At 40.5% G+C, this 72,089-nt stretch overlaps 1 protein-coding gene across 4 annotated transcripts; it reads right to left on the bottom strand.

Moving 5' to 3' along the window:
- Positions 1–19,371: 19,371 nt before the first annotated feature.
- On the bottom strand, positions 19,372–54,438 carry KMT5B (lysine methyltransferase 5B). 4 transcript variants are annotated; one of them, XM_020784112.3, is made up of 10 exons: positions 54,300–54,438; positions 43,329–43,564; positions 40,756–40,903; positions 32,787–32,952; positions 30,656–30,765; positions 27,415–27,581; positions 27,191–27,210; positions 26,945–27,081; positions 24,276–24,472; positions 19,372–23,620 (listed from the first exon to the last, which is right to left on the bottom strand). In XM_020784112.3, exons 2-10 carry the CDS (start codon positions 43,486–43,488, stop codon positions 22,143–22,145), a joined length of 2,583 nt encoding a protein of 860 aa, XP_020639771.3. In that variant the 5' UTR covers positions 43,489–43,564; positions 54,300–54,438; the 3' UTR covers positions 19,372–22,142. The 4 variants fall into 4 exon arrangements, with proteins under 4 accessions (XP_020639771.3, XP_020639770.3, XP_078239772.1 ...); XM_020784111.3 differs by having other exon boundaries at positions 53,771–54,412; XM_078383646.1 differs by lacking the exon at positions 54,300–54,438 and adding an exon at positions 53,571–53,648.
- Between the last annotated feature and the right edge of the window lie 17,651 nt (positions 54,439–72,089).

The raw sequence follows: 72,089 nt of genomic DNA, 5'->3' as shown, positions 1-72,089 counted from the left end.
TGTATTCTTGGTAACAAATCTGATTATTTATCACAAATCATTTTCTATGAAACATCTGTGCATATGTTCTGATGTCAAGAATGCACAGAATCTTATATAGTTATTAAGCTATCATTTCTGTTCTTAGGATATTGTGCAAGGTTTTCTTCCATTCAGTGTCTCTGGACTTTGGACAGGTACATCCAAAGTTTCCTTCATTTCATCATTTTTCTTAGAAATGAGCTGAAAGGTAGGGTCTTTGGTAGGATAGCTTAGAAAATCATCAAGCCCTTGGACAGATCAGAATGAGTCAGAGGTATTAATCTTCATGATGGTAGTGTGTTGTAATATTTGGAAGTGCAGCTTCAAAAGGGATCTACCCATAGGGAAAGTCCTGACACTGTCACCTCTTGTGATCTATAACAAATGTTGACATTTTGCTTTTAAGGACAGAAGCTTGCATTTTCTGCCTTTCCACCACAAACCATGGGCGAATAACTGGAGAGACACTTGTATAATCTGCCTATGTAATAGATCATGTGCTTAAATTACACTCTAATGGCCTAAAACCAATTGCAGTCCAAGCTAGAGAAGAGCCATGAGATGGACTGTTAAATTATAACATGGGTCTACTCTAGCTGGTGTGTTTCAATCAGATTATTTTCCTGACTAGAACAGCATCTGGGTAATATAAACAGAGAATTTTTAAAGATGTCTAGATTGTGGAATCAGGGATTAGCTGAAAGTACTGTAATGAGTTTTATGTTGCAATGCAGGGGGATAGAGTTAGATGACAAGGCCTCTCCTAGCTATGTGAAACTAGCACAACAAACAGAATTTGGACAGTTCACATGTCTGAAGGGTAAAGTCAAAGAATGCTACTTTTGCAAGCAACTTCTGTCTTGCTTTGTACATGCATGTGAAAGGAGCACACTTTTCTACCAACAACTCCTTCAAACGGCTCTAGCCATCTATGGACAGTAACATAAACACTGAGCATGCCCTGCCTACAATAATTCCTAGTCATTACATTTGCCCTTTGGCGGACAGTTGCAGCCAGTTAGTACAGTAGAATACAGAAGGTGGGAGAGGAGTTTGAGGCCATCAATGTCAGACCAGGCCAGCACTGCCTGTTTATCTTCAAGACCATCCGTGGTCTTGTTGCACTGATGTTTCAGACTTCTCTAACTCTCTCCCAAGTGTTTGTAAGTGAAAGCAGAAGAGTCCAATCAGACTTGTAAAAAGCCTTTGATAATTACAGTATACCTTTGTTTCAAAATTGTGTTTATGTGGACAGGGATGTGTTCTTAATATTCTAGTGTATGCACAGTCCAATATCTTGAAATTTAATGGAAGGGTCAGGGTCAGCAGGCTTTCAAATGATGCTCTAGCTGGTGATGCAATGGCATCAGGCTTCACTTTGAAGAGGAAGGCCAGAAATTCTTATTCCTTCTCTTTCTGAAATACAGAACATCACTATAAATTATTCTGAAAATATTTATTTATTTATTATATAATATTTTACTTTGCCTTTCTCTTTAAAAGTACTCAAGGTGGCACTTACATCATTAAAAAGATGATATTCAGATGCCAAAACCAGTAAATATACAAATATTAAAACAAATTAAATTATACTAATATAATATTATATTATATTAAAAATGGTAAATAAAATCAATACTAAAACACATTTAAAAGCAAGAGAAAGTTTGAAATTACAACATATGCACAACCAAGAACGTTCCTTTTTTTTCATAGCTTGAAAACATGATTTTGGATCCCATTGTTTCCAAGAAAACATTGAAAAGGTGACTTCTGTTCTCATAGCTGAAGTATAGCAAAACAGTCCATTATGTTTAAGGCAATTGGTTGTTTCATCTTTGAAACAGTTTTCTAAAACTTTTCAAGTTTGGCTTTGAAATGTTAATTGAAGTTAAACTGATCATTCAGATTAGATACCTAAATTAAACATTTACCTATGCAGCCAATCCCAGGTGAAGTATTCACGGCATGTCTTAGGATTTCAGTTTGAGTTTAAACTTGGAAAAGGGATGGGACTGTTTTGATGCTGTTGCTCTTCCAAATCCTGCAAAATAACCTCCTCGCCCCTGCCCCATCTATGCAGAATATCATTGTTCTTCCGCATATAGCCGCCCCTCCCTTTTAGCTCTCTAGAGCTTTAAAAGTCCTATAGTTGGGATTGCTGGGATCTGAACCTTATAAGTAACCTTTGGTCCATTAATGGGGCAAGATGACAAGGGGCTCTTGGCAGGATGATGGTACTTTAGTGGTTCCAGGGAGTGGGAGTGGGGATATTGCCCAGATGTCATAGAGCAGAGAGAATCATCGGATGTCTCCAAAAAGCAGAGTTTGCCCCAAGTCCTCCATACTGCTGTAAAACCAATTCTCATCTTAACTTTCTGAGCTTCTATCCGTCTCAGATTTCCTCCTGCTTGCTCAAACACAGCTCCACCCATGGAAAAACTCCTATCAGCCACAATAGTAAAATGGGTCCTTTATAATATCACAGAGACATTATGTCCTTGAGTACCAGGTTTTGGAGGCAAGCAAGTCGCAATGCGTCATTGCCCCAAACCCTGGCTCTTTCTGTGCTTTCCAAAGCCATTTGTCTCATCACTTTGGAAACAGGATGGTGGATGGGATGGAGAAAGGTTCTCAAAACTACAAATTGAAACCACAGTGGAGGCAGAGCACCAAACTAATCCTGTGAGTTCATGTTTTATACAATGTGATATGTGCTGTCAAATTGGATCCAACTTATAGTGACTCTAAGAGGGCATTTAAGGTAAGTCAGCTATATAAGGAGTGGTTTTACCAATGCCATCCCCACCCCTGTGACTTTCTATGACTGAGTGGGATTTGAACCCAGGTCTCATAAATCCTACTCCATCACTCTGTTCACTACACCACACTGATTATACTACTTTTATACTACCACATCTATTTTACAGAAGGTAAACTAATGGGAGTGAACGAAGGCATTTTTCCAAACCATTCACAAGACACAGATGGAATCTGAGACCTAAAGATCAACCCCACATTATTCCTTCAGAATCAATTGTCCACCTAGTGATGCCAAATTTCCCATCCAGGTTTCCTCACCTCATTTTTTCCTCAAGAAAGGAAGGAAGGAAGGAAGGAAGGAAGGAAGGAAGGAAGGAAGGAAGGAAGGAAGGAAGGAAGGAAGGAAGGAAGGAAGGAAGGAAGGAAGGAAGGAAGGAAGGAAGGAAGGAAGAAAGAAAGAAAGAAAGAAAGAAAGAAAGAAAGAAAGAAAGAAATTTTCTCATCCATAAAAGAAACAATACTATCAAATCTTGAAGGAAAGAAGAAACAGAACTTTGGGTGGAGGTCATCTGGCCCAGTGATGACACCACACCCCAAATAATAAAAATTACTTCTCCTTTGGACTGCTTGTCTTGCCTGCACAGCTGAAAGGCTCTCCTCGTACATATTTGCATATATACTCTACACCTAACCTCTCCAGCAAGAAATGAGCCAGATGGATAACCTTTTCTTTAAATAAGAACTCTAGCTGCAGGATTTAATTTGTTGCAGATTAACAAGGGCTCAGCAAGGAAATTGGAATCTGATTTCTAGTTGTGGAATATCACCCGCAGCAATAAAGGAAAAAAGCATTCCTCATGCACCAGAGAGCGCCTCGACTGCATTCCAAACGAAAAGGCTGCCTGTAATTACATAGCTGTAGGATTTATGGGAAAGTGTGAAGGCAGGAGGGGAAGGGGACAACAGAGGACGAGATGGCTGGACAGTCTCACCGAAGCTACCAATATGAATTTGACCGAACTCCGGGAGGCAGTGGAAGACAGGAGGGCTTGGCGTGCTCTGGTCCATGGGGTCACGAAGAGTTGGACATGACTTAACAACTAAACTACAACAAAAAGGATTTATGGGGAAGGTTTCCAAGCGAGGGCAGTCAATCTGCCTCCCTGTGGTTGGTAGGAGTGGAAGCCCCAGCAGCCATCAGTGGGATTGCATTTGCACAGACAAACATACCCATGGGAGGGACACACATTCTCTTTCACTCTCGCACACAGGCAGGCCGCTATTCACACACACACACACACACACACACACAGAGAGAGAGAGAGAGAGAGAGAGAGAGGTGCTGCCCCTCCCTCTGGTAATGAGACAGACATGAGTGGGATGAAGGGGTGAGGGTGAGGGTGGAGGTGGCATCTCACTTGCCCCATGGACAGCCATGGTTCCCAGGTAATTGCCAGTGGTGCCAGATAATTTAGTGTGGTTAAGCACAAGCACTTTCCTTTCATATCAAAATAAGTTGTAGGCAGTATAGAGAGACCTCTCTAGCCTTCGCATTAGCGCCACCTGCTTGACACAAAGGTTAATGATTAATGCATATCTACTGTCTTCTGTTCCTTAGGTTTCTTTAGTCCTTTTTGTGGGCTTTAAGGGAAGCTTTTGTGAGCCTCCAGATAGGAGTTAGGGAGACTGTAATGCTTGAACATTGTTTCTGGTGGCACCGGGAACCCAAAGAGCTCTAACCAGTGGTTCCTTGTCATTCTGGAGAGATGTGCCACAGGCTGGCGTGGTTCAGAATCTTTATAAACAACTTCAATGGAGGGCATGATTTTGAAATTTACAGATGGGAGAGGGAACCAATACTTCACAAGACAGAATCAGGATACAGGATGGCCTTAATAGATAGGAGAAATGGGACAAAAACAAACAAAATGTGGTTCAACAGAGGGAAATGTAAAGATGCATATTGTATATCTAAGTTAACAAGGAGCTTGGGCCTAGTATGCATGAAAAGGGTCTCTGTAGATCACAAGCTAAACATTTGTAACTGGGTGACACACCCATGGAAAAAATGCAATACTAAGCTGTACAGTATCAAGAAAAGTATGGTGTCCAGATCAAGGGATATAATAGCACCCCTCCATCCTGCTTTAGTCAGGCCTCACCTGGAATATGGTTTCCAGTTATAGGTATCAAGATTAAGAAAGGAATCTGCAAGCTGCAACATGTTCAAAGGAGGACAACTAGGATGGTACAAGGTTTGGAAACCAAGCACTATGAAGAACAGTGAAGGGAGGTTTGTATGCTTCATAGGCATCCTTCAGTCTCGAGAGACTATGGGTAGCGTGCTCTGTATGGAGGACTTGGAACAGCGTCTAGTGTTTTGATGCTGTATGCAAAGCTGGAGTGTCCTCTCCAGGGCACGAAGCCTGGGTAAAATAGTATGGAGGATAGGCTGTTACCCAAGAAGCAAATCCCCCCTCTCCACGTCACTGAAATAGTCCAATGGAAAGGCAAGAGCCAATACAACTGGTTTCATATGCTTATTTAGAGAATAATTGACTGAGAAATGCTGTGATAATCATTTTCAAATATTTGAATGTCTGTAGATTAATAGGAGGGGGACGTGGTGGCGCTAGGGGGACGTGGTGGCGCTAGGGGGACGTGGTGGCGCTAGGGGGACGTGGTGGCGCTGTGGGCTAAACCGCAGAAGCCTGTGCTGCAGAGTCAGAAGACCAAGCAGTCGTAAGATCGAATCCACGCGACGGAGTGAGTACCTGTCGCTTGTCCCAGCTCCCGCCAACCTAGCGGTTCGAAAGCATGCAAATGCGAGTAGATAAATAGGTACCATCTCGGTGGCAAGGTAAACAGCATTCCGTGTCTAAATCACACTGGCCATGTGACCACGGAAAGATTGTCTTCGGACAAAACGCTGGCTCTATGGCTTGGAAATGGGGATGAGCACCGCCCCCTAGAGTCGCACACGACTGGACAAAAATTGTCAAGGGGAACCTTTACCTTTACCTTTTTAGATTAATAGGGAAGATGGAGGAAGCTTGTTTTCTGTGTTGCAGATAGTAGAACCCAAAGTCACCAATCCAAATTACAAGAAAGGTGAACTGAAGTAAACATTAGGAAGAACTTCTTGACAGAATGAGCTGTTTGACCGTGGGATGAACTGCTTTGGAGAGTAGTAAATGCTCCTTCACTAGATGTTTTAAAACTGAGGTCAGATAGCTAATAGGCATCCTTCAGTCTTGAGACACTATGGTAACATGCTCTGAACAGAGGTCTTGGAACACAGTCTAGTATGGCTGAGAAGGCCAATTCAAGAATGACAATCCCTTCCATACTGAGGACAAATACTATCTGTCCCTTGTCCAGCTTCCTGACTTTGCTGGTTTTGGGACTGCCTCTTTGCCTTGGCCTGCTGGACAAGGGTCTCTTCAAACTAGGAGAGGCCGTGATGCACCGCCTGCCTCCAGGCTGAATGCTCAGATATCAAGGTTTCCCATCTGTTGAGGTCCATTCGTAAGGCCTTTAGATCCTGCTTGCAGATATCCTTGTATCGCAGCTGTGCCCTCTGGGGCACTTTCCCTGCACTAATTCTCCATACAGGAGATATTTTGGAATCTGACCGTCAGCCATTCTCACGACATGCCTGAGCCAATGTAGATGTCACTGTTTCAGTAATGTATACATGCTAAAAATCCCAGCTCGTTCTAGGACTACTCTATTTGAAACTTTGTCCTGCCAGGTGATACCAAAAATGCAACAACAGAGACAATGCATATGAAACGTGTTCAACTTCCTCTCCTGCTGTGCACAGGACTGCCGTACAGGACCTACTGCAGTACAGGAGTGTGCTCAGGACACCAGCTCTATAGACCTGGATCTTGGTTTATGCCATCAATTTATTAAGCCATACTCTCTTTGTGAGTCTAGAGAACATGGTAGCTGCTTTGCCAATGCCTTTATCCAGCTCGACATCTAGAGAGAGAGTGTCAGAGATTGTTGAGCCAAGGTACACGAAATCATGAACAACTCCAATTCTTGTGCAGAGATGGTAATAGAGGGAGGTGAGTCCACGCCCTAGCCCATGACTTGTGTTTTCTTCGGGTTGATTGTTAATCCAAAATCTTGGCAGGCCTTGCTTGCTAAAACAATTCTTAAGTTGTTGGAGGTCTCCAGCAGAATGGGCAACAACAGCTGCATTATTGGCAAAGAGGAAGTCCCACATGCATTTCAGATGGACTTTGGTCTTCACTCTCAATCTAGAGAAATTAAAGAGCTTTCCATCTGATCTAGTCCAGAGATAGATGCCTTCTCTTGCAGAGCCAAAAGTGTGCATCAGCATGACAGCAAAAAAGATCCCAGAGTCGGCATGATAGATAGCTACATGTCAGGATTTCAGTGGATTTCTTGCTAAAACAGAGGTTTTTCCCAGTCATACTGTTTGAGATTTTTTAGCCTGTAGTCCCAGGACCTGAAGCTGGCACCTTCTAACACTGAGTTTTGCCTTCTTCCTTAAATAGCAGAATCACACCAAAGATTTAGTTTGGGTTTGATGGTACTGCTTCTGTCAGCAGGCCCTTGGATTACTCAGATGAGGCCTGTATCATTTTCGCCTTGTGAGCCCCCCTTGTTGTTTGGGAAGAGGAGTAAACATTAATTTTATGTAGAGAATGGCACGTAAAATATGTTTTATTGGAGGAATGCACGACTGTTGTGTACCTTTGGCTGAGGTGAGTCCCTCCCACTTGAGGTGAGGCCTATGTTAAATGACACTGCTGGGGTCCCCTCATGTAGGGCCTGCCTGTTAACTATGTGTTGTTCATGCCATTTATCTCAGAGGCCAAAGCTGACAAACTGCTTTTGTCAGAGAATCATGTTAGTCTTTCTCAGTGTAACAAAAAAGAAAAAGATCACACCTTGCAGCTCCTTGTAAGACAAGGATACAGTGGTGCCTCGCTTAACGAGTGCCCCGTTTAACGACGAATCCGCATAGAGATGTGGATTTTGCGATCGCAAAAGCGATTGCATCGCAACATTTTAAATGGCCAAAAATTGCATTGCAATGATCGGTAAGCGTTTCGCTTACCGATCTTCGCATTGCGATGTTTTAAAAACAGCTAATCAGCGGTTCCAAAATGGCCGATGAAAAAAATGGCCATGAGCAGCATTTTCAGGTGGTTTCCTCGCATACCGGGTGGCGAAAATGGCGGCCGTATGGAGGATTTCCACATAGCGGTGCGTTTTCCCCCATAGGAATGCATTAAACGTGCTTTAATGCATTCCTATGGGCTTTTTAGTCCTGCATAGTGACGAATCTGGATAGCGACAATTTTTCAGAATGGATTATTGTCACTCTGCGGGGCACCATTGTATTTATTTTATCATGTGTGTGTATGTATTGTGATTCACTTCTTGAGACAGTTGCAGGAACATGGACAGACAGTTGCAGGTACATGATTGAGCAGGTGTCTAAGAAATTAGATTGTAATTCTTGAAAGCTCTAGCTAAATACTTCTGCTAGTCTTACAGATGGCAAGCAACCCTACCTTTTTTCCTGTTAGTTTCTGTGGAGCAATCAAGAATTTGGGGAATATGAAATGTGGAATTTAGTTGCTGGAAGCTTTCCTGCTTCTGTGAGTGCCTGGGTTCAGACCTAAGAGGTAGAGGTCAGCATGTAAAAGGACAATCCACAGCTTTAACTTATCTCCTGTCATTAAAAACTTCAAAGAAAGGACTTCTCTGCTTACTTCAAATAAAGGGCAAAGAATCGAAGCTTCCATGCTTATCTTATCAGATGGAATATCAAAGCAGCCACACAAGGGCTCTTTAATACCTTAACTGTAACCCTTGACTTTGAAGGGAGTCAGTTTGCTTCCTTCCCCAGAGAGTTATGCAGATTTGGCAGCTGGAAAGGCACCAGGTCAGGAAGATGCTTTTTGTCCTGGGGAAACATGAAAAGGGATTAAGATGTTGTTGGCAACAGGTATATAATGGTCCACTCCCTTATAAAACAGAATTAGGAAAACTAGTTAAATCAGCCTAGCATGTCTCTGAGGAAAAAAGTGCTTTGCCCACCCCCTGCTGTTCTGAGATGCGTTGAATGGCTTAGTTTTAATCTGAAGAGGAAACTGGCTCCATTTGCCATCTGACAAAGCTGCGCCAGGAGGACGCGCTCTGTGCATGTTCCAGAATGACACGGTCTCTCAGCCAAGGTGTAAGTATCAGATAAGGTAGGTTAGCTTTTGTTACTTTCTGGTATGTTTTCTTCTTGAACACCTGTAAGTCTGTCTCCGCAATTGCTTCGGTATTTTGAAGAATCTTTTCTTGTAACCATTTGGAACTTTCAGCCTTTTGTCCTTATTGTTTGAGTCACCAAACCATTGAGAGCCTCCCTGCGTCTGCCACCTGCTGTAAATCTGAATGAACAACAATTGTACTGGTTCAAGGCAGTAAAAGCAACACCAACAGCAGCAGCAGCAGCAGCACATTGCAGAGAAAGGAAGAGGGAAGCCGGCATCTGGAAGGGAAGAGGAAGTGGGGGCCCGAGCTGCTGGGACTGCTACTGCACCTCATGCTCTTGATAAGGGTATGTGGGAAGATTACTTCACTAGACCCTCAGAATGGAAGAAAGGACAGGCACTGTGAGAAATTAAACAGAGAAGAGGCCATGAGAGATGGACAATCCCAAAAGGTCAAGTGCAGGCCTAGGCTAAAAAGGCAAACAAACAGTCAGTGAATTATCTATTACTTTAATAATTTGCGAGGGGAATTCCAACCCTCATTTGTATTTATATAAAAAAACTCAGTACACAGCAAGTGGATGAATATTGTGAACACTGTTCACTGCTACTGTTGTGCAGCTGGCAATATCATAGAATGCCTATCATATTGTACAGTATATAAATCAATGAAATAAATAATAAAATAAATGGTTGTTGTAGGTTTTTCAGGCTGTTTGGCCATGTTCTGAAGGTTTTTCTTCCTAATGTTTCACCAGTCTCTGTGGTCGGCATCTTCAGAGGACAGGAGTTAGAACTCTGTCTGTGTTCTGGTGCCCAAAGTAGATCTGTTCAATCTAGATCGGTGGGGTAAAAGCCGGATAACAAACACAACTACACTCAGAATATTGTGTATAGTTCTGGATACTACTACTCCAAGATTTGGTAAAACTTTAAAAAAGGCATTATAAGATCTAGGGTCTGGATCAAATTCTGTATGAGAAAAAGCTGTGCTTGGGGCTCATAGTGAAGGCACGATAGAGGTGTAATGTACATGATATAAAAAGGGGCTAGGAACTTTCACATGCACAGAGAAAAAATCTTAATGTGCAACACAGCATTGGGGAAATTGTTACATATTTTTGTGGGTGGTAGTCTTTCATGCCTTCCTGGAAACAAGACTCCAGTGCCCCTTCATATATTAATCACATGCAGGGTGGGGGTTATCCTCTAGTCTTTACACAGATGTACTGGATTTCTGTGTCAGATTTTACTTTCTTGGGTTCCATAATCACTGCATATGGTGACAGCAGCCATGAAATTAAAGGACACCTCCTTCTTGGGAGGAAAGTGATGGCAAACCTAGACAGCATCTTAAAAAGCAGAGCCATTGTCTGCGGTGAAGGTGATGGATAAAAATATGAAAATAAGCATCCTGCAGGTCTATAATGATGAAATCGTTTGGAGAAAGAAGAGGGATGACGGAATCCAGGGTGACCATATGAAAACATCTTGGATGGAGGTAAGCATTCAGTAGCCTGAGGTCTAGGATCATCTGGAGACCACCATCCTTCTTGGGAACCACGAAATAGTGGGAATAGAAACCGTTTAGAACCTCTTGAGGAACAACACATTGGATAGCCCGCTTCTGGAGAAGAATAGATATCTTGTCCTCCACAGCAGGTCCGTAAGTTGTGAGTCTGAGCTGGCCAATAGGAGGAAGATCCGTGAACACCAAGAGGTAACCAGAACATATGATGGCAAGCAACCAAGTGTCTTTGGTGACGACAGACCACTTGTTGAAGAAGTGGGCTAGCCGGGGATGATGGGAAAGGTTGGGTGGATGGTTCGGAATAGGACAGCCAAAGATACTGTTTACCTTTCTTTGCAGGGCGATGGAAGGTTTGGCGACACTGAATAGGAGCCTGAGATCTAAAAGCAGTGGTAACAGAAGAAGCCGGAGGAGGGTTGGATCTTTCTTGAGCAGGAGGCCTGTAAGAACGATAAGACCTGATGGGAAGGGTCTGCACCACTGACAGCGTTGGTATCGTGGTTGCTGGACAGAGTAAGAACGAGCTGTCTTCCTGATCTTATGTAAGTTTTGCCTCACCTCATCTGTCTTTTTGTTAAAAAGGCCAACTCCGTCAAATGGAAGGTCCTCAATGCGGGACCTTCCATCATCTGTGATCCCTGCTGAACACAGCCAAGCATGCCTTCTGAGCGCAATAGCTGATGTCTTAGACGCAGCATCAGCCACGTGGCAGGATGCTAAACATTGTTGTTTCGTCAACGTTGTTGCCGCAAGGTGAGTGTTAAGGATAGTGGCCCTAGTCTCTTCAGGAGCAGCATGGAAAATTGGCAAAATCTTGCTCCATAACTGCCTCTGATAAGCCCCCATAGCTGCCTGATAATTTGACACCCGCATGACAAATGAGGCCAGAGAATATAGCCTATGGCCCAGAATGTCCAGCTTCCATCCTTCCCTGTTAGTAGGTGTAACTTTTGACCGGTTTCCAGCCTAAGACTGATTGGATTGCACTATGATGGAATTAGGTGCGGGATGTTTGGTGAGGAAGGCAGTGTCACTTCCGTGCATTCTATAGTGGTTTTCAACATGTCTTGGAATCTGAAGAGACATGGATGGTTGACTCCACAATTCTTTTATGAGGTCCAGCATAGCTGGAATGAAAGCCAAACTTCATGGGGGGACTTCTCTTGGTTAATGTCATCAAAGAGGAGGTTTTGCTTGGGAGGAGGGGGTTGCGCTATGTCAAGCTCCAAAGATTTAGCCACGCGTAAAATCATCTGCGAATACGAGGTAAAGTTCTCAGATGGAGGAGGAGGATGGAGATCAGCAACATCTGACTCGGGAGTTGATTTGAGGGAGATTCATCTGAAGCTTCTGAAGGTAGATCGCATTCAGAAACAGACAATACGGATGAACCTCTCGCAATAGAAAGAGTTGGAGAAGGCGAGAGGCGATGACCTCTTGAAACATGGGCTGGAGCTCGAAGGATCGATGCCGAAGCATCTGTTTTAGGCGGATGAGAGATTTGTGAGGATGCAGCTTGATGAGTAGGCTGGGTGTGAGATATTCCTGGTTGTGATACAGAGGGCAATGGTACCAAAGGGGCATGAGACCGCTTCGACGTATGGACCGCTTGCTGAGAAACATCTTGGTGTGATGCAGCCACTTCGATAGTGGATGGTTGAGCTGATAATAAGCTTGATGTCAACACCAAGGAGGAGAGGGTGATGGGGAGGAAGAAGAGGCATAGATATAACACACTCTTTTGGGCCTCACATAATCACCAGCATCATAATAGTTATCGAGTTGAAGTCATCCCCATGGTACCAACGCCAATCAGCCCTTTGATTGACCTTCACATACAAAGGCTCCTCATAGTCCGAAAATGCCCAACATTGAGAGGGACGAGGAAGAACCACACCCTCCCGATGTTGAGGATACTGTTGGGCTGGAGAGATGTGCCATGTTTAGCCAGTTGTTTATGTGGAGGAGACTGCTGTGGCGACACCTCCGAGTTAGATAGCCGAATTACTGTTGCCCACCCAATAGACATAGGGCTTGAATGGGCTGAGGCCGGGCTGGAGATGACATCAGCCTCACAATGGCCATGGCTAGGAGACAGGCTCAGTATCAAAACCGAAGCCTGAGGCTGTGGTGGTTGTACTGAGTCAATCCCTTCAGAAAGGGAGTCCAGATCTGGCACCTCCCAAGATGACTCCTCGAGTATGGGAGATGGAAAGGAAATTTGAATAGGAGGAAATTCTCAAAGTTGAGCAAACTTAGAAGTTGAGCAAACTTAGAAGATTGTTTATCCTTCTTCTGTTTGCCAACCACTTTCTTTTTCTTATGACCCTCTACAGATGGTGACTTTGACATCAAAGTTGACGTCAATCATGATGACTTCTGCTTAGAGGATTTAGAAGACCTCAAAGACGGGGTAGCAGGGACCGAAGAAACAGTGGGCTCGGGACAAGGAGGATGAGGATGAATCAAGGCTGGTTCCATGGTTGCTGGGCTCGAAGGTGTAAGTGATTTTCCCCACAGATACAATTGAAGCCTCTGCACGTGGAGCTTAAGGGCTGGTTTGGTTAACTTCTTGCACTCCTGACAGGAGTGAGTTTTGTGTCTCTCTCCCAAACAAAATACACAGAGGTCGTGGCCATCCATGAAGGGCATCTTGTCAGCACACGATGTACGTTGCTTAAAAGGGCCTGACGAGGGCATAAAATTTGTTGGAAACAGGGAGAAAAAAGGGAAGGGGAAAAGGAAAGGAAGACTTACGGGAAAACGTCAATGATTGTCCAATATCAAAGCCAAAAATAAGAAGCCAAATAATGACACCAAAGTCCGTAATCCAAAAACCAGAATCGGTAAGCAGTTTGGAGGTCACAATAGCTGAGAATAAACACACAGCAGCCAATCCTAAGTCTGATAACCATATACTGAAGCCAGTCCAAGGTCAAAAATTCTCCAGAGATATAGAACAATAATCAATAAACCAGACCAGAATCAACACCAGGATAATGGGGAAAAAAAACAGCTCTAGGCATGAAAGAGTCTGATCACACCTGCGGCAAAAAGGAACTGAGGTATCACGAGTGGGTGGAACATGTGCACCATGGGGAAACATCCTACTAATCACATGTTCTAAGCTCTAGAACAGGCTTGTCCAACCTTGGCCCTCCAGATGTTCTTGGACTTCAACTCCCAGAAGCCTTCAGCACCACCTCTGCTGGCCAGCACCACCTCTGCTGGCCAGGATTTCTGGGAGTTGAAGTCCAAGAACATCTGGAGGGCCAAGGTTGGACAAGCCTGCTCTAGAATATTCCGAGGAGTCCTGTGCATGCGCAGTCTTAACCCATTTGTGTGCATTCACAGAGGCCATGAAGAAATAAAGGATCTCAATGACCAATAATCTCAACAATAGTACGATCACTCAAATGTTCCGAAATAGGTCCGATCTAAGTGGCGACAAAAAGGAACTGAGGGGACTTCTGGCGGGCTGAGCATGCACTCCACGGGGGAATGTCCTCCTAATCACATGTCTTTTAAGCTCTAGAAACTTCCAAGAGGTCCTGCGCAGGCACAGAACAACCCAATTGTGTGCATTTACAGAAGCCACAAAGAACTTCCTGTTGGAGCAGTACAACAGTGAAACCAGTTACCTCAGGAGTGGGTGAGTGCTCCAACACTGGAGGCATTCAAGAAAAACTTAGATAATCACCTGGCAGATATGCTTTGACTGTATTCCTGCACTGAGCAGTGGGTTGGACTTTATGGCCGTGTAGGCCCCTTCCAACTTCTCTGTTCAGTCGTTTAGTCATGTCCGACTCTTCGTGACCCCATGGACCAGAGCACGCCAGGCCCTCCTATCTTCCACCGCCTCCCGGAGTTGTCAAATTCATGTTGGTTGCTTCGATGACACTGTCCAACCATCTCATCCTCGGTTGTCCCCTTCTCCTCTTGCCTTCACACTTTCCCAGCATCAAAGTCTTTTCCAAGGAGTCTTCTCTTCTCATGAGATGGCCAAAGTACTGGAGCCTCAGCTTCAGGATCTGTCCTTCCAATGAGCACTCGGGGTTGATTTCCTTTAGAATTGATAGGTTTGTTCTCTTTGCAGTCCAGGGAACTCTCAAGAGTCTCCTCCAGCACCACAATTCAAAGGCATCAATTCTTCGGCGGTCAGCTTTCTTTATGGTCCAGCTCTCACTTCCATACAACACTACAGGAAAAACCATAGCTTTGACTATTCGGACTTTTGTTGGCAAGGTGATGTCTCTGCTTTTTAAGATGCTGTCAAGGGTTGTCATTGCTTTCCTCCCAAGAAGCAGGCGTCTTTTAATTTTGTGGCTGCTGTCTCCATCTGCAGTGATCATGGAGCCCAAGAAAGTAAAATCTGTCACTGCCTCCATATCTTCCCCTTCTATTTCCCAGGAGGTGATGGGACCAGTGGCCATGATCTTAGTTTTTTTGATGTTGAGTTTCAGACCGTTTTTTGCACTCCCGTCTTTCACCCTCATTACAAAGTTCTTTAGTTCCTCCTCACTTTCCGTCATCAGAGTGGTATCATCTGCATATCGGAGGTTGTTGATATTTCTTCCTGCAATCTTAATTCCAGCTTGGGATTCCTCCAGTCCAGCCTTCCGCATGATGTATTCTGCATATAAGTTAAATAAGCAGGGTGACAATATACAGCCTTGTCGTACTCCTTTCCCAATTTTGAACCAATCCGTTGTTCCATATCCAGTTCTAACTGTTGCTTCCTGTCCCACATATAGGTTTCTCAGGAGATGGATAAGGTGGTCAGGCACGCCCATTTCTTTTAGGACTTGCCATAGTTTGCTGTGGTCCACACAGTCAAAGGCTTTTGCATAGTCAATGAAGCAGAAGTAGATGTTTTTCTGGAACTCTCTGGCTTTCTCCATAATCCAGCGCATGTTGGCAATTTGGTCTCGAGTTCCTCTGCCCCTTCGGAATCCCGCTTGTACTTCTGGGAGTTCTCGGTCCACATACTGCTGAAGCCTACCTTGTATGATTTTGAGCATAACCTTGCTGGCGTGTGAGATGAGTGCAATTGTCCGGTAGTTGGAGCATTCTTTGGCACTGCCCTTCTTTGGTATTGGGATGTAGACTGATCTTTTCCAGTCCTCTGGCCACTGTTGAGTTTTCCAAACTTGTTGGCATATTGAATGTAGCACCTTAACAGCATCATCCTTTAAGATTTTAAATAGTTCAACTGGAATGCCATCACCTCCACTGGCCTTGTTGTTAGCCAGGCTTTCTAAGGCCCACTTGACCTCACTCTCCAGGATGTCTGGCTCTAGGTCAGCAACTATATTGTCTGGGTTGTCTGGGATATCCAAAACGTTCTGATATAATTCCTCTGTGTATTCTTGCCACCTCTTCTTGATGTCTTCTGCTTCTGTGAGGTCTCTTCCATTTTTGTCTATCATGTCCATCTTTGCACAAAATTTTCCTCTAATATCTCCAATTTTCCTGAACAGATCTCTGGTTTTTCCAGCTTCACTTTTCTATTATTCTATTAGACACCCAAGCTTGTTCTTTATTTGGTTGCACCAATCCTTTTCATTTCTTAATGCAGCTTGGATTGCCATGTCCTTTGGTGAGTCCAGGGCACAAGATTAATTACTCCTGAAATGACACCTGATTAAACAGATAAAGGAGACATGGAGAAAAGGGGAGCGAGGAAGAGAAAAGACCGTGGAGGGTGGTAATGAGGTGAGACTGTAATTCTAGGGTAAATGGAAGGGGTTGGAGAAGCATGGTGTGGACTCTCAAAACAGGACTCTTTATCCTGTTGATGTGAATGGCAACAGTGAATCAAGACAGTGGCAGCAATAAGAGCTGGGTTTTAAAAATTCAAAGCAAAAATAAAGTAAATCCAAATTTTATCTCTCCACGTAGCCGCACTCAAAGTTCCAGTCAAATGTAAGCTAAGGAGTAGCTTGTGCTTTTTTAAAATTAAAAAACCTTGGAGACAGCTTTCATTTCAAAGGGGTTATTAAAAAGGATCAGAAATGCCACCCAATTAATCTATTGGGGGTGTGTGTCTGAGTGTAAACATGGACTCACTCTTCTGTTTTTTTTTCTGCCTGTAATAAATAAACACAGAGAATGGAAAACATGTAAAAATGACATGGCAGAAACCAATTATTGAGCTGTAGGGATAAACAACACATGGCTAACATTTTGGAAGTAGACTGGCAGAGTTTTGGAGCCCAGCCCAAGCGTCAATCCCTGATTCCGAGTACTAGGATGCCACAAGCGATGCTGAAATATGTCTTTAAAAGCTAAGCCACTATAAGATGCTTAACTCTTCAGTTCTAGAGATCTGTAAACCATCAATCCCCTCCCTCTACCAATACAAGGTCTGTGATTTACCATTAGAAAATAATTCTGCCTGTACTTTTAATTTAGAAAAATATTGTTTCAGGTATCAAAGATTTGGGAATCTTTGTGTTTTAAAAAGCACATATGTGTGTGCATGTGTAAGAGAATCTGTAAGTGTACACAAAGGCATGTGAAAATTACTACTCTCAATCACATTAAGATTTCAGCTGCAACTCAATGGGAGAGGACTACAGTCATATATATATGTGTGTGTGTGTGTGTGTCATATATATTTAGGTAAAGGTAAAGGTTCCCCTTGACAATTTTTGTCCAGTCGTGTGCGACTCTAGGGGGCGGTGCTCATCCCCATTTCCAAGCCATAGAGCCAGCGTTTTGTCCGAAGACAATCTTCCGTGGTCACATGGCCAGTGCGACTTAGACACGGAACGCTGTTACCTTCCCACCAAGGTGGTCCCTATTGATCTGCTTGCATTTGCATGCTTTCGAACCGCTAGGTTGGCGGGATCTGGGATATTTATATATAGTTATATATGGGGAAATTCACTGTCCAGTCTGTCTCAGTTCCCATCCCTGCTACAAGCAACAACTCAATTTCCCTGGACAATTAATTCTAGTCTTACTACTAGATCAGCTAGCTGGGAGGTTAAAATGTTGCATCCTCCTTGGAGAATAGCTAGGAAACAAATCTGGACAGTTATTTCAAATATGTTTCCTTCAGCCAGGAAGGCTTCCAGAGTAGTTTTCATAGAATCATATAATGGAGATGGTCTAGAATAGTGATGGTGAACCTATGGCATTCATGCCACAGCTATCACATGGAGCCCTTTCTGCTGGCATGTGAGCCATAAGTTGCCAGATCACTACTCCCCCTGCCCTGCACAGCCAAACCTGAGGAGGTGTATGTGTGTGTAGGGGGAGGAGTAAGGAGACCCTACCTTCCCTTGAATCCTGCAAGCACTGGTGGATGGAAACAAAGGAAGGGGAGAAAATAACTTGCCTTCCATCTCCCCTGCCCGCCTCCCACTAATGACAGTAGGACACCCCCTCTCTCCCTTAAAGGGACAAAGTCCCAGGTGGGACTGGAGAGAAAAGGGGGCGGCGCTGGAGGCAGGCAGTAGGTGGAGGAGAACGCCCCTGCAAGGGCTTCATCGAGTGCATGTGTACAACACTATGGTGCTGGCAGCGAATCTGGAGTGGGGTCTTGAGGCACCTCTGTGCCGGGATTCCCCCTTCCACCACCACTTCTGGGTCCGCTGCCTTTTGTTTTTTCCCCCAATTTGGGCACACAAGCCCAAAAAGGTTCACCACCACTGGTTTATAAGGTCACTGAGTCCACCCCCCTTCTCAATGCAGGAATCCAAGTATCCATTATCTAAGAGATGGCCATCTAACTTTCTCTTGGATGCCTCCAGCGCTGGAGCACTCACCAGCTCCTAAAGTAATTGATTCCATTATCATACTGCTTTAACAGTTAGGAAGTTTTCCCAGATATTCAACCAAAACCTGCAAACAAACCACCTGACAAGAGGTTTAGTTCATGCATCTGATTGTAGCAAACTTCTGCTTGTTCATATCAATAAATCGGCATGTCCAACCATGAAATCCTATGAGAATGACTATGCAGGTAAAACCTGCCTGTTATTGAACTCCTTTTTTTTTTTTTTTGCTTTGCTTAAATCTAGTAACTATTACCAACTAGAACAGACTCACTGAATAAACTGCTGAATGGTGACTTAACACTTTCATTAATGCCACCAACTCAATTGTTCCCCCCCCCCCGATGGAATGACCAGTAGTTTTTGGCCTAGTTCAGACCCAGCAAAAACTCATGTGCTGTTCCAAACCACGAAAGTTTGTGCATTAAAAATGTACCACATAACTTTCTTGCTGCTGCTGTAACACTCATACTAACATCCCATTGCAAACCATGGTAGATATGTGTGAATAAAATAATCCCTGTCAAACTAAAAATCAATTTAAATAGTTTGCAATTCTATAGTAATTCTTTTCACTAACTTGAACACTGCTGGGTTCCTCCTTATTTTAGTTACACTTTTTCTATTTCGTACAACTGTGCTCTTCCTCATTTGACATAACAGATGAGAAGCCAATCAATGGAAAGCTGCTTTTCCTGAAACCTTATCCACCCATTTTGGTGATTCATGACAAAGCCCCCATGTGGCCATAATAGGTCTATGTCATAGTACAGTACTAATTCCAGTAACGTTATTTATGTCTAGTAATCTTGATATTGCCTGTCTTCCAGGCTATTCTGAAAAATATATGACATAGTGTACAGATCTTTCAATGAGTACAGCACGTGGCAGGTTTATCTTCACAAGAATTGATCCTCACAAATTCATGCTGAAAACAAAACCTAGTGATTGTTCAGTCACACAGAGCATGACGATGCAAGCAAACCTGAATTTTCATAGATAAGCATAATAACAGAAAAACTTGTTCAGAGCCAGCTCAGTATTTAATGAGTTTAAAATTCCAAATTTTCCCCTTTGGTCCCATTTATTTCAAATCAATTTTGGCACAAATAAAAATTGACCACTGTGTACACTAATTCTCTTGTAATACATTTTGAAGATTCCATTTTATATACTGGATACAGCTCGGAGCAAGAGTTAGCATTTTTAATACCAATAGCGTACTGCAAAAGATGAGGAAAATCTTTTTAACATAAGCAATATTAAAGATAATTACCCGTCATCAATATTACAGATAAATCTCAGTTATATTTATTGCATTTGAAATATGCTTGTGACAATGTAGGCTGGAAAAAAATTGCCAGAAACTCACTTCAGTTCCATGGCCTTGCTTTTAATAGAACTGAAATAAATATTGAAATAAATTATTATCTGAAATGTACCCAACTTGAAACTGAATTTCAGGACTTCAGATTTTATTTCTAACTCAGACCACAAAACTCCCAATTGCTAAACTATACATCAAAATTTTGCCATTGGAACTGTGGAAGCCTTGTGTGAAATGAAAGCTCTCTGACATTAAGTGGGGACTCCACTTTCAACATACAGGAGCTGTTTAAGGCTAATTCTGGGATATCTGAAATCATTTTTTCCACTTTTCCCCGGGGACAGCCACAGTTCTCTTTCTTTCTTTAAAATAAAATCTAAGGGCAGGTGCTCTGAAATGGCACCAAATTGGGTACATGGTGGCTCCTCGTTGAGAATGAAGTGTTGATGTATGTGACGTGGCATGAATGGAGGGCTCTCAGTACATAACTTTTCTAGACAGTTAACAATTGTGCTTCTCAAGAATATATTGTGCAGCTTTAATAGTCCTCCAGATGGGGCTGAAGCAGAACCCACAATATTGTGTAACCACCCTTGTCTCTAAAAACACTCTAGCATTAACATCTTTTGCTATCTTCATTACTGCCAAGCAAGAGAGATGAGATTCTACACATTATAGGTCCTGCCACACCTTTGAATGTTCCTCGGGGACAACATAAAAAGCCTCATAGACTGGAGGAAAACCATGGCATGGTTTCTCCCTATAGTGAAAAAGAGCAGCTAGCTATGCATGGAAATGCCAGTCACTATGCTGTGCAGCCTTTTGACGTTTGCTCCAATTCAGCATCTGTCTGCAGTTACAGGAGACGTAACAAAGGGACATAATTTCCACATCTACAAGAACGTTTCCATTCACTTCAACAAACAGTTCAATCTCCTGTACTTTAGTACATACAGATTTCTCAACTAGATACAACTGCCTGTAAACATATATACACTATTAGATGGATCAGAAATTTGTAGAAAGCAAGCCAAACTCTCAGGAATTACATATCCTATTTTAAGATTCTGTGCAAAATTATCTGCACAGAATTCCAAAAGATGTACAGCCCGGATTATATGTCTAACTAAAATCACTTGAGATGCATATCCAAGCAAATGTTAATTTTACAACTTTAGTTCTTCATCGTTTATTTCTCTAGCTAAAAATATGACATTTCCTTAAAAAAAAGTGCACACAGAATTCCTGAAATCTCAAAATGCAAGCTAATCAAAAGTTTAAAAAAAAAAGTCCATTGGTCAGAGTTTAAAACTAGGTTCATAATTTCCTATTTATTGGCATGAATGTATTTCTAAACTTAAAAACCCTTCTGGTAAGTTATCAATTTTTTATGACAAAATTTCTCACAACACACAAATATTTACAACATGTACATTTTTCAGTCCTTTACACTGGATCTCAAAAGACAAAACATTTTTATAGTTACCACAGAACAAAAGCTGTGAGTTAGGTTTTCTTTTAAATTTCATAAAACTATCATAAGTTAAAGTGAATAGGTTTCTTTTAATTCCTTGTAGCATGTTACAAGTGCAACAGAAAACTATGAGAATCCCAATTAGGATAGCTGCAGTTCATTGGATAAATGTTGCCGGTTGTATTCACATTGTTTCACAGCGAGTTCTTGAAAAAATAAGCACCAATCATTCTTGCAAAGAACAATTTTATCTAAAAGTATCGAAAAAGTGTTAAATACAAGGTGGTTTAATTTACATAACAAGAAATAAATACACCATATCCAAACTTGTAGTCTGCATACTGCTACCCTTGTACATATAATGTACTAAAAGTCAGCAAACTGTCAACACTTTTTTTTAAAGAAATCAATTTGACTTCAAACCAACGGTTTGCTACTATAACAAAGGCCACAAACAGTACGTCTGGGGACAGCATACAGTGTTAAAACTGACAAACTTCAAGGGGAAAAAACATCTAGCAAATAAACTGAAAAGCTGTAGTTCATTGCTGGTGATATTAACATACTAGAAAACCTTAATAGGCCGCTACTATGATTCCTTTTTTAGATTGTTTAGTCAGACATAAGAGCAAAATAATGCTCCCACAGATTAAAAATTATTGTGTAGCCACATTATTGTGATTTAATTATCCTGCATGGAAACATCTGATGGTGTTTTTGTAATTTTGCTTGAGCCTTTATTTTACAATAGAGCATTTTTCTAACTCAGAATTGCACATAAGAAGGCTATTAAAAAGTACAATAAAAATCTGCACAAATGACTTGAGTCAGTATGCTGTACACTTTCTACAATATTATGTTGATATAAGTGAATAAACAATAAAGAAGTGCTTCCACTAACGTTTTCAGAAAGTTCATCAGTTGAGGAATAATTGACTGGAATTTTGTTTTTAAAAAAATGGACATCCTGTTCAGTTTAAGACCTGTAAGCTTATGCGTTGAGTCTTAAAGACTGATCTTCTCTTCTCCTAGAAGAAATGTCAATGTCTATTGAATCCTTGCCAACTATAAGCCGTAATCGCTTAGCTGGAGGAAGAGGAATAAAATCGTCTTCGAAGTCGTCCTCATATTCATCCTCTTCCTCCTCCTCCTCCTCTGCAGATGAAGAGTCATCTACAGTTTCTTCTTCATATTGACTATAATCATCCATTTCCACTCGAGACTCTAACAGAGAAAGAGAATCACTACAACACACCCCATTCTCATGCAAGTCACTAGAATATGTTCCCCTATTTTCCTCCTCTCGTTTTAATTGTATTTTTAATTTTGTTGAACTACTACTTGATCCTGAGTTAAACCCATTATTAAGCTTTGCTACATATAAGTTATTATCCTTTTCATGGTCTTTACTTAACTTGATGCTTATTTTTGAAGAATTCATCCCATCATTCTCTTGGTCATTTGTCTTGCTGTTGCTATCGTGCCGCCTCCGTAGAGTCAGTTTGGGGATCCCAGAGCTATTTTCAAGAATTAATTGTGCATCATACCTGGTTATTCGCCTTTTCTTTTTGCTTTTTGCAGTTCTAAAGCGGTCTTTCACTTTGAAAGCATCTGAAGTTACAATGGAGCAGCCACCAGATGCAGGGATACAGTCCTTATAACCAATGGCTGAATCCATTACATTGTTCATTTCTCCACCTAGGTCAGAATGTGAACTGATCAAATCTGGCATTTTGTCTTTGCCAGGCATGGTATGTGCAGGAACAGTTTCCTCCACTTTCAGAGATGGCTTTACCAGCCTTTCTTGTCGTGATTTCTTTTTGGCCATCGCCCTGTCACTCTTTTGACACCTCCCATCCCCATTATGTGAAGTTACAAGAGCCTGCTCATCCTCATGCATTACACAAGATTGCTGCTCCAAGCTATTGGTTCGCATATCAGTCAAATTGTTTTTATAGTTATTTAGCATATTTGGTTCAAGCTTTAAGTCAGAGGTCTCCTTCAGGTTTGTTCGCGTTCTCACTGACCTCCTTGTTATGTATGTACAGGGTGATACTTCCCCAGGTTCGTGAGCACCTTTCACAGAATTTAGTTTGTATTCTCGAGCTGCATGCCGTGTTAAGCAGCCACTAGAGACTGCGACTTTCACTGGTCCCTCTGTTTCTTTTTCCTTTTTAATGGACAGGCTTTTATACAGGACAATTTTAGGCTCTTTAAGAACCAAGTTTCCCACCTCGAGTTTTCTAGATGCATTTCTCTGCTCTGGCCTTTTGCACTGATTTCGCAACTTTATCTTGGAAAGTAAAGGCTTTGCAGGCTTTTTCAGTCTCTTTGGTACCCTGGAATTATTTAGATGAGTTAGTTTGGATGAGGTAGAATTTGATGAAGCTGGAATTCTTGAAATAGACTGCCTTGTTAATGTTCTACTCTTGCCATTCTTTTTTACACCAATAGAAGTTTTGCGGTTAGCTGTAAAATCAAACAAATAAAGTCAGAATTTTGTTAGAAGCTATTTCTCTCTCTTGATTCCTACCAAATAGTATTACTATTTCATATGAATAGAAACAGGGATTCTATTTGTTGCACAATGTGTTGAAGTAAACAGAAATAAAATACTGCTAGTAACCAGTCTTTGAAACTAGCTACGAAAGACTTTAAAATAATAACAGTAATAATACCAATACTTGAAAATAACTTTAGAATCACAAAATGAATCTCTCCCAGGTCAGCCTCAGTAAGTGTTCATGTTCTACCTAATTATTTTACCACCAATTTTGCAATTCTGGCTCTTAATTAATTACTGATTATATACATGGATATAGTTCTACCAATTATTAGAAAGTACCACACCGGTGTATGTACGTAACAGACTAACCTCATGCAGTCTGTTCAGTTTTCCTTATCCTCTGAATATTTTAAAATGAACTTATGCAAAACATTCTTTTCAGTACACTATAATTCTTTAGTTTTTGTCTATATTGTCTGTACAAATACAATCTATCTCAAATCTGAATTACAAGAAAGGTCTATTGAAAAGCTCAGTTTGTTTCTTCCCTCAAGCAATAAAGCATCCTGTTGAGAATGCTTACAGAACATTTTCAAATCATTATATTCATTTGCTTACTTGCATTAGCTTTTTCCTGAGTGGTATCTGCATCAGTGTTAGAGCTTACAGATTGGCTGTCTGAATTTTTGCTGCTGTCACCCAACTTTTTAAGCCTGTTTAAGCGTTTATCTGTTTCTCTGAGTCCATATTTGCTATTAATTACAGGAGTAGGTGCAGGCAGTCCCACTCTTGATTTAAAAGCACCAGTTCCACGTCTATGAAAAAGAAATGAACATTAATAATTCAAGCATAAGAATAAAAAATCTCCAACAACATAGAACTCTTAATCCTAGGTCAACACTAGTCTGTTTAGACAAAACTGAATTTATGCAAGTATTTCCATGCTGCTAGCATTCTGTTATTATAATTCTGGGTGAATTTCTTTTTTTATCATGAACTAAAACAATAACAAGAAAATATACTGTATAATTTTATGAGAATACCTAGTAGACATGAGATGTTTTCTTCAGTTTGCATCTTGCTTGGATGACGTTAAGAGTTAACACTATTAATATGGCTTCAACTGGCTTCTCCTAGTGTGTAGACTAAATTTTAATCCCAATTCTGATGGAGGCTTGCCACTTTTCTGTACTATCTTTTCCCCAGCCAATAGGAACCTTCAGTTCCAAAAGGTAATGGGGAGGTCGCTGTCCTCTGAAGATGCCGGCCACAGAGACTGGCAAAACGTTAGGAAGAACAACCTTCAGAACATGGCCAAAGAGCCCGAAAACCCAGAACAACCAAGGGATGCATATTATTTGGTGGTTCTTTGGTTGAAGTCAGGAAGAGAAATCCAGCCAACTGCTATCTGGGGTGGAGTTTGAAACCACACCTCCAATAGTCTGCAGCTTTCACTTGAACTCACCTTAAGAAACAGATCTGGCACAGTCATCTGCCACTAATTTTTGGGATTCTCATGTATATTTTTTTCTGCACTATGGAGGATAATCTAAATAGCCACCCAGAGCACCATCTATAAGACAACATGAACTCTTAACATCAGCCAGGCAAACTGCGGAAACATCTACTAGGTAACAGTAATGTTGGCAAGTCTTCAGGCCCAAATCCCAAATCCATGTATGAGTCTGAGTCTTCAGGCCTGAGTCCCAAGACTTGAGTTTCTGTCTTGAATTGTTTGCCCCCCCCCCCCAAGGCTTGGGACTACAGACTCATACTCAAAGACATGAACTGTGCATGCACCGCTCATCTGAAGGGCAGCCAGGTGGCCCACGTGCATGTGCAGAGACAGGAGGCTGACTTCCCTTCTCAGACACAGCCCTTGCCTCTGTGCATGCGAGGTGTATCAGCTGGGCAGTGCATGTGTGAGCGGAGGCAGCAATGATGTCTGCAGCTTACATTTGAACTCACCTTAAGAAATAGATCTGGCACAATCATCTGCCATGAATTTTTGGGATAGACAAATGCACACACATTTTGCATTACAAAATCTTGGTGCACAGGCTGAGGAAGATGGATTAACACTGAATGCTACCTGTTTGATTTATTAGACTTTTTAGCAGCTTGATAAAGGTATCACCTGCTCTTAAATCAATATAAAATGGGAATCCCTTATTTGTGATATATAACTGATATCTGTGTTACCACACAGTCATGAAACAAGAACTGCCAAGACATTTCTCTTATCCTACCTGTCCCTGTGACTCATACAAAAAATATTAACTTGCAATGGGTTTCTTCAGGAGGTAACATGACTATGTCATTGCCTGAGAGTATCTGATATTTTCTGTTGAATGGTAAAATTATGTTAATAGCACTACCAAGTTAGTTAGGGCTTATTCTGGATGAGAGCCCATCTTACAGCTATATATTTCACCCATATTTATCAGAGAAGAAAGGAAGAATATGAAACTGATCAATTAATTTAATGGATAAGTTTATTGTTTGGAAGATGCTGTCACAAATCTCATCTACTGAAGAAAATCCTCTTACTTTGCTATAAGTGAATGACAGTATACTTGCAGTAGCTACAAAAACACCAAGGCAGAAGTGCTATCTACAAAGCACATTGTGCAACAGTGGCAATGGAAAATGCATAACCAACTGCACAACTGAGTCCCTTATTTAATTGTCACATACAGCTTTAGATCAGAGGTCCAAAGAACACCCCATGGGGCACATCCGGCCCACATGGCCTTTTTATCTGGCCTGTGTGGGCGGGTGTACACGTTCCTTCGGCCCTTGAAAATGTGGAAAATATATGATGTGGCCCTCACAGTGAAAAGTTTGGAGACCCCGTTTTAGATTATGCCTACACAAATATGATTTTGCCCACTGTTATAAATAGGATTTCTTTTATGATACTTTCTGTCACCTTCTGTGCATGGCAGAAATTGAGAGCTTCCTCTATCCCTGAAACCTCCTCATGTAATTTGCAAACAACAGGGAAAGTGTTCAGAGATAAAGGAGGCTCTTCAGGAAGTTGCCTTCTGCATGCAGGAGAGTAAGGAAACCTACAAAAAGGGAAGAGGACAAGTGCACTCCCTTCCTTGCCCGTTTACAGTACCCAGACTGGGAAACATTCCTCTTTTGCAAGAATGGCTGCCAGATAATCAAGCCAAGTATATTGAAAAAGCAATATACTCACAACTCCAGGCCACAGATAGATTTTAACTTTACAATGTATCTATGCTGGACATTTTTAGTTTATTATATATATAGAAACATACCTTTCACATGTGTAGCATTCACAGAATTCATTATTTTCTCCAAAAAAACCATCTCCATAGTAACAGGAAATTTCTTCTCCAGGTTCAATGTCTCGGAGGGCTTTCACACATGCTGTATCCCGGCCAGTTGATACAAACTAGAAGACAGATAATTAACATATTTTACACGCTTATTTAAATTTGCAAACATAAATTAAATATCAATGTACTGAATAAAACTAGCTTGGATGATATACACACACCTACCTTACAGTTGGGTCTGCAATCTGAAAAAGGTCCAAAAGACAAAATCAATTAACTGCTGATAAGACCTGAAACACGAATAGTAATAGATACCTAAAGTAAGGTTGCACACTGATTTCATCACCCACTATTTATCTATTAGAATTATTTATAGCCATTTTATAATAAAGTTCATAGTAGCTTACTATGAGAGAGAGAAAGAGAGAGAAATAAAATTCCTTGCTTACCATGGTTGATGAATGCAGCTGGACCAAGCCAGAGCTGAGCACAGTTTTTTCGTGTAGAATACATGACACTAAAGTCATTCTCTCCGTGTCTGAGCAGCATGTTCTCTTCTAATTCAGAAAGTTCAGCAATACAACCCACTAGTAATTCTATTTTGTCATTACGTTTCCTAATAAATGAAGAAAGGGGAAAGAAACATATAGTTTAAGAACAATAAATTAATGCTATCACCCTAGCAGAGAAATATTTTAACAGAGGAAAACAAGGTTGAATTCCACCCTTTAGTCTCTTTTTCTACTGATGAGACAAAAAAATAAAAGATTAAGTATTCTACTCGGGGCACAGCCGCCCCGAGTAGACATGGTCTAGAGGGGCGGGGTAAAAATCAAATCAAATCAAATCAAATAAATAAATAAATAAAATGAAGTAGAGCGATACTGCTGGTTTTGCTCTGTATGCCAAAGGGCCCAAGTCCAACTCCAGCTGGGAGCCCCACTGGTGCCTCTGCCCATAGTAGAGATGTTTGATCGAGCAGTGGGCCCTTGCCAAAGTTTGTGGGCTGCCCATCCGTTTCCACATTGACTTCAAAGTGTTAATGCTTACATATAAAGCCCTAAACGGTTTAGGACCTCGATACATGGCGGAACGCTTACTCCCAACTAGCTCTACCCGTGTCACCCACGCGAGTCAGGAGGTGAGGCTGAGGAGCCTGACGCTGAGGGAGGCCCGGAAGGAAAGAAGTAGAAACCGGGTCTTCTCGGCAGTGGCTCCTCGCCTCTGGAATAACCTACCTCCGGAGATTTGCGCTGCACCCTCGCTGGGTACTTTTAAGAACCAACTAAAAACGTGGATGTATAGGCAGGCCTTCCCTTCCAGTTAATTCCTGTCCTCTTTCCTTTTTTTCTCTTTACTTGATTTATTTTGTATTTTTCCCATTGCAGAATCATTTAATTAATTAGTTGTTATAAATTTTTCTTGAACTTGTTATGTTTTATGTTGTAAGCCGCCTAGAGTGGTCGAAATGACTAGATAGGCGGGATATAAATACAATAAATAAATAAATAAATAAATAAATAAATAAATAAATAAATAAATAAATCATCATTATTGATTATGCTACCCATTATTATACGGTGGTGTCTCTGTACAAAGTTGTTTACTCAATGGCAGGGTCCTTTCGGGGTGGTCAGGAAAGTGGGCCCTGTAGACTATGAAAGTCTTAGTTCTTAACAAAAATACCAGAAAGGAGGCAAAAACTCGCACTCCCTTTGGGCTTAGAGATTCAGTACAGTGTGGCTTCTCCAGAGGCTAGAGGAGGGCTCAGTAACTCCTGATTCTAACATGGCGTTCACCTCATCCATTATTACTTGGCACAACTGACCTGGCCAGAAGTGTGTGGCCAAGTGCACTTCCATGCTCGTTGGGGCTGCTATGCATTCAAGCCCACCACAAAAATACAACAAATGTTACGGTCAGCGAGGGACAGAAGGGACCCCCTCACCACTGCAGGAGTATACCAGATACCTTGCAGTTGTGGCCAGGTATATATTGGAACCACAAAACAAAGCATCCACACCAGAATCAAAGAACATGAGAGACACTGCAGACTAAAACAACCAGAAAAATCTGCAGTAGCTGAACATGCCCTAAAACAAACTGGACATGAAATTCTATTTCAAAATACTGAAATACTGGACAATACCAGCAATCATTACGTCAGACTGCACAGGGAAGCCACTGAAATCCACAAGCACCAGCAGAACTTCAACAAAAAAGAGGAAAGTGTGAAGCTCAAGAAAACTTGGCTCCCAGCTCTCAAAGACACAGCGTGCAAAAGGTCAATGAACTCTACCCAGCCACAAGGACAGGGGATCACTACATACAAAAGATCAGCTAATGACACCCATCAACCACAGTGACAAATAATCTCTTCTCCTTAGCACAACAATACACCCACAACAAGACACATCCCAACGCCTTATGGACAGGGTGCTGACTCCTGTGCAAGATTTTGCTGCTACTTAGATAACATTATTGTATTTAGCCAATCCTGGGAGGAACATCTGGAATACTTGTGGGTGATATTGGAGCAGCTAAGGAAGGCTAGCCTGTCAACCCCCAAAAGTGTAAGACAGCAAAAGCACAAATGCTGTATTTAGGGTTCATTGTAGGAGATGGAGAAATCCAGATCTTAGCTGATGAAGTGACCAAAGTCTCCTCCTTGCCCTGATCCCGGACAAAGAAAGAGGCACAGCAATTCTTGGGCCTAGCTGGCTACTACAATTTATATCCCGCTTTGCAGAGACTGCGGACTTGATCACTTGCAAAAAAGCCCCATGAGAGGTGTACTGGGATGCCAAGGAACAGATGGCATATGATGAATTCAAACAGAGATTTTGCTCTACTTCCATCAGACACTCCTTGATTTCAGCAAGCTGTTCATCCTCTTCATGGATCCTTCCAAGAGGGGGCTAGGGGGTGTTTTGACCCAGCATTCCTAGAACGGGGAACATCCCATCCTGTCCCTGAGCCCTTGCTATCAAATGGGCTTCCTTCTCATTGTATTATCATCTGTTGGGTGCCCCTTTTTTGCTAATAACTAATCATGCTCCCTTGTACCAGTTGTAGCAGATGAAGGACTCTAACCCCAGACTGACTAGGTGGTACTCAGCACTGCAACTCGTTGCCTTCCAGGTCCAGTATCGGAAAGCATTGCAGCATGCTAATGTCTATCAACATCCCAAGGGATGATAGAGAGGAAGAGACGGATGCACAATTGGAGGAGGACATGCGGAACCAGTGAGGGTCTCCCTGGCTGTTAGAGTGGGCTCTTCACCTCTTGGAGAATGCCTGCCAAATTCCCTACTTGCAGCTCATCTGTGGATTGGGATGTCAGTGGGGCAAAGGAGGACAATACCCTTGAAGCCATGGGTGTAGCCATGGCTGGACTGGGAATTAAGGAGGGGCAGGAGACAGGAGAGAATGACCCTGTTGGCACTTTAAAAGTTCTGCTGTTCAATAAAAGAGCTACTCTCAGAGTCATTATGGAAGGGGGCCCTGGGGCACTCACAGCACCACTAGCAGATTACAGAAAGAATGGTTGTAAAAAATCTTAGGAAATGCATGAGGGCAGGAGGTGACGAGAGCTTTTTTAACAGCCGCTATCCCCTCTGAAATTTTACAACTGAAGCTGAAAATCATCAAAATGTGGCATAGGATAGTCATTGCTGATGTAATACATACCACTCTTTTGTTGCAACAATTTTGGCTCCATTTTGCTCTGAAGAGTAGCGATTGCATGGCAATATTTCAAATCCACTGTCAGTTGCAAACATTCGCAAATAAATAAATACCTGTAATAGAAATAAATGGTCAAGTACTGATGAATAAGAGAATTTCTCTCAATATATTACCTCTAAATTGTTTTAAATGCACACTACAAATACACACCCATGGAAAAAGTGAATGCAGCAATTCTCCCTTTCCAACCTTCACAGTGATGATAGATACAGGTTACATTTTCTTTTATATACAATTAAAAGAACTTTTAAGGAATTCGGTTCTCTCTTAACCTTAGGTTGTATAAGAGAGTGAAAAACAACTCAAACTTGGCAGAGTTCACTTGTCCCTATCACCTCTCTTCTGTCTCATTTACCTTTTTATCATCAGGCTTTGAAGCACTCCAGAAAAAGTAATCTGATTTCAAGTGCTAGAAAAGTATTTTAAATGTCTAAGTCAGGAAGCAGCAAGAAATTTGCTTCTGAGGTTTTTTAGCTCTATCTGACTTTTCATATTTTGAGAGCCAGGAGTACTAAAATTTGAAGGTACTGTATTATTTTCTTATTTCATGAACTCCTTATAGTTCTTCGAGGGGAAGGGCTAGTTTAAGGTATCTAGAACATCAATAAACTGTACAAAGAAACTGAGGAATTTTCTTTTTCAAAGGACAGCCTTTCAAACAAACCTCTATAGACCATATCTGTTGCATTTTCAGTTGTGTGACTTAGCATTCAATAGATAATGGCTGAAATCCTGTTGTGCAGGCTCTGCATGCACAGTGAGCAGCTCAACTTTTAAAAGTGAACTGCCACATGTTAAGAATGACCTTATTTGTTGCATTCTGAGCCTTATCTAGGATAGACCTTATCTGTTGTTCTTCTGAGAAGCTGTGGCAGCATTTAGAGAAAAGTGCAACAAGGTGAAGTACTATTCACAAAGATCTTCCACATGCATACTGTGCAACAAGCAAAAGGAAAGCCATGCAATCGATTATACAATCTAATTGTACAATGATGGGTTGCCTGGGCATAACACCCCACACATTTCCACTGTGTAATTTCATGTAATGTCAGAATGTACAGGATTTCAGCCAGTGTCTATGGCGATTTCTTAAAGCAATTAACTTCTAAAGGTTAATACACTTAAGTGGCTGTGTAACGGGATTTCAAGCCCTTGAGTGTCAAAAGCCATCTAAGTATTTTTACTGTGTTTAATGTCACTCTCAAAAATTTCTTTTCTCCCTGCCTTTTTTGTCTGAATGTATGGAACACAGAATGTTCAGGTAAAGTTATAACCTGATTATTTTAACGCCCCAATTTAATACTGTGATTTTTCAAATACACCTAATCAGAACCTATACAGAACCAGTGCAGAGAAAATCCTAGCAACTGCCTGATCACAATTAGTCAAATGGCAGTGGATCAACCCAAGAGAGAGAAAACAGAAGATCAAACTATTTCTTCCTATTTCCTTCCCAGCTGGTCTATTTTTTTCTTGTTCCCTTCTTCCTTCTAACATATTAATTATATATGGGGGTACTCGTATTTGTATACGAATACCCACATAGCTGGAGTTAATGAGGGTCTGGCCCCCTGGTGCCCGACTGTCCATTCATGTGTCCGCCACCGCCAGCCCCACTGTTCCTTCCAATCACTCCAGAGTGCCCAGTCAGCTAGCCACTCCTGGCAGGAGGGAAGATGAGTCTCCCTGCAATGTTGATGAGTGGCTAGCTGACCAGGCATTCCAGAATGATTGGAAGGAACAGCAGGGGTGGCAGCAGCAGACGAATGAGTGGACAGTCTGGCCCCAGGGGCCAGCCCCTTGTTAACTCCTGCTGTGTGTGGGTATTCATATACAAATACGCCCATCTATAATATTAATTCTTGACCCCTAAATAATCACTGCCCTTTCATTACACTCTTCCTCATTATTAATTTCCATTAAGCTATTTTTTAATCATAAGAAGCATTTACTATCTCTAGAAGAAAATGCAAATACATTCACTTTTAAATCAGTTGTATTTAATCAACATCCACAATAGCCTGTAAACCACACACTAACAGTCTTAACTTAGATTAAGTATAAATACACCTACATGTTCCTTGAACAACCTTTCCTGCATTTTGTTCTTGTTAAGAAAATAGTGCCGGGCCCAGTCACCTGACGTCAAGGACTTGAAGGCTTTTTCCAAGTGCTCATCTTTTTTAAAACGCTCAATCACCTCCTTCAATTCCTCCTGCCTTCCTTTTATTGGTCGAAACCTAAAAAAAATCCAAGATCCAATTCTGGTCAACTAACCCACATTCCATTCACTAACCCACATTCATATGTCTATAGTAACTGAATAAGTGAAATAGGGCCAGAAATAAAAATGAAACACTTCTCTTAGAAGGTTTTGCACAACTTGAAGCCTTTGAGAAAATACTGTAAAGAGAACAGATACAGATACTGATTTCAGTCAGGTTTTTAAAGGTAAGTATAGAAAGTTCTAATACTTAAAGCAACTATGAGACCTGACTGAATGCCACTTTCCACTCAGTCAGTACCATATTATCTATCTATCTATCTATCTACCTGTGTGATCAAGACTGTAATGTAAAGTGGGCATTGCTTCCAACTCTGTCTATTACAGCTGTACATTTTAAATCAACATCCTTGTAATTTGCAATCATAACACAGACAACTCTGTAATGCAGGAGCAGTATTCCAGATCAATTGGAGGAAACAATTTTAGGAAAACAGATATTGTCCTTCCTTGGTGGTTGGAATCAGCACGGGAAAACAAAATATGTGCTCAGTTTACTGCTCCAGGTTAACACTCAAAGTACTGATCACATTTCTATAGTCTGTCATCCGGTTCAGGGAGATTACCAGAATTCCTCATCTCATTAATCAGCGTAGGTAAACCAGTAACTTCCAGATGTTTTCTACTACAACTCCCAGAATCCATGATAACTAACTATACTGGTTGGGGCTTAAAGGAACTGTGGCTGAAAATATCTAAAAAGCACCTATTTGCCTAAACAGAATATAAAATATAATTTTATATAGAATATAAAAATGCCTTTATTTGACTGAAGGGTGAGCACTAAAATGAGGATGCAAGGAGACAACAATTTTTAGAGGACTTCCTCAGAGAGCAAGGTTAGAACCTACATTATGCAATATCTTTATAAATTACCTTAAGAAAAAAAATATAGGTTAATGTCATCTGTGGAAATTATGTGACCAATGTGATGTTCTATGTATATGCAGGCAGCCATCAGATATTTTACTTGTTTGAGATAATGATTTCTAATAATAAAGAAACATTGGCATCTCTGTATGACATGCTGGAAAAGCCCTATTTGGCGTGCTATCTAGAGCCTATGATAATTGTTCAAGACAGACTGTTTCTAGATGCAAAGAGAAGGAACTAGAATCACTACTAGAATGAGGAATTTATTTTACCAGTTCAATCAGACAACCTGGCTTGTTCCATTTAGCAGACAAGATAAGAATTTGCTTATCAATTGTACTGACATAGTGTATATCCCACTACCCTAAAACACTACTTTAAAAATGGTGGGTGGTATATTAAACTGAGCAAACAAACAAGCAAAAAAATCAGAAAAAAATACTAACACAAAAGGTTAGACTTTCAGGGCAACAGATGCTTTCAGATCAGACATTCTAACAAAATTTGGGTTAGTAACTGGGTAGACGTAATAATCAGGAATGGAAATTTCTAGAATGGTAACTACAATAAGTGTAGAAGCAATGTACTTTGTGGAGTTCAAAAGGAGTGCAACTTTTATTACTATCGTCTTGCAGTTTTATATTCTAGTGACTCAATATGACTGTAGTAGCCAGATGATATATAACAACAATAACAACAACAACACAGTACTATAAGCAGTTGCAGATGTCAGAAATCATCAGAGCTACAAAAAATGGCAATATTAGGAACAGCACACATACTGGGTCGATATTTAAAGATATTTAGTTTGTTGTATCTGTTATGTAATACCAGTCAATGTTTTTATAATTTTGACTGTGCCTGGAGTTTTTTAATAATAATAATAATAATAATAATAATAATAATATGATTAGCTGTGGGTAAGAAGCAACTCCAATGTATCATATACATCACAATAATCACAACTGAAATTCTGAAATATCATTTTTGAGAAGTCCTACTGAGCTCAGTGAGCCTCATTTTGAGGCAGACATGAATTCAACAGCAGAACTCAACCCTCCAATGTGAACTATTAAGATTATTTTCAGTACACTTGGGGCTCCTCTCGTTATGCTCCTCTTCTTTCCTCTTAATTTCCTTTTGTCACAGGCCACTGCAAAAAAAGGAATGCAAGTTCCAAGGTGTACCAAATACATGCTTAAATCCTACCCCAGTACCAAATGCCTTGTATTGCTAACTACCTGATATTTGAATTCTACATTGAAAAACAATACAATCCTACCAAAAAAGACAGCAGATCATTAATCATCTTGGCATGTGAACTTCAAGAGGTTAAACAATGAGGTAAGATTATATATTTCACCTAATCTACTAAGGCAGCCATGAATTACTACCAGTTCTGGCCTATCACTTCTCCAATACACAGCGGATATGCAGTTGCCTATCTATTTCTTAAATGATGGGTGGATTTATGAGGAGGGCTCAGAGGCATTCACAACTGCTGAACAATATAAGCCAAAAGCATAAATTCCATGCTATGGGTTATAAATTAACATCCCCATCCAATTTCATTAAAGACTGATTAAGAAAGTGTTTTAAAATTGTTCCTCTTAAAATCAGGGCAAATAATCCAAACCTTTCAAAAGTGTACTGTAAAGACATACTGAAATTTAGGTACTATAGAATATATTTCTGCTTATAAACCCTAAGGATCACCTTCTCCAATACATTCCTCCTTGCATACCTCAGTTGTCATCTGAGGCATTATTTAATCTCTTTACTTTATAAAGTTAGGAATGTAACTATAAAACCTAACAGAACACTTCTGTTGCTGTGTCTACCTTGTAGATAGTCATAAGATCCCAACACTGTTCTGTTTTAGGAAGTATGTACAAATTTGGCTCCTGATAGTGTTTGGTTAAAAGCCTTAATAGCCCATACATGTTTTTAACTATTATGTTTAACTTTGCTCTTACAAACTGGTATTCTTTTTTATACTTATTAACTTTGGTCTTAAATACGTACTGTCTGTTCACTGACTTGGTTCCCCTCAGGGAAACAGAATCTAAAATTCTTAAGAATCTAAACTCAATGAACTGTGAACTAACAGAGCTGTAATCTCAAATAAAGCTTTTAAACTTAGGTTTTTAAATAAATAAAATTTTAATATAAAGAAACATACTGCCAAACAAATTCTATATATATTAATTAATATAAATATATTTTAAATCATACCTGGTTCTTTAGTTTCTGTGTTTCACACAACATTTGTTCATGGCTTTAAGCTCTAAAAGGTGCTAGAATAATGTTTTCATCATTCATCCATGAAGAAGGTAACAACCACACTTAGATTGAAAAAGGGTACTAATGTTTCCCCCTTGCAACAGTCAGCTAACCGTCACTGCATTTGAATGCAAGTCCCTTTCCATTCATTCATGTAAGCTTATAGCTTGGCTCACCTGCTTGAACTGTTTGGCGTTCTTTGCTGCAGTGAGGCACCATTCACCAGTGCACCTCCTCTGTGCTTGTGACATACTTTGGTTTACTTTACACTGATCTGTAGAAGGGGATGGGGAGTGACTGGTCATGGCTTATGGTACAGGTTTGGGTTAAACATCCTTTTGATCCCTTCTATTTCTGTGATTCTGAGATCACTACAACTGTGTTGAAACAAGATGAAATGTTGCCAACTGGGGAAGTACACAGAAGTCCAAATAATAATAATAGCACACAGTGTAGAAACCAGCATCCTCTGAGTATGAAATATTATTATCATTATGACTGAGAATTGGTATTGCATTCTACGCAGAAATTACACACAAGGCGCTAAACTTCAGAATGCCCATTTCTTCCAACAGTTTGTCATCAAAAACATCCTAACTGGTGCTAGGAGCGCAGAGTGAATTTAGATGTAGAATATTAAATTTCTCAGTACTGTGTCAATCTGGGGACAATGCCTCCAAACACTATGAATGGTGGCATCAAACACAGAGCAGGCCAAACACCTTTTCTCAAGCACCACCAAAAGGAGAACACAAACTGTGTCTTAAAACATTTTTAAAAAATCAACAATGTCTCATTGCAATATACAATACTGTACAAATAGGACAATTTGCATTTAAATAACTGCCATATTTTTTCAACAATTAATATATTTAGAAGTATCTCACAAAAGCCTGCTTGAAATTGCCACATGGATTAGAAATATTAAGGATTGAGATTGCACATGAGAATGTAGCAAAAATACAAGTCATGGATACCACTAGAAATTTATCATCACCAAAGAAAAGTGACAGCAATGTGCTATATTTAGGGCACTTCTAATTGACTAGTTAAATCTGAATGGCAAAGTACACACTCAGAATTTATCAAATGAAACTTCATGTTTCAGAAAGATTCCTGACACCACTGAGAGCCCCTTTCAATCTATGTAAACAATACTGGGTTATATGGCCTAATGCTCTGACTTAGTATAACGATCTGTGCGGTATAAAGTAAGCCTCTACAATGTCGAGGCAGAATTGAACCCTGATCATAGGAAGAGCACTGAAGGATTTCCATATTAATGGGGTGTGTGGGACTGCATATTCTAAAAATACATCCATCTTATATGTGCTGCTTTTATATGGTAACTAGAGTTCACTTACCATTTTATAAGTCCCTTTACTTGCAATAATTTCTATTGAGGTCTGTTTTAAATATTTTCATAGCCATGAAACAGGACACCTGTAATGAGTGGTACATTGGGCTGCTCTTGAGGACTATTCAGACATAGCAACCTATTCACAATGTTGCTGCTAGACTTTTGGCTGGGTGTGCTGTCATAATCACATCTGACCAGTATTAAAAAAAGAACCAATACATGTTTGAGTTCAATTCAAAATGCTGGTGCTTACCTTTATACAGGTTATGAATCAGACATTTCTTGGACCACTTTTCCCTACATGCCACTTCTCCTATCTTTTAGGTGATCATATGAGCCTTTCTCCAGTTGCCTCACTTTCTGAGGCATAGGGGGTAGTGACCAGGGAAGAGAATCCTTTTGGTTCCGGTGTCCTGCCTTTGGAATGGCTGCTCCAGGAAGCTTAACTACCAATTGTATTATCTCTTGGGTGCCAAACAAAGGCCGTTACATTCTCCCAGGTTTTCAAACATGTTGGTCATTTTTTTAAGCCAATATAAAATGTCTTGTGGTGGACAATATTTCATCTCCTGTCTTTTGCTATTTTATGTATTTTGACTGCTTGGCTGTATTGTTTTTAACTTATAGCCAGCTGCCACAATGCTGAAGATAAAGGAATATAAACCTAAGCAAATTTTTTAAATAGTGTTATGATCATTTATAGATCTTAATTCAAATAGGCCTTTGATGGTGATGAGATTTTGACACTCGTTTATAACATATCAAGTTTCAAGATTATTATCTAGGTTAAATTAGTAAAATACACACTCTCAAGACTAATGTAAAAACTAACAGTGTTGGAGAAGTAGGACAATTTAGAAAGCTTTATCTAAAAAAAAGATTCACTAGATATTAAGATTACAGAAACTGACTTGATAACACATTCTATTTTTGCACAACACAAAAGAATTCATAAGATCATCATATAGTTCTATCAGTGCAACTGTGAAGCTCAACTAGTTTCACCTAAACGCAGGTTCTGCTTCTTAACTAAAACACATCCACTTTTTTTCAAACCATGTACAGAGAAACACATTTCCAAGCTTCAAGCAAAACGTAATTTATTTCGCTAAAGAACATTTCTCAAGGCGTTTAGTACTTGCAGAAGTTTTAAAAATCCTTAGAAAGAAATCTAAGGGGGCAATGACTAGTATCCCCAAATAGCCCAATGAGAACTAAGCACACTCAATAGCCTTGGAATGATTGACTGACTGTTGTGGGGAAGTGGAAAATTGGAATGAGGGAAGGAAAACATCCTGGAAAAGGGCATAATTGATAGGCAACCTGAAGAGAAGAACTCCACAATGTAACTTTTTGTTCTTGGGCTTGCAGAACGATTAAAAACTTTTGCAGGGTTTTAAAGTAAGTTAAAATGAACCTATACTGGATTTAATTCTCACTATATAAGAGAAAGAAACAGCAGTAGTGGCACTATGCTGTGAACTACTGTGTTACTGCTACTGGAAGATACTCTGTTGTCTAAAACATCTGTAACAGAACTACTATAATTTCTTCTTCATATATTGTATAGCATCTTGTGCAAGGGATTATGCAATCCCTTGTATAAAAAGAAGCACATAACTGGATTATAGTTTTCTCATGTGAGGATTTTGTGCTAACTCAGGAAATCTTCTGAATATGGGTCTTCAGAATGCATCGCTAAATCTAAAACTCTGATAAATTAGGGAAGCCATCTCATAATCAAAGGTCTCTAACCAAAGTACTACAATAATAACATAAAATGTAGAAGGAGTTATGAGAGTTTTAGTTTACACATGTGCAATGTACCCTCTAATTTTCAGCCCCGTGTTTCACCTTTTTCTTGCACAACATCACCCCAGCATGCATGCGTGCCTCCGCCCCCCCCCACATACCCAGGGTTCCGTCGCAACTGGGATCAAACACGATCACTGCGCAGAGGAGGATGAGAACTGCACAGAGGGAGGCAGAATCATGCAGACATGTCCAGCTTAGAGGGAACCTTGCACATATTGAGTGTATAAATTATTAAAATAAAGTGGTGCTTTCCCATGCACTATGCTACTATAGCACCTTCAAATAAAATTACAGTACTACTAAACTTCAAAAATGTTTACAAAACGAATATTAAGCAGATTTAGAATGGGAAAACTCACTTTTTCACATGGCTTAATAATTTTGGAAATTTTACACCTGTAGATATGACATTCTATGGTCAAAATATGCAATACTGTTTGCAGAGCATTATCTTTAAGTAGATGAAGTTTTCCTCACTGTATCTTGACATGAGAAGATCCACTGCCTTAAAACATTTAAATGTTATTTTCATCAGCTTACAAGAACCCACAACATGAGTATTGGTTGCAATCATTAGCTTACCTAATATAATAATTCAGGCCACCACACCATGATGAATAATCTTTTTTAATTTAATGCAATATGTCCACATCAGTATTATTTAATAAGTTTTTTATATTTAAGTAAAGATAATTACCACAAAATTCTCAAATGCTATTCTTGACTTTTTCCACAGTGTAAAAACTAGGAGAGAGATGCTTCAGAGGTTGGTTGTTGAAGCCTCAAGCAGATAGGTTTGATTGTTCCAATGTATCTTCTGGTACCTTGGTTATTTTAGGTGCCGAGATAGTACACAGAAAGAATGCCCACCTACCTAAAAGCTGTGCTATGGGCTCAAACTAAAAATCACTTAGGAACCTAGGAAATTTTGAAAAATGTAAATTCTAAAAATGAGGATTTTTCCTAAAAATGCAAGTATTAAGAAAGAATTTACATATTAAAGCTACAAATCAAGATTTCTTGCAAAATTACATAAACAGCCAGTCTGAATGCTAAAAAGCAGTCATTTATATGGAAAATGAGATACTCCCATCCTTCCCTCCAAACAGTCCAGTAAAAACTAAACTGCCAGAGAATGAAGACTGATGAGGCGGGGAGGACAGAAAGAGTAGGGGGATGAACCAGAGTATTCCGGACAGGATTTTAAACTTCACCTTTTAACACTTCATTATTGGTCCATCTTACAGTATATTTAGCCCAATATCTCATTTGCAACATCACAACAAATAAATGATATCTCAATTAGACAGTTAATTTCCACTTGACCAACTACTCTGGGCTCAAAAGAGCAGTCAGATTTACATTTATTGTTCACTACTGAAAGAAATAAGCCTTTTTGTCCCTTGTAGAGAAATTAAAGTAAATTACCTAGTGTTCATTTTATGTGTTTGAAAACCTAAATATGGATCAAGAACCAAACTAGTTGCTAGGTCATCGTTCTCACACAGCTCCTTGGCAGACATTCCAGAGGAAGGCACGTAGCGACTTTGGCCCTCAAATCCCGAACCACCACTACCTGTATAAACCAAAAAAAATGTCAGTATTAGCTTAAAGAGACTGTTGAATCTTACGGACCTTTCCCCTTCAAGAGGCAATCCCATGGGGGATAGCAGAAGGAGCTTCAAAATCCATGCACTTTAGCCCAAAATATTTGCCAGTACAAAGGAAAAAATTGACATCTCCTATGAGACCCCAACAGCTTTATTTACAGGAAAAAAGGAGTTCCTGCTTTTAAGGTTCCTAAATAGCTTTGACCCTGGGGACATAATTAACACATAAAGGACCAAGATTCCTGGCTGGAGTTTATACCAATTTAACACTGCAAAGTATTTGGTAAAAATATGATACTCAGTGATGCTACACCCATCATTAAGAGGCCGTCAGGAGACATTAGTGAATGTGTGCTACAGCCACTGCTGGTTGTGTATCCAACAGTATTTAAAAGCAATGTTTGGGAAGGATGACAGCACAGTAGCTATTCCGAAATGAAATTGGTATTCTATTATTTCTTTGCTTGTGGACAGATGACTAGCAATATCTTTCAAATGTAGGCTGCATGGTATCCTTGGTGCTTGAATACATTTCTTTTTCTGTGAAAGATAGAATTCATTTGCAAGAGGCACATTATATTTCATTTTAAATCTAGCTTGCCCTGGATATTTCTAAGTGAGTGCGCAGTGTTCAGTCCCCAGACGATCAGTGCTGGAATACCATGGGCATCCTTTTCCATATTCAACATAACTTACAGAAATTTACTAGTATTTCAGGGGATGGTAGTTTCACCTGATTTTGCTCTCTGATTTTTCAAAAACACTGACACATTTTGGTAATAACAAGAATTCGAAAACACAAAGAAGATGACATGTTCGATCAGAGGATAATGGTTTAAAGTCAGAGAAAGAGGTCTGAACATGTGAAGAGGTAATAAAAGTTTCTTGTTGGTCAATGCATAGCCAGCAGACACTGCTCAAGTTTGTTCATGACAATATTTCAACAGCCAGTCTTAGCAACCTGTGTGGTTCACCCTGGCATCCAAAAATTGCCTCCTTGCAGATTTTTGTTGTTCTGGGGCTTCTTCTCCTTTTTCTCCCATTATTAAGTAGCTACTCCTTGATTATCATGTTTAAAAATACAAACAAAGCCAGGTATGAAACTTTAGCAGTATTGTCTTAACAAACATCAGGGTATCTCAGAGGTAGTTTTCATGGTAGACCAGTGGTTGAGTAGCATTCAACATATACAGAGACATTCATGCTGACAGTATACACAGTGAACAGCACAACCAGTGTTCACATCGCATGATAGATCTTGAAGATGACTTCTATTCTCCTTGTAACCTCAGAATTCCAAGACACAATATTTGCAAAAGGAAAAAGAGATTATGCCACAAGAAGCTGGGGGAGTTATAGGTGAAGAATTTGTATCACTGCTTTATTCAAAAGTTAGAATTGTGGATTTTGGGAAGCTAGATTCTACTACAAATGTTTAGGGACACATGGTATAGACTTAAATAGCAAAGGAGATAATTGCAAAATAAAGGTGATCATCATCCCACATATGACAGGAAAGACCTTTTACTTGGAGTTTCTTAGGAATAGCATTACCTAAAATCTGTAACACAAGAATATGGATATGTGGCCTTCTGGATATTGTGGACACAATCTCAGTGATCCTTTACCACTGGCTATACTGTCTAGGTCTGATGGGAGTTATACTCCAACAAAATCTGTAGACCCACACATCTTTCACATCTACTCTCAGCCATACACAGCATCTTTGGGATACAAAGGCTATTCCTGTCCATTTAGGGTGAAACAAGCAAAGAGCAACTTTCAGTCCAACCAATAGTAAGTAGATAATGCACCCAAGTATTCAGAAAAGGTACTGTAAATTCAAACTGCCCTTGTTTCTAAATGACAAATCCCAAGTTTAAAACTTTTAAGGACACCGGAGACCTCAGTAAAACAGGAATTAAACTGAATAAGCAGAAGATATTTGCAACTGCTCTGAAGAACACACCAAGACATTGAAATCAGTGGAGAACTTTCCATGGAATCTCATGGTTGTGGCCTGCATCATAATCACCTGCTTTACTGGGACACATCATAATTATGTGGATACTTTCTCTACCACTGCATATTAAGTAGGGTTTTTAAAAAAACTTAACTTACATATAAAAACATTAAACAATTCACATTTCAGCTTTAATTGGGACTTAGGTTTATTTCAGAACTTAAAAAAAGATTAAATCACTACATTAAACTGTCATGAAATAATCAAACGTATTACCAGAAACAAGGTAATTATGTACAAATAGAATAATATATCCAAAAAATACAACCTTCAAGAAGTTGAAAATGTGCACAGCAATACTCAATAAAGAATTTTAAAAATTACAAATAACGAAGTGAGATCTTCCTATCATGGTAGCTTATACATACATCTGCTTGACCGTCTCTCAACTCCATTTTTGCCAGTTTTTGGATTTTCCTTCCCAGGGTGCTGTAATTTAGACTGGTTCTGATGGTGATCAGTAGACAGCCTGCTTCCATTTCTCCGGCCATTCACCACCATGTTCTTGGATTCTCCCAACCACTTCATTCCCACAGACAAATTGTCCCCGTCGCATTTAGTCCTTCTTCAAAAGGCTTTAAGATGTTAATTGTAGTTTACCTTCCTAATCAAAAATAGAAAAAATGCAGAAGTAGAAGAAAACATTGAAAACCCAGCTATAACAAAAACAGTAAACACATTCATTGCGAAAATACTGATGTCAATAGATAAGCAATATTTTACTGACTATTTTGTACTATAGTTCCATATAAAGTGTGAATTTGTGCATTAAAACAAATATTTTTCCCCAAGCCATATATAAATATAAAATCACCTAATAAGCTAAAAAGGGCTGTTCATAAACTTGCATCTATATTAATGTAGGAGAAGATGTATGCAATTAATATGTAGAATTACTACCTTTTTGCATATGTATTCCCAGCCGGTCCTACTCTGTAAAAGCCTGGACCTTATCCACTGTAAATCTTTTACTGGGTCCTCAAGGTAGTTTCTGCCCAGATTCCAGGGAAAAACCATACTGGAAATGGTCAGTGTCCTCCAATACTACTTGGAGCTCAAAAAATTGTATACTTGACTCCTGGGCAATAATTTCAAAGACCATTTGATTACATTTAAAATCTCCAGCATCAGTTTCACACCATTGCCTCGTAATATTAGCACTACTTGTGCTGTGTCTTCAGATTGTAAGCATACAATCTGTTTATTTTACTACCTATTACTCTTATCAAGGGCAAAGCAACAAAACAAGATCTAGTAACTTCTTTTAAAACATGTGCAGAGTTTATAATTCTATTTAAAAGTGATTTAGAAAATACTTGTTTGAAACTTCAGTATAAAGATAAGGAGACCAAGTTTGGAAATGTCAGGCAAAAACAAAACAATAAAAAATAAAAAAGACAACAAAAAAGTGGTGGCCTTAAAGACTGTTATATTTTAATGTGAGCTTTCGTGGACAAGTCTACTTCTTCAGACTAATACATACTGTCTGTCTGTGCATCTCTATCTATGAGATAGACACTATCTATGCATCTCATCTCTCTCTCCCTTTCTTTGCCAGTATTAGAATTCCACTACCCAATGTTTAAAGCAATTCAAGAGTTGAAAACCCTGCATCAATTGGTTTACCATGCCTATAACAGGCGTAAATGAAGAAATATTAAAACATTAAAATTAAATGTTAATTTTTTTAGTTCACATATTAAATATACCTTGACCTACATACATATGTTTTTATGATTACCACCAATATACTAGTGCATAATTTTACAGTTATATTTATCTAACATATTATTCCTCAAATCCTACTAAGGTTGTTACAGATGTTCAGATTCTGCTTAACAGAACAAATCATAACTAAGGACAATTCTCTGCAAAAGCCAATCACACAATCTACAGTTCTAGCAGCCAATCAAGCCCAGCAGCCAATTAAAATGAAGGAAGACAGAAAAGAACAGTTGAATACTAAAACCTACAAGTGTCCTGAAAGTTTCAACAGATGAAAAAGCATCTAGTACGGCTACAAGAGTTTCCCCTACTGGGAAAACAAAGCTGCATTATTTGCATCAAGAAAATGTTGTTTGTACTGAAAGTGAGGGACCGAAAAGATAAGGTTATGCTTCCCTGCGATCATTGCAAAGCAAATTTTAGCCATAGGGGACATCGCTAAGCGATCGCTCCAGTGATGGCCAAAAGTCCATCGCAAAGCGATTTCATCACTCAACGGAGCGATCGCTAAGCGAGGCACCACTGTACCCAGATATTCTGTAGCTAATATAAAAGAAAAAATACTTTCCCCCCCATGGCTTCAAAATTTCTTCATCTGTGTCCAAGAGCCATCATTCAAGCCTTCATCAACTAAAGACAACATGGCAACAGAATATGCATTATAAAAAACAATAAAGGAGCACATTTCTTTTCCCCTAAAGGAAAAAAGGAAGGTGTTCCCTCTCAGCATTTTAAAGGGCAGCTTCAAGAATTGCAAGTTCAATGTTGATTCACATACCAGGTGTCCTCATTACTTAATTTGAATCAAATTCCTGATAGTGACAGATTGAACTTCTCAGGACTTAGAAAAGTGCTTAGATTACTTTCTCAAATATTCTTCAAACTTCAATATACCATCTATTGCTGTGGTAAACCAAGACTACCATCACCATCGTTATTAATATTGCTCCTACTATTATTAGAACTTAGACCTCTGCAGTGGTAATGGTGGTTTATCCATATCCTACACAAAATGGAAAATCATTTTAAAGTTTGAACCCTTGTGCATTTAAATATGTTAAAATGTTAAGTATGTGGAGAGTAAAGGAAAATTTACCAGAAATTACACTTGCAACTTAAAAAAAAGTAAGCAAAACTATTAGACAGTTGCAGAAAAAAAATCACATATTTATCAACATTTCTAATAGTTGAATGTTGTTTACTTTACACTAAATGATGTTTTCCCTATAGTTGGTAACAGGGTCTTTGTAAAAGAGTTCCATTCAAAGCACTATAGAAGTAAAACAATGATACAATAATTAAAATTGCATTTGTAATCCAATAGCGCCATCTTTTGGAAAATGTAAAAATATACAAGTTATAGGTTCTCTTAGCTTGGAAGAACTTAGGATGGCAATTCCCAGTTTAGTATGTCCCACATTAGTAGAAAACAATTAAAATATAGATACAGAATGATGACATTTCAGTTTCTAAATAAAAAAATTGAGTATATGTAGGATCTATGAGACTTTATATTGCTGTTACACATCCAGCAATTCCTGGAATTCCTGAATGAGGAAAACCTGGGTAAAAGAACAGAAATATTCACAATGTTGAACGCCAAATAAATTTATATGTATGACTGAGAACAGATGACCAGTTAAGAAGCAAAGGAGTGAAAACAATGCCAGACAGGTATCACAAAAAGGAGAAAAAGATAATGGAAAAACACAAAGACACAAAAGTCATGAATTTTCCTCCATTTTAACTGGCTTGACTGGGTGAGAATATTATTTAATTTCTATGATTCTAAATATGTTAACAGACTGAATAATGTATTTTACTTTAATATACTTTTGGTTTTAACATCTCTGGTATTTTAATACTGTATGGTTTCTAAATATTACTGAAGAGTACTTAACGATACAATGCTTTTACTTTTTACTGATGTATACTCTGTTTTTATAGGCCATAAGCTTTTGTATTTTTGGAATGTAACTTAAAACATTCTCATTCTTCTTTTTCATTATTATTTCATTATTATTATTTAAATAAAATATTAAATTTATTTTTAAAATGAAATAGTGATTTAATTAAATTTGGTTTTTAAAAACCATTGATTTTTATTCACCCTGCTGATGATGCTTATCCTCACTTCTGTATAACATATGTTCAGCTAGTGAGTCTCTGTATTCAAATACAGGAATACAGAGGACATAAAGAAGGCAGGAACCTCAGCTTGTAGCATTCATTTCTAGCCTGGGGTAAACCTGTAAAACCAACCAAAAGAGAAAAGGCCATACTAAATAGGTCCATGAAAATACCCTTGAAAACAAGAATCCTACCTTAAAAAAGAGCATTTCACTGACTTCTAGCTTAAGGGCTAGGTTCTTCCTTTGAGAAGAGTCAGAGCTCAGACACCAGCTCAAGATAAAACTTCCAAGTATAATTATATACATATGCTAGTACTATCAGAGTATTTACTGTAATTTACTTCCTCAAAACTAACCTCAGCTGCTTTCAACATTACATTTTGTGCTGATGTTTGATATAACTGATATTGTGTCAGCAAAGGAGAATTATATCTGTAACCAAGGTTCCACAAGCATTTTACAGTGGTGCCTCGCTAGACAGTTACCTCGCATGACAGTTTTTTACTAGACATTGACTTTTTGCGACCGCTATAGTGATTTGCAAAACAGTGATTTCTATGGGGGAATTTCGTTGGACAATGCTTGGTCCCTGCTTCGCAAACTGATTTCCACTAGACAACGATTTTGACAGCTCCCTCTGCACTTGCAGAACAGGTGTTTTCGGGACCTAAGCTTCGGAAGACAGCGATTTAAACAGCTGATCGGCGATTATGGCCAATCTTTGCTAGACAATGACGATTCTTCCCCATTGGAACACATTAAACAGGTTTCAATGCATTCCAATGGGGAAATGCTTTTCACTAGACAATGATTTCGCTAAACGCGATTTTAGTGGAACGGATTATCATCGTCTAGTGAGGCACCACTGTACTTGATAAATTAGGAACCAAGGATATGTATCAGATGCACTTCCAAACATGGATGATGAATAGTTCTGAAGCTCACAAAGACATTTAGTTAATCCTACTATAAGTATTGGGAGTTCAGAACGAAGCAGGGCAAAGGCTAATAGAGTATTGTCAAGAGACAACAAGCTGGTCATCACAAACACTCTTTTCCAACAACACAAGAGGTGACTCTATACATGGAAATCACCAGATGGGCAATATCAAAATCAGACTGATTATATTCTCTGCAGCCAAAGATGGAAAAGCTCTATACAGTCAGCAAAAACAAGACCTGGAGCTGACTGCGGCTCTGATCATCAGCTTCACATAGCAAAATTCAAGCTTAAACTGAAGAGAGTAGGAAAAACCACTGGGCTATTCGGTATAATGTAAACCAAATCCCTTATGAATACACAGTGGAAGTAAAGAACAGATTTAAGGAACTAGATTTGGTGGACAGAGTGCCTGAAGAACTTTGGATAGAGGCTCGTAACATTGTACTGGAGGATGCAACCAAAACCTTCCCAAAGAAAAGGAAATGCAAGAAAGCAAAGTGGCTGTCCAATGAGGCCTTAGAAATAGCAGAGAGGAGAAGGGAAACAAAAGGCAAGGGAGATAGGGAAAGATACAGAAAACTGAATGCAGACTTCCAAAGAATAGCAGGGAGAGACAAGAGGGCCTTCTTAAATGAACAATGCAAAGAAATAGAGGAAAATAACAGAAAAGGAAAAACCAGAGATCTGTTCAGGAAAATTAGAGATATTAGAGCAACATTTTGTGCAAAGATGGCCATGATAAAGGACAAAAATGGGAGGGACCTAACAGAAGCAGAAGACATCAAGAAGAATACACAGAGGAATTATATCAGAAAGATTTGGATATCCCGGACAACCCAGTCAATGTAGTTGCTGACCTTGAGCCAGATATCCTGGAGAGTGAAGTCAATTGGGCCTTAGAAAGCCTGGCTAACAACAAGGCCAGTGGAGGTGATGGCATTCCAGTGGAACTATTTAAAATCTTAAAAGATGATGCTGTTAAGGTGCTACATTCAATATGCCAGAAAGTTTGGAAAACTCCACAGTGGCCAGAGGACTGGAAAAGATCAGTCTACATCCCAATCCCAAAGAAAGGCAGTGCCAAAGAATGCTCCAACTACCGTACAATTTCACTCATTTCACACGCTAGCAAGGTTATGCTCAAAATCCTACAAGGTAGGCTTCAGCAGTATGTGGACCAAGAACTCCCAGAAGTACAAGCTGGATTCCAAAGGGGCAGAGGAACTAGAGACTAAATTGCCAACATGCGCTGGATTATGGAGAAAGCCAGAGAGTTCCAGAAAAATATCTACTTCTGCTTCATTGACTATGCAAAAGCCTTTGACTGCGTGGACCACAGCAAACTATGGCAAGTCCTTAAAGAAATGGGAATGCCTGACCACCTTGTCTATCTACTGAGAAACCTATATGTGGGACAGGAAGCAAGAGTTAGAACTGGATATGGAACAACGGATTGGTTCAAAATTGGGAAAGGAGTCCGACAAGGTTGTATATTGTCCCCCGGCTTATTTAACTTATATGCAGAATACATCATGCGGAAGGCTGGACTGGAGGAATCCCAAGCTGGAATTAAGATTGCAGGAAGAAATATCAACAACCTCCGATATGCAGATGATACCACTCTGATGGCAGAAAGTGAGGAGGAACTAAAGAACCTTGTAATGAGAGTGAAAGAGGAGAGTGCAAAAAACGGCTTGAAACTCAATATCAAAAAACCTAAGATCACGGCCACTGGTCCCATCACCTCCTGGGAAATAGAAGGGGAAGATATGGAGGCAGTGACAGATTTTACTTTCTTGGGCTCCATGATCACTGCAGATGGAGACAGCAGCCACGAAATTAAAAGACGCCTGCTTCTTGGGAGGAAAGCGATGAGAAACCTTGACAGCATCTTAAAAAGCAGAGACATCACATTGCCAACAAAAGTCCGAATAGTCAAAGCTATGGTTTTTCCTGTCGTGATGTATGGAAGTGAGAGCTGGACCATAAAGAAAGCTGACCGCCGAAGAATTGATGCCTTTGAATTGTGGTACTGGAGGAGGCTCTTGAGAGTCCCCTAGATTGCAAGGAGAACAAACCTATCCATTCTAAAGGAAATCAACCCTGAGTGCTCACTGGAAAGACAGATCCTGAAGCTGAGGCTCCAGTACTTTGGCCATCTCATGAGAAGAGAAGACTCCTTGGAAAAGACCTTGATGTTGGGAAAGTGTGAGGGCAAGAGAAGGGGACGACAGAGGATGAGATGGCTGGACAGTGTCTGCGAAGCAACCAACATGAATTTGACACAACTACGGGAGGCAGTGGAAGATAGTAGGACCTGGTGTGCTCTGGTCCATGGGGTCACGAAGAGTCGGACACGACTAAACGACGACTATAAGTATTGCCACTATGGATTGGATTTTTTTTGGACTTCCACTCCACATAATTTGGTGGGAACTCACCCACTCCAGTGAGGCAGCAAGAGATAGAACAGCTCCTCTACTTCTATTCAATTCCTTAATGATTCATCTGGTCTGCAAGGAGAAAATCACCTTGGTGATATGTATAAATGTTGAGATTCCCAGAAACTTGAAAACGCTCAAGGGAGACCAAGTTCTGACAGAGGATGCCTCCATGGACTTAATCTCCCATACGGCTCTGCAAGTCTCAGGGAATCTCAAGATTCCTACGGAAGTGCCAGGTGCTTTCTTCCCTGCTGACCAGAGGAAGGGTTAGGGAACTGAATAGAGGCAGTCAGATTGTTCTGTCTCTTTCCAACAAAATATCAGAAAGGAAATACTGGAGGCCTTAATAAATGAGGCTGTTGTTTGGTTTGTTTCCTAAATTGGATACCTGGCTGCAGACTCACAATTTATGCATTTTTGGGAGATGAACCAACTTGTGTTGCCCTGAACAAGATACAAAGTCCCAGGACAGACCCAGAAGAAGGGAATAATAGGGCACTTCTGAATATTTTACATACAGAAAACCATAGAAAGGATCACATGTCAGAATTAACTTGACAGTTGGGGGTTACTGTTATTAGATAAATATGAACAGCATAAAAAGTGTTTCAAATTTATGGCAAAATATTTCTGCTGAATAGTTTTCCAATTCTGTATAAGTTACAAGAAGCCTTCCAAATCCATCTTTTTAAATTTTTTTGTATGTACTGTACAAATTTTCTTCCAAATGGAAGAAGTTTTTAAAATGCAGAGCTCCACCTACTTAGTGGTACAGTCCTGACACATTTTAATCTTTCATTGGCTATTTCTGGATCTTTATTCTCCAAAGAATTAATGATCACCACAGTTCCCAACAGCAGTTTTAAAACTGTCTACCTTCAGGAAATACTTCCTGCACTGACATTCCTGCCACAAAAATCTGCATATGTAATGTATCCATATATACTGCACATGCAATGTATGTAATACCCTGCATATGTAATATATCTAACAAAATTTTCTAGGACTGATTAGTTTGATAAATACATACTCTACTTTTCTACTTTTAGCCGCTCAGAGTGGTACTGACCTACCAGATGGGCGGGATATAAATCAAATAAATAAATAAATAAATAAATAAATAAATAAATAAATAAATAAAAATTTTACTTGAGGCAGTTGAAAATAATAAAGCCAAATAAAAAACAAAATAGAAGTGAAGCATGAAAATAGAAGACACAGCAATAAAAAATAAGCATCACTCAACCAGTTAAAACTCCTTTAACAGCATTTTGACTTACATGTCAAACTTAACACATCTCTAAATATACCTTTTTCTATTAACAGAAGTAAATCAACAAGGGATTCCCTTGACAGTGAGTCCCAAGTGCCTAAAAACAATCATAAAGAAGACCTTCTCATGTCTCCACCAAATATGCCTCTGATGGTGTTGAGATCACGACATGAACCCTCTCTGGAACATGTCAAAAGCGAGGCAGAATGCAGCCTTTCAAACAGCCTTGCACTAAATTGTAGAGATAATAACCTACTGGAAAAAGACCAGTAGGCCAGTGAAGCTGTTGTAACAAGGAATTCACATGTTCCCTGTATCCGGCCCAGTCAACAGTCTGGCCATAACATTCTGGATCCGTGTAGCACTTTCCAGAGGAAGCACTACACAGAACATGACAAAGTAGCCCAAATGGAGTGTAATTAAGTTATGTGTCAGGCCCAGCGTAACCAGGAATAGCACAATTTCAGCTTTCACAGTGCACTGGGTTGGGGGACCAACCTCAAACATAACTCTGCAAGTAAATACTCAGGTTGGAACTTTATTCACCATCTCCTTGCAGGTGAGTATTGAAGGCCAGACTGAGGAGCTTTTGGCACTACTGAGCTTTTGTTATGGACTGTCAAAAGCCTCCCAGGGAATGCTAGGATCTCCTGAAATACAACTAAAAATAACCAGAGTATAGCAACCCATTGTGTTCCTTATCCCCTTGATATCAGAATGTATCTGTTTCTCACATTTTCCCCCCTACGACTTTCACTTTTGACCAAAATATTAAACAACTGTAGCCACATAATTTTCCTCTGTAATCCTCACAGTCTCACATTATTATTTCTCCCTAATTTTGTCAGCAAAAACAATGATGCTTTTTGAAACAAACATTTTGGAATGGAAAATATAATGTCAGAATAGAGCAATGATCACTCCTGATATTGTAGCTGGGGAGAATTGGGTTCATTATGTAAATAAAAATATTCTAGTGAAACTTAACAAATAAAAATAATGGGATATATACATTCTTAACACCATTTGATCAGAAGTCAATCTTTATATTTGTTCTCCAGTAAAACCCACAACAGATTTCATAAGTAAATACAAGTTTTAGTCCACAATTTCAATTTCATTCCTTTACACAAAAAAGAACTCACAGCTGAAACCAGAAGAGCAAACTTCTCTGGCTACTCAGCTGGATCAGAGCTCATTTCTGAATCTTCCCTGAACCTACACTGCCCCCTAGAGGTCATCTGTCGTCTTCTTCAGACGACGAGCGCAACGAACTCCCCAGTTCCTCCACTCTTGTCAGCCCTGCCCGATCGAGTCCGCAGCTGCTTTGTGTGCTGGGCACTGCTCCTCAAACCCATCCCACCCGAGAGACAAGGCGTCTTTCAAGCAGCCAGCAGTTCCATCCCACCGCTCCGAGCATCCACAACCCATTTAGACGCTAAGGAATTGCAAGAGAACGCCAACTGTCACAGCCACCAACTCACGGGCGGGTGTGGGTGTCAGAGTCATTTTGAGAGGACCAGCGTCACTTGGCCTCGCGGTTCCTTTTACAACTGCGACCTACTGGCCGGCCATCGCCTCCTGGGCGCTCCTTGAGAGCTGGCTTCTCTGTACCCAAACCCCAAAAGGATTCCTCCAAAGCCTTGTGTCTTGCTCTCTCTGAAACTAAGTAGGGGCCTAGGCCTGGAAAGGGGCATCACTTAGGAAGCCCCAGGCAGACACCCCTCCTCAGCCTCTTGAAGGGACGTCCCTATACGGAGAACAAATCCTCAAAAGCAGTCAGAAACAGACCCCGCCAGGCCCAAGCTTCGAGCGCCTTGTCCTAGGCTGGCCACTCTTGCCTCCCAAGCACTTCTGATCCTCAAACCATCACTGTGGGCACGGGCCAGTTTCTCATACGCTGCTCTGCCTGTGCCAGCACGCAGAATGGCTAGCTGCCTGGTTTTTTCGGGCGGCCTTTGGCCCCAGCATTCCGTGACCGCCGCTCCCTTTCCTCTCACCACCAGCCACCCCACCCAAAGGACTCGGGTTAATCCTAAGCAGCCCATCGTTTTGTCCCCGTTTTCGAGAAAGGGTCACACTTCTTTCCGCACCTCTTGCGCCCTGCCTCTTAGTTGAGGCACTCTCCCGGAATTTTGCCCCCAACCACCCACGGCCTCCCTTTGGGCCCTGCCCCGCCTGAGGGGCCTCGTTCCTCTCCCGCCTCCTCCCCGGAAGGAGTGGGGCCCTTGCCACTGTGCCAGCCCCAGCCTCTCCCCCCCCCCACCCTACTTCGTCCCCGCACAACCCTCACCTCCGGGCTGTCTCTGGACACCACGGTTCTCTTCACCATCCGCAACCCGGCAAGTCCAAAGCCTCTGCCACCGTCGTCCACAATCCAGGCCAGAGGCGGAAAAAAATATAATCATATATATATATATATATAAAAATAATAATTCCAAGGGGGAAAAATGGCGGATTAAAATCCAAGATGGCGGCGGCGAAGGGCGAACGATATCGGAAAAGCTACCTAGAGATCCATCCGCCAGGACCCGCGAGAAAAAGTCCCCAAGTCCCCTCACACCGACCCTCCGGCGCAACAACACAAGGCCAAGCTCGTTCCTGTCTTCTGTGGAGAATGCTCGTCGCCCCAAGGAGACCCACGGAAGCAGATCCTCACGGCGCGTCAGATGCCTTTTGTCTAGCGTCCAGACCCGCTGTCCTCGCACAACCAGAAGAAGCACCGCCTGCTTGTGTGCTCCAAAGCAGCGGAGGAAGACGGCAAGCTGAGCGGGGATCTCTTTTGCGAGGGCGGAGGAATACGCTGCCAACGAGCGTCTTACCTTAGCGTTTTAACTCCACGGTCGAAGCGAGGTACAGCAAGCCACCCCCCGTTCGCTTCTGCAGTCTCTCCTCTCGCTCTCTAACCCCTCTCTGGCAGGCGGAGGAACACCGCGAAACAGGACGCGTGACTGCTACTAGGAAGATTCGATGCGGAGGGATACACGTATAAATAAGATCAGCTCAGTACAGTTTTGAGAACCCGAGAGGAACCCGTGGAATAAAATAAAATCCGCCCAGCCAGCCCCGTTCCTTTAAAGAAACTGGCGTGCCGGCCGAGATTGTTCTGGATAAACACAAGTGGCTTAAGTTCATGTTGGCTATCGAATCATTCTCGCAAGTTGTCACCGGGCAAAGCCAAATATAATTTACCGATCATGGTCGGTTCACCTGAACCCCGATAAGCCTCTTATTTTTTTTTCTGCCTAAGAGGACAGAAGAAATAAGAGTACTGTATTTACCAAAGCAACTAAATAACGCTTCACGCGTTACATGGCGACCGGGCTCCGTTCGATTCAGAGCAGGAAGTTGTGCGACCCCCGTAGTATGCTGCATATATAGGGTGTACCCCTCGCTCCACATTTCCCCAGAAAGATTTCTCTCGATTTTCTTGAGATTAGACGCCGGCATGAATCCTCTTTTTAAAGCAAACCTCAACGAGAGTTGTTTGCCTCCTCCTCCGGTCCTCATGCATCAAGCAAAAAGGGAAGGTGGCAGATGTGGAGAGACCTGTTACCTGGACCCGATCTATTTTGGCAGTTGGCAGAGCAGCCATTTAAATATGCACTTGGTAGGGCAAATAAATCTCGAACTACTTCGGGGGGTCAAGAGTAAATACTCTGCTCCCGGCGAAAGGGCGAGGGACCTGAGGCTAGCTTGCTGGCAGGCCGTGTGCCGTGTGGTACATACATATCCCGAGAGAGAGAACCGCCAGCAAGGAGGGCAGGGGCGATGTGTCCTTTCCTACCACACTTTCACGCTCGCCTCAGGACTGGTGGCGTGGAAAGGGCTCGGCTTAGTTTGATTTCGATCGTGAAAACTTCCGTAGGAGAAGGCGGTTTTCCCTGTCTCCGCTGTTGCCCCATTGTTACCACACCGTGTGAATGCGATCGTCGTGTCTGTGTCTGCCTTTCTCTTGTGTTGTGTTCGCTAGTAGCATCGAGGCACTGGGGATCTCTCTGCTTGTCTTTGCCAATAATACTTGAACGTCTCTGAATAAGGGACGACAAGAGAGATCTAGAGCCGGCAATGACTTCTGCGGAGTGGGGGGAGGAGGATTTTCCGAGGTTTCTACCGTAGTCGTGAAAACAGGCGTTGCTATTTTCCCCCATTTCTCTAGGTCAAACCTTACGCTGTCCATACAAGAGGCCTTTTATGTGAGCAACCTGTTATCAGCTGGTTGTGGTTAACACCTGCATCTGCAACCCTCAGTGGTTTCTTCCTTGCCGAACGCTGTCTAGACTCCGGCAGAATCATCTTTATTATTCACTTTTTCCCCAGTTGTATTTTGACAAAAGAATGAGAGGTTTGTGGTTCTGCAGTACTTTCAATTAGTTGATGTTAGTACAGTAATCAAGAGAGGCACAGAATGCAAGGAAAAAATGAGAAACTAAAGGCATAGGTAAGGAATAGCATTTTGTCCTACAAGTTCTCCATATCTAGAGCAGGGCTCAAGATTTTATGCACCTTACATCAGTGGCATCTGGTGCCCATTGTGGTTAATAGGATGGATGGCATAGCAGCCAGTGTTGGCTGGAGCTGGGGGTGACAGGCACAGCTGGAGCAAAAGTGGTTGTGTTGTTCATTCACATTCGCATGCAGGCATTGAGACCCTCCCTCATTCACACCCCACTCCTACCTTTAGCGCTCAGCTGAAGAGCAGAAAAACACACAGTCTTCAATAAGCTGTTTGTTACCAGAGCAGAAAGGCAGACCCTCTTGAGAAGTTGAGTTACTGTAGCTGACTTGTCCACTCACATTTTCTTTCTTTTGTCCACCATTGCTCACACAGACCGAAAAGAACAGGGGTTTGGCATGAAAAGAACACAGCTGTAGCTGGGACTCTCTGCCTTAGAAAAGAAGCAGGCAGGAATGGGCTGGCTGGGGGTAGTCAGAAGCAGGCCGATGCCCCATTGCCCCCAATGTAGTAACTGTCTCGTTGGGTCATTTTCTTTCCAAATCGAACCTGTTAATTTGGTTCTTTCAAACCTATGATGTATTTTCACAGTTTCTTCCAGTAAACCACTAACATGGGGTTACTAACTTTATTTTAATTGACCTTGCTCCTTCTCCTCTAGCTTTGTTATAGCCAAACAAGTGAAAGAGTTGTGTTAACTGCCCTTGCTGATAATGTTAAATGTCAGTTCTGGTGGGATGAGATTACAGGAGAGAAAACAGAATCACCAATGCAACCTTACCAGAGTTGGCATCCAAGAGTGAAGGTACTTGCCACTTGTGTTCAAATTTTTCTCTAAAAGTATGGGTTTTGAATAGACATGGGGGTATTTGTATACGAATATGAATATCCCCCCACAGGTGCAGATGATGAGGGTCCAGCCCCATGGAGCCTGACCAACCACTCACTTGTCTGCTGATGCTGTGGGCTCTATGATCCATTCCTAGCACTCTGGAGCTTGCGATGGATTAGCTGCTCTTTGACCTGGCACAGAGGCTCGTTGTCCCACCTTCTGCCAGGAGTGACTAATCCATTGTGGGTGGTGGTGGTATTCATATACGAATACCCCATCTCTAGTTTTGAAGAACCTTCTTCTCTTTCACCTGAACTCTAGGGAGCTGCAACAACAGGATCTGCTGCTTCTATTGTGCTGACAATTCAGGTTCCATGCTTGTTATGGTTTTGCCAGTCACAAATAAAAGCTCTGCTGCATCTTATTAGCATTCACACTGACATTCTATAGGCCAATGTATCTCAGTCTTTCTGCATCTTACATACACTTTCAATGCTGTCTTGTAAAGCTGCAGCATTATGATGTTGGATATGTAGCTTGTATCTTGTACTAGTGGTTCCCAACCTTTACAAATCTCAACCCCTTTTATAAAAACCAAGGAACCTGCCATATTTGCATAATATTTTAATGGTAAACTCATTTCTTCTCAGAAAGTAGAGGCATTTTTCCTCTAAAGGGCCTGCTTCTTATTCATACACACATATGCTAACTTTAATATCCCACTCTGATCGGTCAAGGAAGAAATTATTAAGTAAGGGTTACAACACATATAAGGTGACCTGTGATCCCTTAGAAAATACTTTGCAACTTCCTTGGGGGTCCTGACCTCCAGTTGGGAAACACTGATCTATACCATATGAAGTGGGATTTTGCAGTTCCTCACTAACTGTGGTTGGGTATTCTACCAAGAAATACCTGTAGAGACTCTCTGTAGAACTTGAACAGATGCTCTTTGGGATCATCATCCTTTGATGACTTGAGAGATGGCTGACTGTTTGATTATAAGAGCTTCTTAGTCCAGACATATGCGGTTTATCTTTTGAGGCGATGGTAGTAGTTTCATCTCAGATTTATTCAGGCTCATTATACCTCTTTAACTGGGATACAGTCTCAGCCCTCTCCTGCTAAGTAATTACTTGGTGCTTGCATGTATTTGTACGCATTCAATTGATAATTTATAATGTGTATAGTATAAAGTGTTGATCTGATCTCTGTCACCAGATTTCTGTGGGCCCATGCTTAGCAAAGATTGGCAACTACTTCACTTTTGTGTTAAAAAGTTTTCACTTCACTATACTTGCAAACAAAATATAATAGTTGCTGCCAAATGTAAAAATGAACAAAATTAAAAATGTGTTTATTTTAAAACTACAGTAGTCAAATTAATATATGATAAATGCTGCATAACTGGTGGTCTCCTGTGATAAGCAAACAGCTCGTTTTATTTTGGGATTCTGCTATTGACATAAATTACCAATGTAGAGGTACACTGATTAAGCATTGCCATGTTTGCTAAAAACTGTGAAAGTCATTGTCTTAAAACATCTAGACATTGAAGAAATGTGCTAAACACAGTTAGCTGAGAGCTAGGTCAGTTGAACTCAGTGAAACTTCAGCGTAGACTTCTGTAGAATTAAATTTTAATTCTAAACTATACTGACTTCTCTGAATTTTAAAGATGAAACCGCGGGGGAAAGACTGTTTTAGAGGATAAAAACAGTTACCTTTTGTCCCCAGAGTAATTATCTATAGGTTTTCTTGCCACATATATCATATCCGCACTGTTCCTCTTTTAACTATGGTCCTCAAAGGTTAAGAAACAAAGGAGGATAATTTGGTTGTTGTGGGTTTTTCCGGCTCTTTGGCTGTGTTCTGAAGGTTGTTCTTCCTGACATTTCGCCAGTCTCTGTGGCCGGCATCGTCAGAGGACTGGAGTAGGAACTCTGTCCATGCTCTGTTGGTGTTTGTTGGATAATTGAGTATTTATAGCTGTGGGAAACAGCTTTTGTCTTTTTTCAGGAGATAGGGTGATCAGCATGTCCTTGTTGTGATAAAAGGGGGGGGGGAGAGATTATCTGTCACTGTGATTGATGGGAGTCATTAGCTGGTCTTTTTTGTGCAATTATCCCTGGCCCTTGTGGCTGGGTAGAATTCGTTGACCTTTTGCAGGTTGTATTTTTCAGAATGGGCCACCAGTCCGGGTTTAGTTTTAGGCCTTCTTCTTTCCTGTTGAAGTTCTGTTTATGTTTATGGATTTCAATGGCTTCCCTGTGCAGTCTAACATACAGATTGCTGGTGTTGTCCAGTACTTCAGAATTTTGAAATAGAATTTCATGTCCAGCTTGATTTAGGGCATGTTCAGCTACTGCTGATTTTTCCCGTTGTTTTAATCTGCAGTGTCTCTCATGTTCTTTGATTCTGGTGTGAATGCTGCATTTTGTGGTTCCAATACATACCTGTCCATAATTTGGTTGAGGGGCTGCCAGTTGCTGAACCTCTGCACAGTATTCTCATTTCCTCGATGGAAAGTTCAGGAGCAGATCTAGATTTCTAACTATTTTATATATTCAAATAAATGTATTATTTCCTCCCTTGCATAGTGGGAGTAGTGGGAGTCCATTTCAAGACATTAGCAAAGTTCTTCCAGTCTGTAGCAACAGAACAGAGAAATGTCTGCTTCAGAGTGAATTTTTGGTCAGACTTTTAAACTACCACTGCTCCCTCATTCATCTGAAGAATCTTTCTGATAATGAAATCATCTTTTGCTGATCATTCAGAAAGAATTATTGGAGCACACATATGACCAATTGAATGACCAGTATCATTCAGTATTACTGAGATAAAGATGCTGTTGGATGGTGGTGTCATCAGCTCACCTCTTTCCATTATTTTATCACATTGATAAACTCTGACAAATAGTTGTGCCATCTGGTAAAATTATTTAACCAAAAGTCAATTACATTTGTTAATGTCATTGTTGTCAACAAGAAGGTGTAGAAGGGCTCTTGAGAGGGACTTGAGAGTTAATACAGTATTTTTCAGATCCAGTATATGAATCTGGAATGCAAATTAATAACATCTCACTGAACCTCAGGTTTTTGTTGAATGTGGTGGTTACAATTTTGGGAAATCTGCCTGTTAAAATGTGACTGAAATTCAGCTGCAGTTCTCTCAAAGGAGACTGCACTTCACTTGGTACTTTATAAATATACTGCTTCTGAAGTGTCTGTTTTTGACTGTGCCGTCAGACTACACAATAGAGGAAAAAGTAGAAGTAAACCAGTGTCACACCCAGGACGCCATGGGGTTAAATTATTGCTGTTTTGTGATGAGGAACAATATAATTGCTTTCAATACAATTAAAATTGTATCCTTCCAGACCGTCAATGTGAATTAAAAGACAGGAGTCAAGAGCACAGATACAGTTCCTGTTCTTTTTGCACTCCATGTAACGTTGAGTTACTACTTTTGTTACCCATGGCACTTGTTTCACACAGATCCACCTTGTTTTGTCCTGCATGTTATAGAAGCTGTGGAGAGAGGTCATGTTGGAATTTGGGGTTAAATAAAAGTGGGACGCTGATGACACTTGGCTGGGATAGTGACTGTCTGAGGTGGCAGATGCCACATATGGCCAAACCTTAGGGAGCTGCAGTGAGATGGTGGAGGACTCAGCTGTTTGTGTCCTGCTCTTCTGTCACCAGGTGCAGTGGAAAATATACTATTGGATGTTGTACATGAGAATTGCAAATGGATTAAAATGCAGTAGCCAGGATTTTAATTGTCTACTGTATTCTCTTTGAGGTTAAGATAATTCTCTCAGACATCAGAATGATTATTTTTTATAAATGTATTTTAATCACTACTAATGTCAGCTTTCCACTTTGCAGTTCATATTCAACTGGTTGTTTCACTCATCTTGATATATTTTGCTGTTTAGTTTACTCTTATTTTGGACTTTAAATTGCACTATAAACTACTCTGGGATAAATCTTTATGAAGGACAGTGTTAAATGGCAGAAAGAGAGAGAGAGAGATTAATAGAAACATTTCATGAAGCTGCTTGACAAATAAAATTTCATTAAATAATAAACTGTCCTCTAAAATATCTCATCATGTATATTTTGCCTTTGTCTTGGTGTGCATGAAACAACTGCAAAGATAAATAACAATATGAAATGGGAGTAAGACATGTGCTTTGCAGGTTGCATGTCCAGTATTCAGACCCATGCCATGCAAATTAGGGATGACTGGAGTTGCACGTCCAACATATGTGATGGGCATTGGAATGGTGAAAGCCAATAGGCATTATGGAGGACTAGACTAGCTAGATCAATGGTGATATTCAATGCATAGCATGTGTCCAGTGATGAAAAGGAGGGAGTATCGGTTTATGAGGCTTTCTCAGCTACATTTAACAGAGCAAAGGAAATAGAAAGAAGGCATGGGAGGCCATTAGTCCTCCAGGGGGTTTGGATGTCAACTCCAGTAACCTCAGCTGGCATGGAAGACCAAAGGCTCCCTAAACCTGTGCTGAGGAGAAGAGTCCTAAACTCAGTTCCTCAGGAAGGCCTCTCAGAAGTCTAAAGACCTGGAGCATTTCTCTTTTTAAAGTCTCCCAGTATATTAAAAATGGAGAAATGCCAAAACGGGGTTACAAATATTGTGGTACATTGTAAATTTGGAATCCATCATGAATGTTATTCTCTCCCCCATCCCCACCCTATGGTAGGCATCAGTAACAACTAGTACAAGTTAAATCAGTGGTTCTTAACGTGGGCGATAATGCCCCCCAGGGGGCGATTTCATTTTTCAGGGGGGCGGTGATAACTTCCTCAATGGGTCAAGGGGGCGTTTCTTTCAAAAAGGTTAAGAACCACTGAGTTACAGTAAATGATATGATAGAGTAATAAGGAAGGGTATGTCTGGAGTATGCTGCTACAACCCCTGCTGCTGGGACTGGAAAAGGGACTTGAAACCTGCAGCTTATCCTGTCATGATATTCCTCAGCTGAATGACTTCAAGGCACAAGGCGCACAGTAATTAGAAAAGAACCTCACAGCTTTTTCTCAGTTTTTTCCCTGAACTGTGCAGTAATTATTGAGTTTCAACATTTTAGAAAATAATATGTATCCATATAAAGAACTAGCTGAATGATATCACTGTATAGTGCTTTCAATCCATCACTCTTTGTCTCAGGAGATGGAAAGTGATTCCATTTGTCTACAAAGCTATGCAATTCTCTTCAGGTTGTTTTTCCTCATTTGGGAGACAAGGACAGCTTTGTTTCTAGTTTGCCTGCAAATAGATTGAGTAATCTGTTGGTGCCTGGCATCTTCCTAAATAGGAAAAAGAAAATAAGAAATAACACACCTAAAGTTTAAAAGGTAGGGTTTTTTGTTTGCTTTTAAATCTAAGTTGAAATTATACTTTGCTTAGGATGGTTGTTTTTAGTCAAACTTCAATGATTTCTGGGAATCCACATAAAGCTTGTTGGTTTTAAATGTTTAATCATCGCTATCAGCAAATTCCAGTATAGTTGGATTCCTGTTGTACTCTGGCATTACATTATTGGTATCCTGTATTTATGTTTTATTCAGGGTTGGTAGGAATCTCTATGTGCTTTTCTTCTCTCTCCCCCCTTTGTGTGTGTGTTTGTGTGTGTACATACCCACATGTATAGTTTCCAATCTCTTGTATGATAGCTTTAAAAAAAAACACCAAAAAACCCCACAACCTAAAACAAAACAAAAATGAATGCTTCCATTATTCTCAAGCACTGTCATGCCAATAAATGAAATAAAATAAAATAAAATCCTCTCTTCTGCTTCCTCCCCATCACCACCCATTCCCTCTATTCAGTTAAGAACGGTTTTGTTTAGCTTTTGTTTTTAAAAAGAAGACCATGGTGAGAAGTAATTATGTTGACTTTTTCACTGATTTGCCATAACCTTAAAAGGACAGATGAATATTAGCTCCTCCTTGCCCTCTAGTCTTTTTCCTGCTACCTATTAAGATCAGGTGAAAATGACTTCAGTAGCTCTCTTAGCTCATAGTCAGCCCCAGTAGCTGCAACAATAAAATGGAATATTAATACAGTATTCCAATTTATTTTGTACCATATCAAGATAAGTTCTCATGCATTTTCCTTACCTCTGAACATTCTCAGAAGTGTATGCTCTTTTTAATATTATGTTTACATATGTATCTAATTTAGCATGCTATATGTTAGTCCATCTGGGTTAGTGTCATCCTGCCCACAGCCTTCCCAGTCTCGGACTCAAGAGACTGACATCTGAATCCCTAGAATGTTTTCATTCATTCTGATCTTCATCCAAATCACATGGAGCCTATCAAACATTTAGATTTCATATTTTTAAAATGGCAGAAATTACTAGGCGACTCAAATGAAATAAGGGTTCCACAAGAAGGAGAAGCTACTTAAGAAGAACAGAAGAAGGAGGATGAGAAGGCTGAGAGTGCCAAGAGAAGTTTTGCAAGTCCATACGGTGCAAGCTGGTGTTTCAGTTGCATTTGGTCATGCTTTTAAAAAGTAACAATATTTTAAATCAGGTCTGGGGGGGGGGAAGAGAGAGCAACGTGGAAAACAATGGAATTAAATAGCTTGAATCATTTTTTGGACATGCTCTAAGAACCAAGTGAAAAATATGTGGTCAAATCTTCTCTCATCCTCCCTAAATGATATCCTGAAGCTTTCAGCCTTTTTAAGTACAGCAGCCTGATCCTAAACACATTTGCTAGCAGGTTTAGTTCCCGTTTAGTGGCTTAAAAGAGAGAAAGTCAGCAAGAAAATCATTTGATAAGCTTTGATGGACAAGGGCCCACTTTCTCAGATGCATATGTATGCCATGAGTTTTTATGCTACAATAATTCTGTGGCTCTTTAAGGTGCCACAAGACCTTTTGCTTCTGTCACAATGGCACAATAAGCTACCCAACCTGGGATCCAAAGAAATTTAGCCACATGCAAGTGTGACCAAAATCAGTGCAGTTTGAGCTGATGTGCTTAGAACAAGAGTTCTGAAAAACAGCTGTGTAGATGTTTGAAGGTAAACTGTGGAGGCCTCTCTGTGTGTCTTCAAGGCAGAAAATTTCAAATCTTGCTTAGCAGCTGAGCTTCAAAAGAAAAGATTCTTTTATACATTTTTTTTAACCTTCAGGCTATCCACAAGTTTTCAGACGGAATATTAGCAACATTATGTTCTATGGCAGACATGAAAGCTAAGTGGGGGGAGGGGCTCACTTTGAGTAACTCTAGAATGTTTCATAGAGCTCAAAGAATAGCAGCATAACTGACTAGCCAGGATCAGCCTTTAAATCAGACCGTACTAACCCTCTTTACACACTTGCTTTCATGCTTTATTCCTGTTTTCCCATGTTGTGATCTCTGGTATAGGAAAACTACACACATGCACACAAAACAACTGACTTACTGTGCTGTTCTTTGTCCTGAACACGTCACCACTCTTCTATTAAGGAATATATCAAGTAGGTAGAGAAAGGGCCATGCATTCCCCTCTACTGCCTACTCTGTCAGTTGTCTTAGACATGTCGTATTTTTCTGTGTATAAGACACCCCCACTTTTCTAACCGCAAATTTCTTTCTTTGCAAGAAAGTGGAGGGGAAAAGCAGGGATCAAAGTGCTTTGATTCCCCCCTTCCTTACTACCATGTATAAAACAACCCTCCATTTCCCCTCTTATTTTAGTAAAAAATTAAATTTTATACATGAAAAAATATGGTACCACAGGCGTGTGAGCAGCTCTATGGAAAGTACCATCTTTGTGCTTGCCTCTATGTGGTGGCCCTCTCAGCCAGAGAAACTGTAGACAATGCCTGTTCTACCTGCCTTGTTAATCTGGATTGGATAGCTACTTTCATTTCTGTAATTAGCTGTACTTTGGTCATCACTGTTGCTATCTTACACTTCATTATAAATTAGTTATGTGCTCTTGTCAGAATTGACTTACAGCAGCCCTAACAGGGCTGTCAACTGAGATATTTAAGGAGTGCTTTTGCAATTTCCATTTTTCCAGTGAGTTTCCAAGTGGGGATTTGAACCCAGATTCGTAGTCTATCTCTCTATCCACTATACCATCCTGGATAGTATTACATCCATATTAAGACTCTGAATTCTAGTGCAGCAACCATCTTTTTGCAAATAGACTTTCATGTAAATCAACACAGTATACAAAATATAATCAGTTGGTTGTTACTGACTGCAGCATAGTTTAAGAGATTCTTTTTGGCCCTGTAAGTCATCTTTTAGGCCTTAGAGAAGACAGTAGTCCATAGCTTTAGTGCCCTGGCCTCAGATAGCTTCTTGTTCTCTGCTGCTTCCTCTGTCTGAAAGTAGTAGGGAAGCACACAGCTGTTCTTGCTGCTGCTGCTGCTGTACAGCTTTCTGAAGAGGAGCCACAAGGGGGTCTGTACCTCTCCTCTTCAGGCCAAACATATGGGGAGCAGGGATGAGGTGGCTGGGGAGAAGGAAGTTTCAAAGCACAAAGTAGGGTTCAGCTGTTTCTCAGAATTCACTGTGGGATTTGAAATGAAGTGTGCGTATTTGAACTAAAATAAAAAAAAAAACCCTGTGTTTCAGCTGTTGTCCAAAAGAGAAAAGATATTGGATCAAAATTCTAACCATGTACAGTTGCTTCTGCGCATGCACAAAGTTTTTCTGGTGGCTGGTCACATGGTCAGATTTTAGTTTAATTAAATAAACTAAAGATGAAGTACTCAGATTCTGGGCCTCCAAATTTTAAGCAAACAAAATCAAAACACAAACAACAACAACAAAAGAAATTCAACACCAAATTTCAAGATACGCAAAACTGCTAGAATAGTTCACTTTTTAAATGTAATATCAGAGCATATCCTAATTTGACCTAGCTTGGTTGTGCTAATTTTCTGTTGTAACTTTGCACACCATTGTTTACTACAAACCCAGAATCTGATATTTGTAATAACTTTGTCTGGCTTTGTAGTACAATCCCTGAGATTGTAGCGCCACTCCCAGCTATGTAACCAACAAAACTAAGTAAGAAGTAAAAATCTAATGTTCTTCTTTTCACTGAAATCTGTGTCAACTTTTGTAGAGTTGTTTTAAAGCATATCCTGCATTTTGCAGTGCTGTTCACAATTGTGGTACTGACATATCCAGTGTGTGGCTTTACAGAACACCCCGAAAAACTAACATTATCCTTTTCCTTCACCACCTATGCTGACATTTTGTCAGAACTTGGACTGTCTAGTTACAAGTAACATAATTACATGCCATTAATACGTTTTTAGCAATGAGTATATAACCAATATAGGCATAATAAGAAACAACTAAGCTACTTAGGTGTAACAAGTTATGCTTAGTTACTTTCAGATTGCTTTTCAAGGTCACTTTAAGGCATTTTAACTTTTTGTGTCATTTTTAGGTTTTATGCCATGCTTTTAACAATCCTAATTTAAAAGAAAAATATTCTTTTGTATTTTTGTAATTATTTCCAAGATGCAATATCAGAATTCACCAATAGAGGGAATCAAAGAGTGTTTCCATGCTCCCCTTCTACTCTTGGCAAGAACGACACAACTATAAAATTGGACCTGTCAAGAGTAATGATTAATAACAAAATGAATTCCTTTTCAAATGTTATGTTCCAAGCACTGACTTTTGTAGCAATTTGTAGCAGAAACATTGAGTTTTGTAGTGCTGCTCATTTTTGCAATATCATTAGCTCTACTGATCTCCCAGTAAACTAAAGGACAAACATACAGGAAATGGAAGACATAACTGAAAAATCCCATTGATTCATTCAAGATTCAGGATTATCTGACCTGGAACTAAACAAAAATATTTATAGAACACATCTTTGTCTTCTCATAAGTCAATCTTATGTTTTAATGGAAAAGCAATATAGTTGGAAGATACAATTGAATTTGAGTAAAGTTTAGTTAAACTTGATTAATAGATTTAGGCTGCATGTAATTCTTTGTACCCGAGGAAGAGAAATTGATAGTGTAGCTGGAGTAGCTCCTATATGGTAACAAATTTCCTTTAGCTTCTGCTGATGAGTTCTCCTTTTTCTTTCTGATTTCCTGTACTTTGTAGTTATGACTTTGTCCTTCGTTCAATATTGCAATAATGAAAAGTTCAAGCAATAGGACTACAAAGCTCGTGTGCATTTCTTAATGTTTATGCCTGCTACTGTTAGTAACAAAGCCATCAAGGGCAAGAAATTAAGGGTGGGACTACACTTTGCTGAGATTTGATTTTCAGCCTGCATTACATTTGAAATTGCAGTCAGTACTCACACAGGGGTTGCAGATTGATTTGGGAGGTTGCCATTCATACTGAATGCAATGTGATTCACATTCCAATCCACAGCCCCCTCTTCTTTCCTTCCTCTGGTCTCACCTCTGCTGATCTGATGAACTGTTGCATAGTTCTGAATTTTTGGTTACATTCCTCTAGCTCCACACCAGAAGTGCAGGGATCCACAGAACAGAATAGCTTAAATCCCCCAAATTAGTCCCTCCTTTTTTTTCTCATTAACTGGCAGCTATAGTCTCAATAACTCACTCTGAGTCAATTGTAAGAGAAAGAATAAAATGTTTCATTTATAGTGGTGCCTTGCATAACGAGCGCCTCGTATAGCGACGAATCCACATAGCGATCCCTTTTCTGGGATCGCTAATGCGGAGGCATCGCATCGGCCCCAATGGGCGAAACTTGCATAGCGAAGATTGGTAAACGTTTCGCTTACCGATCTTCGCTTTGCGATGCCGCGGATCAGCTGTTCGTCGGTTCCAAAATGGCCGCCGGACACCCGAAATGGCCGCAGCGTTTTCGCGCCCTCCCCTCGCTTACTGAGGGCGCGAAAATGGCTGCCGGACCCAGGAAACTTCGCTAAACGGTGAGTTTTCAGCCGATTTGGAACCTTACAGTGGCTTTTTACTTTCCGTTTAATGAAGTTTTCACATAGCGAAGGTTAATCCAGAACGGATTAACCTCGCTATGCGAGGCACCACTGTACTTAAAATTGAACAGATCAAACAGCAACCTGGCAAACATGACTTTTCAACAGACTTCAACAGACTCAAGAGAGGGAAAGAGCATTAAGAAGAGAAGCATCTCTCTCTTTGAATTCAGAGGCAGCGGAATGATTGGTTAGTGCTGGAAAGATTGACAGTGACCCCAGGCCAGAAAAGTCCCTTCCAGTCACTCAAACCACTGCCAGCATGTAAGGTTATAAAAAAAAACTCCAACATTGACAGGAAATACAGTAGGACTCCTACTGGATCAATATCCACTAATTCGCTTATCCACAGTCTGAAAATATTAAATGAAAGTTCCTACAAATACTGTATGGATTTTCAAGATGTAATTATCAAAATAGCCATGAGTGGGAACCAAACACCATGTCACATAGGTTAGCCATTGCTATTTCACCTGGTCTCCTGGCAGCTTCAGGCAGCTTTTCTCCAAAGCAGCATTGTTGTTGTACAACTCAGAGCTGGATTGGCTGGCAAGGCAGGAGGAGGTGTGCTGACCTAAGCCAAAGTTCCACCTGGGCTTATGTCACTAAAACACCACCTACATACATGTCTCCCATCTTTATGAGACTGCATCACTACTAACCACAGATGAACAAGCCTGTTCAAATTGTTCTAGCTTGAAAAAGTAGAAGCCCACAAACAGCAGAGAAAAAAAACAGCTAAACCAATTTGAATCAGCCTTTGCATCATGTAACTAGTAAAAATCTACTTAGAATTCACCTGTTTTATAAGCGGTATTTGACCATGTAGCAGACAAAAGGCAAGAAGACTTTCCTAAAAGAAAGAGTAAGAAGATATTTTTCTGCCCTGATTTATTTTGGCTACCTACAAATAGATGAAGGGAAACGATATAATTGCTCTGAGAAGTAATATTCCAGGGCTTTGAACTAGAAATATTCTCCTTTCTTCTTGCTTTGTGAGCATGCAGTTGGTCTTGAACATATAACCTCATATTGTACTTTTCAGCCAGAAAATGTAATATTTGGCAAGGTGTCAATTCAGGATAAAGAAAGGGATGTTACATAGCTATTCTCATAAGCCATTCCATTGAGATCTCTGTACATTCTAGACACACTCAAGAAAACCTCTGAAGAGTGTGCATTTGATCAGTGCATCAATAAGCATTTTGGATTTCATCACAGCAAGTGCTCAGGTGTCTCTACGATTCAGCTACAAATTCCTTTTGGGCTCTGCTACAAGCTCTCCTTTTCTATCAATCCATCCCATTTACAGCACTGGCATCATGAAAGCCAGCTCTTAATTAACTCTTGGGAAAAGTTGCCATCTGGGAATTTGGAAAACCATCTAAAGGACGAAACACACTTCTTCCAAACAGTGTCCCATGTACAATCTATATACCAACCATTCTTTCCCTCAAATTCTTGGATGTTGTCAAATGTTCAGAAGAGTCCAGGTGAGGATGTCCCCTGCTTTTGAAAAACTGCAACCCATTCTCTTTCCTATGCAGCAAAAACTGTGGTGCCATGGAGGTGATAAAAGGGTAGGGAACATTCTGCAAATGAACCCCTTCAGGGAGCTTTAAAGATGAAGGGATGGGGCTGTGCAAGTGAAGGGCAAATAATATTTTTTAAAGGGGTTAAAGGGGTTGTGAGCAGGTGAGCTTGGGCAGTCAGGAAGGGTCTACTCCACAAGTCCCTGTCAAGGACATCTGGTGGGCACAAAGTATATCCTTCTGGAGGGCATTACCCTGGAATGAGCTCTCCACTGGAGTCCGGAGACTGGAGAGACCCAAAACTGCAAGAAAGAGAGAAAGGCAGGAAAAAGCCTGCCATGGGAATCTCCCTCCAATAGGAGGATAAAAGGGAAGCTGGGGAAGAGCTGGGGACAGTCAGTGGAAAGGAGGGAAAAGAGAGTGATATGGAAGACTGGATGGATGCCCCAGAGTGGAGCGGAGAAGAGCCAGACCCTGCTGTGTGTGCTGGCTTTGCCACATGCCAAGAGTGTTGTCCCTTGGGCTCCTTCCTTCCCTACTGTAAGCTTGAGGGGCCCCCACCATAAATAACCACAAAGAGGCTGACAAGAGCCTGAGACCAAGCCAAGAGTCACTCCTGTAGCAAAGCCGAAGGTGTTAAGCTGAACTTGGAGATGGAACCTCAGATTCAGCGATGTCATTTGCACAGAGAACATTTGCACATTCAAATGCCTGTCACCACTGGCAAGGGACATCTGAGAAGGGAGGCTGAAGGTTGATAAACCCTCATTGTTATGTGGACTGTGAGAATGTGGGTTGTGGTAAAGATAACCCTCACTCACCCCTTAACAAATGAAAGACAAAAGCTAATTCCCCTATGAGGAAAGCAGTGAAGAGAACTGTGTGTTGGAGATATGGTGTAAATAGTTCTTATTAAATGTCGTCTGGCTGGTTGACTCCGGAACCTGGATATATTTCAATATGAGGAACAACACAGGGGGATCGTTTGTGGGACCCATCCCCTCAGAAGAGGCCCACCCTTTCACAGGTGCATGGCTCTTTTTGGCTGGCAGCGGATGGTGGGCGAGAGTGACCCAAATCTCCATATTACTGTCCTGCACAAGTACAACTGTCATAGCACTCTCCTTTGTCTCCAAACAGAGGAACATTTTTCTCATACTTGCCTTCTGAATAATCCTAACAAGGACAGACGTGTTCTGCAGTAAGAGATGGTTGCGGCAGGACTCCTAGTGGTGGGACTAGGATGATATGTCATGCAACACAGTTCTGTGGATGGAGTATCTCCTTTCCGGTTCAAATACCCCACTTTTTTCTAACCAGAATGTGCATTTCAGATGGAACGTTCTACATTGCCATAGAAACCCTAAATGCCTTTTATAGCAGCAACCCCTCCTAGTCCCTTCAGTTTAGGGACAAAATGTTTACTGATCATTTGTTAGGCACCTTGTTGTCCCTTGAAGTTTAAAAGAAAGGAAAAGGTAAAGGTTCCCCTTGACATTTTAGTCAGTTGCGTTCGACTCTAGGGGACGGTGCTCATCCCCGTTTCCAAGCCATAGAGCCAGCGTTTGTCCGAAGACAGTTTCTGTTGTCACGTGGCCAGCGCAGCTATACACGGAACGCTGTTTACCTTCTCACCAAGGTGGTACCTATTTATGTACTCGCATTTACATGCTTTCGAACTGCTAGGTTGGCAAGGAGCTGGGACAAAGCGACGGGAACTCATTCCATCACGTGGATTCGATCTTACGACTGCTGGTCTTCTGACCCTGCAGCACCCAAAGGCTTCTGCAGTTTAGCCCGCAGCGCCACCACGTCCCCCCTAGTTTAAAAGAAACTGCTCCCCAAATACGACTTTGAGAAACTGCCACCAGCTCTGTTCCCTTTGCCAAAGATATTTGCCGTGGGCAATCCCAGCCAGTCAACTGTTATTATCTTTTACCTAAACTTAGAAGGAGAGAGGAAGAAGCTTCTGTTAATATTTTTATTTCCATAGGACTAAGCTTGTTTCTACTTAGTGGGGAGAGAAGAGAATATACATGAGGCTCCACTGAAGGCATCATGAAGAAGAGCTAATTTATTGTTGGAAATGCTATCCTATTATGAATAATTAATGTATTCCATTGAAATTTTCAGACAGAAATATTTATTGCTTTTATATATTTCTTCATTTTGTAGAGAACTGTATGAATCAATGGCAAAACAGAAACTTGCTAGTGTTAGTTTTATACCCAGATAAACCTATTTAATTCAAACTCTATTGACCTCTGTGGGATATATTCACTACAGGAATATCAGACAAGAAATAAAATGGAACAAAAGCACAGAAAGAGACAAAAATGTGACATATTAAAGACTAACGGCTATATTTTAATGTGAGCTTTCATGGATTGAGTCCACTTTCTCAGATAGTGGAAATGGACTTGATTCATGAAAGCTCACATTAAAATATAGCCATTAGTCTTTAATATATGACAACGTTTACACAATGTTTAAATCTCTTTTCTTATGTTTTTGTTTGTTTTGGTTTCTTGTCTGATGCACAGACTAACATGGCTACCGCTTTGAAAACTACCACTACAGGAATGTGATGCTTCATTTTGATCCTTTAATTTCTAATAAGGGTTGTTGATATGTTCACAGAGATTATCTCCTACCAGGAACTGATCCTTTTTTTTAGAGTAGAGGGAAAGATACATGCATTTCGCTGTGTCTGACAAGTTGGTCCATCTATTGATGAGGCAGCCTAGCTAAGCACTGCATAATGCACACATAGAGTTCTGAACTCTCTCTCTCTCTCTCTCTCTC

Source organism: Pogona vitticeps, chromosome 1, assembly GCF_051106095.1.
Source record: "Pogona vitticeps strain Pit_001003342236 chromosome 1, PviZW2.1, whole genome shotgun sequence".
NCBI lineage: Eukaryota > Metazoa > Chordata > Lepidosauria > Squamata > Agamidae > Pogona > Pogona vitticeps.
Note: the sequence above shows the minus strand (reverse complement) of the source record. Positions and strands in the feature narration are given on the sequence as shown.

What these genes read in the sequence shown, in the direction of transcription:
- KMT5B (XM_020784112.3), bottom strand. Translation starts at nt 43,488, where the DNA reads ATGAAGTGGTTGGGAGAATCCAAGAACATGGTGGTGAATGGCCGGAGA. An exon ending in AAAGGTTGTTCAAGGAACAT is followed by an intron (nt 30,766 to 32,786) that starts GTAGGTGTATTT and finishes TTTCTATTACAG; the next exon opens with GTATTTATTTATTTGCGAAT. An exon ending in ATTGTTGCAACAAAAGAGTG is followed by an intron (nt 27,582 to 30,655) that starts GTATGTATTACA and finishes TTCATTTATTAG; the next exon opens with GAAACGTAATGACAAAATAG.